The sequence below is a fragment of the Conger conger genome, chromosome 4, assembly GCF_963514075.1.
Source record: "Conger conger chromosome 4, fConCon1.1, whole genome shotgun sequence".
Lineage (NCBI taxonomy): Eukaryota > Metazoa > Chordata > Actinopteri > Anguilliformes > Congridae > Conger > Conger conger.
In genome coordinates, this window is record NC_083763.1 from 48,113,002 (window position 1) to 48,178,202 (window position 65,201).

General features: G+C 41.3%; 1 protein-coding gene across 2 annotated transcripts; it reads left to right on the forward strand.

Moving 5' to 3' along the window:
* The first annotated feature begins 6,896 nt into the window (after positions 1-6,896).
* Positions 6,897-45,173, forward strand: LOC133125838 (SWI/SNF-related matrix-associated actin-dependent regulator of chromatin subfamily D member 3). 2 transcript variants are annotated; one of them, XM_061237513.1, is made up of 14 exons: positions 6,897-7,080; positions 18,350-18,543; positions 20,827-20,916; positions 25,313-25,355; positions 27,747-27,869; positions 28,406-28,528; positions 33,566-33,661; positions 35,219-35,320; positions 37,118-37,279; positions 37,946-38,043; positions 39,814-39,949; positions 40,966-41,088; positions 41,215-41,316; positions 41,924-45,173. In XM_061237513.1, exons 1-14 carry the CDS (start codon positions 7,003-7,005, stop codon positions 41,975-41,977), a joined length of 1,524 nt encoding a protein of 507 aa, XP_061093497.1. In that variant the 5' UTR covers positions 6,897-7,002; the 3' UTR covers positions 41,978-45,173. The 2 variants fall into 2 exon arrangements, with proteins under 2 accessions (XP_061093497.1, XP_061093498.1); XM_061237514.1 differs by lacking the exon at positions 20,827-20,916.
* Positions 45,174-65,201: the final 20,028 nt, after the last annotated feature.

Consider the following 65,201-nt stretch of genomic DNA (forward strand, 5'->3'; position numbering starts at 1 on the left):
ATACTTTTATTTCAAAACATTTACTCTCATGTTTCAATGTTTTTCATTTAGCAATCAAATTTTTTCTGAAAATCACAGGTGCCAAAATTATTGGCCCTAACAATTATTGTCAATAAAATGAAATTGCCATTACAATTGTACTTTAATTTAGTTAATCAACGAGCACTTTATTATTTTCACTTTATTACACCTACTTATTCATTTGAGTATCTCAGAAACTGCTGATCTCCTGGTATTTTCATGCGCACTAGTCTCTAGAGTTTGTAAAGAATGGTGGAAAAAAACCCACAATGCATCATAAGTCTAAGTGGAACAACAGTAGAAGTCAAAAAAATATGTCTAAAAATACCTAATATATATACATCAATGTAAATTAGCAAATGAGTTAGCAAATGAGCTGATTTCCGTCTGTAGTCCCTAACCTACATATATTTGGACTGCATCTGCAACACCAAGTTTGATCCTAGTTTTGTGAACCAGCTGAACGGAGCAGGACTTGATTTACATGGGCAGATCACTATTATGCAAATACAGAACTGCCGAACATACACAGAACTCGCCGGACTGCGAACATTACACACTGACGGGCCGCTATATTCGTCGACATTTGTTATTCAGTCATTTAATTGCAAAAAGGCATTGGAAACAGGTTGAGAGTGATCATCCGTTTAGGTTATTGAAGATTTGTTTCTACATTTGTAGGCACGCCACTGCTATTGATATGAAGAACGCAAACACACCCAGAAGTGACCAATTGTGGGAGGCCAGAGCGATGGCATACAATTTTATTGCAGGATGTGTGGCTTCAGCGTGAATGTGCTCATAATCCAAATCCGGGGACCGCATATGGTGACACATTGTACCCCCAATTCGTCCGTTTAATGGGCGTTACTGTAGGTGGGTTCCGTCCGATAGTTGTAGCTCCAGCCTCACAGGATGTGAAGCAGCTGTTAATTAGAACAGATTGTTCTCTCAAGCAATTAAACATAATTGAATAATTAGCATAAGGCAATGGCTAATTGATACGCAGATCACAAGAAAGTCATTTGAAGCAATGCTCTGAAAATGGTGTATTCCCAACACCCACACACACAATCAATATAATACAATGCTCAATTCTTCTGCCTGCAATACAATTGAAAAGGGTGTATATAAATCAAATAAATGTAATGTGTGATGTAAAAAGTATAATATAACTATATGACATTAAACTCACAACATATGGGCGATTCTGCAATAACAGGAACAGTTGGCCATGCAATCCTTTAAAAAATGGAAACACCAGTCTATTGGTCTAATTATGGTACTAGATTTGTCTGCAAACAGTATCTGTATAGTATAATGTACAGTATCATGGCTGAGCTTTAACAGTACAATAATTATCATATCTTTCCCATTTTTCACTGGAAATCATAGGAAAATGAGATTACCATCACATCATTAAACACCTAATTTATTTGGAAATTACACTGTGCATTTAATTGTAATTGCAATTGTAATTGTAAAGCTCACCTTTCTGGACATAACTTTGACGCATGATATTTGGACACCACATTGACAGTGCAGCAGGGACTTTGTGTGACAGCTATTCAAGCTTTGAACTGTGCAATGCATGTGACAACAACTGTTCTAGTCTTTTTCAAAGCTACATTCCAAATAAAATTCAAATTTTTAACATCAATTATAGCAGCAAGCTATGATGCAAAAAAACACACCAGTCATGATCATCCACATTTCTGCATGTCTGGCCATAGTATTGATAAAAATACCTAAAATGTTGTGCAAATTCACAACAAAGTTTATAAATATAATAATATCAATATTTAAATATAAACAGTAGAAATGACATGCAATGAAAAACATTTGTATGTGATAAATGTACTCTGTATGCAACAAGCCATTACACTTATTTATATACATGAAATCCATATATGTGAAGAAATCAAATCTTCTGCAGAAAAACAAATTTGTTCTCAATGAAAATGACATGATATTGAGTTCATTTCTGTTTTATGTAAATGTACCATGAGCTATGTAAAGACATATGAGGCCATACAAAACTATTTGGCGTTATCTTTGTGCTCTGTGCACACCATGTGTAAACATTATGAAACCCTTAAAATAATAACTCATAAGATGATAAAATATAATGGCTTATAAGACCCATATAAGAAAATGGGTTCTTACATGTAGAGATCAACTATTTATCATATGCATTGCTCACATAATATTTTATAATCTATACAGAGATTTATCATGTGTTCCTTACGTTATCTGATACAGTGGCTACAGAAAGTATTCTGGCCCCTTCACTTTTTGCACACTTTATTGTGTTGTAGTTTTTATTTTAAATGGATAAAATTGCCATTTATGTCCATCAATCTACACTCAGTAACCCATAATAAATTGAAAACATGTCTTAAAAAAACATACATATCTGTTCAAAATCGCTCATGTTTCTGTATTAGCATGGTGCAAATTCTTAAAAACATGAATGTTTTCACCTGTAAATCACGTGAGGCACATGAATAGCAACTTGGAGTGCTATACCATGTTCACATAAATATTAAAGATAGTATAAGGGTGTAGATTAGGATATGGATTTAGCGGTATGTTTAGGAACTTCACAACTGTGGACAGCATCAGTTTTGACATGACTGTCTTATTGGACAGATCTGCCTGTCTTTAGTAACATCCTTCCCTTTAACATAGATGACTACTGGGGACCTCTGGTGGTCACTGAGTGTGTCTGCCGACAAGGCCCGCAGCTCTGAAGTTGATATTTCCTTCTCTCACCAGCAGGCGGCACAATTTAGCCAGAAATACATCTCGTAGCCTTAAGGGTAACAATACCAGCACTGATTCATCTGTTGGCACTTTTTGAGTGAGTGCAGAGATCAGAATGTACCACATTGCATTGCATTAACATAAACACATTTATGTAAAAAAAAAAAAACAATCATATAGAACCTGTTTTCCAAATTAGCATGATCCTTTTTTGACCCTTTCATTATTAATGACATCAGGCGCTGTGTATTTCAGAGGTGTCCAATCTTATCCTAAAAAGGGCCGGTGTGGGTGCAGGTTTTTGTTTTAACCCAGCAGTAACACATTATACTGATGAACAAATCATGGTCTTTAATCAAGACCTTGATGAGTAGAATCAGCTGTCTTAGTCCTGTGCTAAAAAAACAACGTGCACACACACCGGCCCGTTCTGGATAAGATTGGACACCCCTGGTGTATTTGTTTGTGTGCATTTTTTCACCCAGCTTGTTGGGTTTGAATTGGCCCTTCTCTTATTGCACAGAACGACCTTGCATTATCACAGGCAGTCACAACATTTTGAGACTCCTCCTCTCAGACCACTGTGTAGCCTCAGTGATCTTGCAGGGTAATAACTCAAAGGCCACGAAGCTCTGGGACTATCCAACCATCCTTTAACGCCAGTGATTTGGCAAAGCATACGCACGCATGCATCACACTCAGGCATGCATATCACTTTCATTAGTGATATTAATGTTTGCAAAAGTTCTGCAACATAACAGCTCCGCCAAAGGTGTTTTAATGTGACTTCACTGTTTAGAAATGTCCGTATATAGAATGGAATATTTGTCTGTGAAAAGGAAATCTCTTTTCCCTGCGAATCACTCCGGAAGTGCTCAATGTCATAATTATCCCATGACAGAAAGCTCCGAACTTTCCCATATTGGAAGTCTTGGCAGAGGTACAACAAACGGTCCCTGTGCAGTACTTAATAATGTGGGGATTTGTCTTGCGAATACAGTCAAACACATAATGACATGTTGGTATAATCACAGTTTATTCATCCTAAATCTACCACCCATTCAGCAAATACTACATGAAAGGCAACCAACATAACTATTACATTATTACATTAGGCAGACACTCTTATCCAGAGCAATGTACAGTTGATTAGACTACGCAGGGGACAATCCTCCCCTGGAGAAATGCAGGGTTAAGGGCCTTGCTCAAGGGCCCAACGGCTGTGCGGATCTTATTGTGCCTACACCGGGATTAGAGCCACCGACCTTACATGTCCCAGTCATTTACCTTAACCACTATGCTACGGGCCGCCCCCCAACTACTGTTGTTTGTATTTATTAAAAGTCAGCCGGTGTAGACAAATGACGAAATAATTTTAAACAGGTTACTGTCATCTGTTGTTGGCTTGTTGTTGTTGCAACTGCAGGGCAAAAAGCCATAAACATTATTTTTTAGGGTTTGGAGGGGATTTACTTGTGAGTAATTGCAAATGACAGGCGACAGTGACGACAGTATACTGTATTGGGGTATCCTCATTGGCTAAAGCAGGATAGCAATTATTTTTATGACAAAGCATATTCAGCTACATTTTCCATACATGAAGAACAACATGAACAATTACAGAAATATAACATTCAAATATGTACTCAATTAACTTTCTAGTCGAAATATATGAATATAACTTTATGAATAATGAATATTCTCCTGAGTATTTAGAATTTCGATTTTTTACACGACGAAATGCCTTGTTGACCCTTGTTGTGTAGGTTTCAGCATAGTAGGATTTAGGCTCTTGAGATTAAGACCAGAGACTCAAGAATGAATTGCCAATGTACCCCAACATTGCTAGACCCTCTAAATGATGACAGTTGCTCATCAGAATGATGCTAATGCTTATCAGGCAGGCATTGTTTTGAAAACCATTTGCATTTAGTCAAACTTAGTAAGAACTCTCAAATGGTGGCTTGTGCTTCATGAACACACTTTTGGTGGGGCTCGTCATGGGGAGAGAGTGTATTCATTCAGCAACTTAAGAGGCAGAAGCTCAGGGCACTTAGGCTGAGATCACTGTTTCAAGGAGGGTCAAATAGTCCTCCTGGATAAAGTTGGTATCTTTATAAGGGCAGTTGCTACTGCATCCATGAAACCCATTTGTCACTCACCTGAAGGTCCAATTGTGCAGTCTTGAATACTGCAGTATATTGCCTGTGAATCTACCCTCCCACACACACACACACACACACACACACACACATACCCTCTCCTCCCCTTTACAGTTGCTGTGTAAAAAGCCCCAACTGAATGCTTAACATTGCTCTGGTCATCAAACACTCTGACCCATTAAATTAAGTTTATGGGATGCGACCGTCTGTTGCTGTTAATTCTCCTCCTTAAAATCGTAGGGAGCAGTCAAACAAGGAGATCCCCCCACATCCACCAGTCAAGGGGCTGTTGTGCTTGATCTAGCACCACTGTGGAGCCCTGTCATTGTCATTCAAATCAATATGACCATTAATATTTCAGCTTCCAATTCAGCAGGAGGGAGGATATGATTTCCTTCCTTCTCAATGGGGTCAGACTGTGGGGGTGGGGTGGATGTTCAATGAAATGTGCAGGTCCAGACCAGAACCAGAGAACTAGGGAGTCAAAACAATCCCATCGCGAGACATCCATTTGAAATCCGGTGCATCGGGCTTAGATAGTACTAGAAAATGATTGGTGAAGCAGTACTCAGATTAGGTCGTCAGTATGCTGTGAATTACGCCCCTTAGCCATAGGAGAATAGCTTCTGGCCTTGATGGATTAGTTCTGACGGCACTAACCCAGAAATGTAAATAGAGGAAGTGGAGGGTTTCACGGAGAGGTTCCCCCTCCACTCCACTCCCCCCGCCAGGAACCTCCCCACACTCTCACGTCCCCCCGGGCCGCCTGTCCTGAGGGGAGGGGTGTGGAAAGCCCTCCTGGAGTAGAATGAGTTGAAAGGAGTTAATCCTCTGTTTAGAAACACAGGATACTGCTAATTTAGGGTACGTACTGGTATCCTGAGGAGGAAACTCAGCTAATATGTAACATTCTCGCAGAGTGAGAATTTTCACAATGTTGACACAACGTAGTGCTCATGTGGGAAGTAAATATGGGAAGCAAATGAAGGTGACATGAGAGGATACTCAGGATTTATAGGGCAATATTATATTGGTATTATTTATATTATTTGTAAATAACAGCATGTATATGTTATTTACATTATTTGCCACTTTGCCACATTTTACATGTAGTGCATGCAAACAAAATTGCTTGGTAGAGTGGACATCTTGCTTTAGGCGATTCTTTTCCCAGTATGAGCCACTGTTATCACTTCCTTTTTAACAGCCTTAGAAATTCATATAAGCTGCAGTTTTACTTGTGTATCAAATTTGTTAATCTGCTTGAAACTTTGATAGTTTTTTATTCTTTTCTCAGGTAATTGGCTCTATGGCTTCCAAGTGTCTACACTTGGACATTTCCTCACATTGTATTCTAAAATTGCTGATTAAAAAATACTAAAGCCTGTGAAAATAGTATGTTTGTGATGAAAGCGAGCTGTGACAGCAGTTGCAGACTGTAAATACTTTCATGATAATCTCATGCTGGTAAAAATGCATGGCCCCTTTAAGGCACAGAACCCCTTTTTGAGAATGAACAGTCTCTGTTAGATCGGCTTGTAGCCCTATTGCATTTCTCAGTGCTGACTGCCAAAGAGAATGGATAACTATAAAGCAAACTTCTCCAGCCAGCGCACAAATAGCAGGGAGCAGCAGCCAGTCAGACCGCTTGCCCTTATCAACCAATGGAATGCAACAGCTGCGTGGGGGGCCTCCAGGGTGGGCCGGCCAGAACCCCCCTGTCAGACCCCCGCCCTCCCCTCCACGGGGCTTGTGAAAGGCAGCTCAACTAAAAAGTGTGAGAGCCAGAGAGAGGGACTTGGCTGCGCTGCACATGAAAACCAGAGAAGGAGAGAGGAAGAGAGAGAGAGAGAGGCCGAGAGAGGGAGAGAGAGAGGGGGGAACCGAAAAAGAGAGGGAGAGTAAGGGACAGTGCTCTGAAAGGTAGCCATAAAGAAAAGGAAAGTGGAATAGGGGAGGGGAGTTGAAAGCAGGGTGAGGGGAAGAAAGACTGGGAAAAGAGAGAAAACAAAAGAAAGAGCCAGACGGAGAAGGGGGGGAAGGGGGCTTCTGAATGGCTACGGAGGAGACAGCCGGGGGAGCCCGAAAGGCTACCAAGAGCAAACTGTTTGAGTTCCTGGTCCATGGAGTGGTGAGTGCCATAGATGCTGAAGGTTGACGGGGGAGCTGGGCTCTGGTGTTTGTGTGTGCGTCTGCGATGTGTGTGTGTGTGTGTGTGTGTGTGTGTGTGTGTGAGAGAGCGAGCGCCGCGGCAGCCTGCCTGTGTGAGATAGCTGGGAACGCTGCGTGAAGGTTATTTCCAGCCCCCCGAATCCCACACCGTTTCTTTTTAAAGAAGGGAGCTACGGCGCGGGGGAGGGAGGGGAGCGGAGGGCACGTATGGGGAGGTGGGATTTTTGTAATAACAAATAAAAAGGGGGGGGGAGAAAAAGAGAAGAAAGGATCGGCTGTGGCTGGCTCCTTGACTGTCTTAAACAGACCGGAGTGTGCTGGGAACCATATGTAGGGTAGTCGTAGCAGCCCTGCATTGTGTACCTGGAGAACACCCTGTGAGAGGAAGCAGTGCCTTTGTCGCTTTAGTGTTTGTGGTCCTCGTTTTTTAAATAAAGTGCTGCTATTTCACAGCTGGGATGACGATCCGTGCCGTCCTGTGAATGCCCGGAGACAACGTAGCAAAGTTGCACGCGCAGGGGGCGGGCGTTCTGGAACCACAGAAGCAGAATGACTAGAACGCTCTACCCCATTGAACGCAACTGTCAGATGTATGCAGGAGCTGTATCAGATAGAAGTAGTTCAGGATCTATATTAAAGGAAAATTCCAGGCTAAAGCACTTTGTCATTGTTAGAATTTGCATATTGGTTATCCCGGGCCAAATATTCCTGTTTTGTGTAGCATTTCACATTTCTGCTGGAAAACTTGAGTTCTGTACATGTGATATTGCCACAGTAGGCACGGTTTCAGCCTCTAGGGGACAGTAAGTCAGGAATTTTGCCTTGAAACCCTGCTAATCAACTTTCTGTAACACTCTTACTCAGAGAAATCAATCATTTATTAAGAGGACATTTTTTGCTTCAGTAGCACAGAATGCAACACCGTGGCTTGGATTAGCCCCCTCTCACTTTAGCTATAACATTGGCTTTGTCCAAATAAGCCTCATAACTGCTGTGTCCTCAGAATATGTATTGTCTACTAAGCATGGTGTTTTCTGTTTAGTGCATATTTTTCAGTATGCACTGGGATTCTATTTTCTAGCCATACCATGGAAGTGTCTTAAAATATTGTACCCTTGCATGGCTATGCTCTGGTGTTGTTGCTCTTGAGGGAAGCTTTATGCAAAATGGTAAGTTACTTCCTGAACATACTTAGCAAAACCCTGGAAATAAGTACAGCATATAATAGGATTTAGAGAACATTTTGACTAATTAACAACCTTCTCCTCCCGTATACTCAACAACTATACTCAATATATTCAAAAAATATTCAAAAACAGCCCTAGTCTCTTGGTGCCACAGACAGGCATGGTGCCAACTAATGTTAATGAAGGAGCAGATACAGAAGCCTGACAGAATAGCAATTGAAAAATTGTCAATAGTGATAAAGTAAAATATGTTACCGGCCCACTCAGTAATTGATTAGTAAATTTTTGTTGATTAATAAATGAACACATAGTATATCAGATAATAAACCCTGGAACGAATAGTACATTGCTGCTACATGTTTATTATACATGTTTAATATTGTGTACTAGCCTGGAATCTTTAAATTCATATTTGCATATGAAAAGCTGCCACGACATTGGCCAGCCAATCACTTTGAGCATTCGATTAGGTACAGTGGGCTCCAGAATTATTGGCACTTCATAAGAAGAAAGGCTGCATGTAATAAACAACATGGATAATGATCTATGTTGTATTTTCAAACATATGGTAAAACTACAGTGTCCTCCATACTTTTCTAGCTTTGAAAACTCCTGTGTCGCTTTAGCAGTATGTTTGGGATCATTGTCTTGTTGCAGAGTGAACCACCAGCCAATGAGTATTGAGCAGATAGGATAGGTGTCTATAGACTTCAGAATTCATTTTGCTACTACAATCTGTAGTTATATCATCAGGATTAATGAGCCAGTACCTTCGGCAGCCATACATGCCCAGGGATTAACACCCCCACCACCGTGTTTCACAGATGTTTCACAGCTTTGGATCTTTGGCAGTTCCTCCATACTTTGCGCTTGCCATCACTCTGATATAAGATCATCTTCATCTTATCTGTACACAAGACCTTTTTCCAGAACTGTGGTTGCTCTTTTAAGTACTTATTGGCAAACTGTAACCTGGCCATCCTGTTTTGTGACTAACCAGTGGTTTGAATCTTGCAGTGTAGTCTCAGTATTTCTGTTCGAGAAGGCTTCTGTGGGCAGTGGTCATTTGCAAATCTAAACCTGACTCCTGACGAGTATTTCTGATCTGTCGGAGAGGTGTTTGGGGATTTTTGTTTATTATGGAGATAATTCTGTAATCAGCTGTGGATGTCTTCCTTTGCCAGCCTGTCCCTTTGCTATTAGTAACCTCACCAGTGCTCTCTTTCTTCTTAATTATGTTCAAAACAGATGATTTTGTAAGCCTACGGTTAGTTATGTTTCATAATGGCTTCTTTGACTTTCATTGGCACAACTTTGGTCCTTATGTTGATGAACAGCAATAATTGTTTCCAAATGTGATTGAGAAACAAGAGGAAAGACTTAAGTGCTGAGAGCTTTCTTATACCTGCATTAAAGAGGCAATTAAACACACCTGTGAAGCCATGTGTCCCAAACATTATGGTACCCTGAAATTGGGGGGACTATGTATAAACACCGCTGTAATTTCTACATGGTGAAACCAAAATGTATAAAAATACCCTTTAATTGAACATTTTGGCCATACACACCATCAACATGGCGGCAAAATTGGATGCATACAAAGAGAAGCACCTCATACCTTCTGTCAAATATGGCAGTGGATCATTGATATTTTGGAGATGTTTTGCTGCCGGTGGTCGCAAAAAGCATGGGACAATTAATTAAACAAAGCACCAGGAAATCTTAACAGAAAATCTGGTTGCCTCTGCTGGGAACTTACTTGGTCACTTACTTGGTACTTGGGGAGGCCTGTAGCGTAGTGGTTAAGGTACAGCCCGCACAGCCCTTGAGCAAGGCCCTTAACCTCAAAGCAACTGCATTGCTCCAATGTTTGGTCTAATCAACTGTACGTCGCTCTGGATAAGAGTGTCTGCCAAATGCCAATAATGTAATGTAATGAATGAATCCAAACATACCTCAAACTCCACATAGAAATAGTTAAGTAAAAACAACAACCATGTTCTGCAATGGCCATCTCAGTCTCCAGACTTAAATCCCATGAAAGACATGTGGTCTTAACTGAAGAGGGGGGTATCCCAAGGATATCACCGATTCTGAAAAGCTCTCCATTTAGGAATGGTCAAAAATCCCTCGAAATATGTTCTCAAACCGTATGACATATTATAGGAAATTAATCATGGCTATCATCTCTGCCAAAGTTATTTGCAGAAAGTATTAACTCAGGGGTGCCAATAATTGTGGAACCTGTTTTTTGGGGAAAAAAATATTTTAAAAATGTCAGACTTTGTTTGATTCCATTGAATCGTTATTAAACCACACTGCTTTTCACATGTTGGAAAATCAAACTTGTCAATAACTTAGTTTACGGCATTTTTTGCGCATATTTATCAAGGGTGGCAATAATTCTGGAGCTCACTGGAGCTGTTTTTGTTTCGTAATGTTTCCAGACAAATTGAACAGATATTTACACAGATCGAGTAGCTCTGCATACACAAATGAGATGCAAGGCCATGCACACATCTGGCGTGGATTTAATTTTTTAACAGTATGCCTGCAATGACAGAAGATGTGGCTTGCGTATGACTGTTGTGAAGGGTGTCCGTATTCACATTAGCACTCACTGAAAGAAAACGATTAATAAATACGTAGGTCTGCGGTCACGGAGCATCCATTCACTCTGTCTCTGAAACCCAGTGTGCACTCTCACACACCCTGGTGCGATAGACTGTAAATTCTCATCAGACTACGCTGGATTTATCTGCTCAGCACTCCAGAGTTTCTTTTTATCCGTGGTGTTAGCCTGATAAAACCACATTCCAGAGTCAAGGAGATTTTCTCTAAAGGGCTTTAGGAGTTCCCTACAGGGAGCCTAACCCGTCACTAGACGGTAAACCGCGCGTGTCTGAAATGACACTGTGCTCACAGGGACTTGTGGCAGTCACTCACAGTATTCAAAGTCCATCGAAAGTGACAAGGCGCGTGTGCCACACGGCTAAATCTAAAGTGAAAATTTCCATTTGCCGAGGCATGACTATCAAATCCGGAACAGTTGGGCGATGTTGAGTAAACAACATATTGGGCGTCGTGTTTGGCCGTGCCAAACACTCGGCTCGGGGTAGTGCTAGTTACACAGAACAGTGGAGTCTATTAGAAATGATGAGTGTGGGTGATTGATGGGCGGAACAATTGCGCCGCCTCAACGCACCAATTAACCTTGAAGGGGCTCTCATTACTTCCAGCCTTGTGTGTTCCCACAAGTTATTTTAGCTCCGTCCGCCCTCTCTGGCGAGCCCTTGGCCGCCGTCACTCCGAAAGTGATTCGGCGCAGTGTCCGCCGAGAACCCACCGTCGTCTGAGTCCCCGATTTGCATTTCAATTAAGCAGGGGGAGGCCTTTCCTCGCTGTCATGTCCTACGCAGGTTGTCTAAGGATGGTGCGTTTACAGCGGGGTGGGGCGTGTCCCCTAGTACGATGTCCCGCCTGGCTGTAAATCCTGAGACAGGGAGAGGTGCTCTCTTGCCTCTGCCTAATGGCTCCTGTCTTCTTTTATTGCAAATAAGATGCCAACAACAGGCGGGGTAAGCATCCGTTAATGGATTGCTTTTGTTGTTTTTTATTGCGGTGTAATGAAGGGGATAAAGTAAAGATAAAATAAAGGTGACCCCTGACCTCTTCTGGTCCCGATTGGGGCAAAGAATCTGTAAGCCTCAGATAGGACCATTGAGTAAAAAATATGTAAGCAAAATTTTGTTATTTGTATATTAAAGCTCACTATAAATAACTTTAATTAATAGCAGAGGGACATGAGTGTGAATGGTGCAAGTGTGAACTGGTAATGTTCCTGTAACCTCACTGTTATGGCAAATAAATAAATAAATGTGTGTTTTTGATAATACAAGGTGATACATCAATTCACACAGTAACTGAAGAAGGTTACCACTAATAGACAAAGAAAAAAATAAGGAGATGCCGCAACTAATTGGCTCCTACCTACAATCTCAATAGTGGAATACCACCTTAAATTTTTTGGAGATAAGAGTAAGTAGATAGTGGCTATTGATTAAGCATTCTGTCCTCCCCTGGTGACTGCATTCAGCCAATGAAATGACAATCAGCAATGCCTCAAAATCTGATTGAGTCCACTGTCAAAATACATTCAGATACATTATGTATTAAACCCTGGGTTTCACCTATGTGTGAGTGAATGCGCTAGAGTATACTGTATATGTCTCTCTGTGTGAAGGAAAACATAAATACACTGTCTGCCCAAAGACAATTCCAAATTGTTGGCAAACAAAGAACACACGCTTGGCTTGAGTGGGTGGGCGGAGAGGGATTATTTTGGCGTCTCATTACGACTTTATGACTGTGACAGGGAGATAGCGGTTCCTGGCCTTGCCTGGCCTCCTTTCCGAGCCTCCTCCTATTCTGTAACCTTGTGTGAGAGTGAGGTCCGTGCGGCGCTGGGAGACAGATAGCCTCTCTCACCTGGAGCCCGCCGTGACCACATGTTCCGAGCTGGGACCGGCTGTCCTCCAGGGCCCAGAGATTGGCCCTTCTGCCAGCCGCCCTGGGGCCTGACCTACTTCTGCGGGGTCCAGGGTCACGTCGCGGTAGGTTAGCGACGTGACATGTTGGCAGAGCCTGGCTGCTCTTCCGCAGTGTCGTTGCGACTTTGCCGGGGTTTTTGCTTCAGTTTGTTGTTTCTCCCCTCCTCCCTCCCCCCAAAATCTATTTCCTGTTCCTGCTCCAAGCGATGCATAAAGTTGCGGTAATGTTCTCAGCAACTACAACAGTATATTGTCAGTTTATTAAACACATTTTCATGTGTCTGTTAACTGACGGCATAGATATATGGATCCACTATATGTTGTTTGCTTTACAAGATAAATGTCAGCACAAATTACAAGATAATGATGTCAGTTTTCTCCAAAAAATGTGATATAGTATATGTATCTGATACAGATCTGTAAGTGAACCTATGGTGAAATGTATGGGGACTAGTAGGCACGACACACACACAAAGTCCACAGAGTTTACTTATGATTGATAAGTCCAACCATTTTTCTGGGTTCATTGTTTCCGGTTTGGTTTCCAGGTACAAACTGAGGAGCAATTTAAGTCCTTTCACAAGTTGCATAGAAGAATCATTACGTGTTTGTTTTATGTTTTATAGAACGGTATTAATGAAAAAAGTGGGGGCTCTCTGCGGTTTTCACCTGAATCATGAAGCACGGCTCTCTTTCCAGTATGTGGCGTTCAGATGTAACTAAGTAATAACAGATCAACAAGACCAGCGTCGATCTCGCCAAGGCGATGGAGTCGACCGCTAATTTTGTGTTGGGGGAACTTGCAGACTTCAAGGTAGTAACGATGTGTGAGTCTGCCACTGTGTAATGGGAGAGAGCCCCTCTAATCACCCAGCGTTAAGGAGTGCTGTGGGTGGCGGCCCCTGCCCAGAACCCGCTGCGTGTAAACGTCTCGATGTTGAGATCACAGAGTCTCTTTGTCAGAAAGCAGACAGATGCAGGCCACCCGTATAGTATGTTTGTGTAACCCGCACAGGTGGGAGGCCCGTGACGGAGGAGTGACACGTGCAAGTGCACTTTGGCATTTTCACCACAAGCCACCAGATTTACACTTCTATGCGATCCATGCCACCATTTTGTTTCAGGGCGATTTCATTTATTTCTAAGTGTGGGTCATAAAAGATGCCCTATTTTAAAACAAGTGTGTTTTTTATTTTTTATTTGTTTGTCTGTTGTGACGTTTGTACTACCATTAAGTAAATTTTTTTTTTTTCAAATCCAATGTGTTACAGTACAGTACAGAGTATAGTGCCAAAAGAAATTTTGCTACTGTCCAAATACTTACGGGCTGCACAGCATAATTGGAAACTGTGGCTTTCAAGAGAAAGCACTGTAGTTACATTGCTAAATCAAATCTGCACACGGTATTTGCACAAGCGAATCTGTGGTTACGGGTGACAGTTACATTAGTGTTACCTCTGTCGCCACCTCACAGTTTGTAATCAGCAGCAGTCTTGCCGCTGCTTTTCTGTCGGCTTCACCGAGGCTTTCGGTTGGCCGGTTCATATGGTCTGGCCTGCCATCTGGGCGGGGCGAGTTGTTCTGCACTGATACGGAGGAGAAACTTGGGTAAACGCCAGGATCTTTTCAAGGTAACCGGAGTTTCGCCACCTTCTGTGCCTCAGTCAGGGCTGCACTGAACCGGCCGTGGGGCAGCGGAGGTGCAGCTGTTCCCACCGGTCGGCAGCCAGCAGAGTGACAACATCGCCTGTGTCCTCCCCCGTCCCAGCTCTCCCGTGTATAATCTTACATGCTTTTACACAGGGCCATTGTCACATGACATTGTGATTTTAGTTGTACTTTTGAATTTTGAATTTTTAAGTACTTGTTTACGTGCATGATAAGCATTTATTCTGCTCATTATTGACATTGTTGTACATTGAGTACTTAGTTGAGGTTCACTCTGTAAACTGTAGGTCATGACTCTGTCATCCTAGCAATGCATGTTTGTTTTTTTTAGGTGTTTCTGCAGTAGGTTTAGTTTTAACCATTTGGGACGTGTCTGTTTTCCACTCTTACCTACTGATAGGTGTGTGACATATTTGCTGCTGGTCTAAAGAGCATGTTTGGTGAGGACTTCATGAACTCCATGACATGTGACCAGAAATACTTTCTTCCCGCCAGGTCTCTCAGTAAAAATTTTTTTTATGGACTCCTATTTCATCGTATTTTGAAAATTAACTAGCGTTTGTAAGATGGTGTGACTCTCATGCGTGTGCTTGTTTGTTTGCACGTGTGTGTCTGCATGTGTGTCTGTGGGTGTGTTGTTTGCACTTTTTGTAATATCACATTTTGTTTTTACTTTTGTTTGTTCAGATTTCACAATAGTTGAGAGTCCAGTTAGAAACATGAACCATTTCCACACATGAATCCTCTGTTGTGAGAAAGGGGCCCCTCTCCTTTCTACAGCTCTTGGGGCAATAAGGTTATATTCTAGTAGGTTTTCACAGGTACCCTCCACAAGAACTACTACTCTTTTGAACCTCTCTTCACTCCAGCCTCCAGCCCAGCATGGGGGCACATTTCACAGCAATCTAGGCTCCACAGGAGAACTTCCTGGATGTAGAGCTGAATGAATGGTGCCATTTGCCTGTGGAACAGGGTCTGGCAAAAGCAGGGGTACTTTTAGCCGTGTGGAAATGCAAATGTTTGCGTGATGAAATCATCACTTGCTCCCACTCACTTAAAAACAAAAAAAACCTTTGCAAGTGGAGGTGTATGGTTTTATTTCCATCATGTAGGCTAATGTAATTGCTAGTAGTACTATGTCTGAAATCAGATTCCATGTCTGATTCTATGTCTGGTTCAATATTGTATATGTCTTCAAGTGGGTACACAAAAATGTTCATGACAAGAATCAGTTAAAAATCTACTAATAAATAATTATTTAGTAGACTGTATGTTACCAGCATAGCATCACAACATTAACCGATGCTGTGTTTATTGTATGGCATTTCCAGTTTTACGGCACTCATTTGCATTGCACTCGCAGTCTTGCTTAATTAGCTGTAGCATCACCAAGGGATTGAGGGTTGCAATCGACAGGGCATCACTAACCACTGTTTAATCACCTCATTGATAGCAAGAGTGTAGTTTCCTATTGATTCCTCTTGGTCCGCTTGCATCAGCTGGGCAGTTCAGCCGGTTAGCTGCAGGGTGAAAAAGAGCAGAAGCACATGCAAAAGAGCTGCATGTGCTTCGGTAGATTTGTGTGAGCTCTTTTCCCAAACCGGTGGAGTGTGTTACACCAATGTGACAGACTTACTCATTTCAATTAGTGTGCTGTGAATTCCAAATTGGGAGTTCAAGTTGCTCAAAAAAAGTGATAACGCTGTGCTGTTGATTCATTTGAGAATTGAACCCTGCTGAAAAAAGAACTCAAGCTAGCTTTTGAAACAGCTGGTAGCTGGTTGACGAGTTCAGACCAGTTCCCAGCTCGACCTGTTTTTGATGGTTGACCAGTTCAGGCCTGCTCTCAGCTTGACATTGTTTGACCATCTCATCTAGTTTTTGTTGACTAGCTACCAGCTCAGGCAAGTTACCAGCACTAGCTGGTTAACCAGCTCATACCCAGCTAGGCCAGCTTATGACCAGCTTAACCAGCACAATTTTCAAGCTGGTCGAACTGCCATAGCTGGGATTCACAACAGGGGAGGAATACAGGTTGGCCCTGAATAAAAACACATAACCTGCTCTGGACACAATGTTGTTTTGTATTTATTCATTTTGTTTAGTACAGTTTTATGTGTAGCGACTTTTAAGAAAGTGGCATTCATGTCATTAAGTCGATTCACATTCCAACAAGCTCAGGTGTTGGGAATACTCACCCCTGGAGTAATATCCGGAGATGATGCAAGTCTTGGCACAGCGTTGACATCTATCTCTCCTTGTACAATAATTGTTATGCCAATGTGCATCTGCCTGTCACTATTGCTGCAGTTTGAATGATGGGCTCTCTCAGCTAGCCTGGGTCGTGAGATTTACTGTCAGAAATTTGACTCAACCGAATCCTGGCCCAGATATCCCAGCGTGACCCAACAGAGTAGCAGCTCTTTTGGGTTGTGCGTATGGCCTGTGCAGTCGTTCCCGTGTACAGTGGGCTGAACAGAAGGCTCCTGTGACCATTGGAACTCGCACAGTGGCCGTGCCCTCCACGCCTGCTCTAGCAGCTGTTGCTAATGGAGTGGCGGACACAGGTGTGAGCCTCACCAGCTGTTCCTCGGACATCAGCGGGCGCTTAGCCTGGGAGGTGCAGCGGGACTTCTGATACAATGTCACACTGCTCCCATGTGGCGGAGACTCTGTCAGGCTGCATTTTACTCAGATTGGAGCAGTACCCTGATTTGGCAGTGTAGAAGTGATAGTTTGCAGTTTTGGGTCACCTCTGTTGATTTCAACAGGACTCAGACTGCAGTATGGCTTCATTACAGTAATTACTCTTCTCTAGTGCCACCTTGTTGCTCCGTGGCAAGCCTGGGTCAAATATGTAATTGTTTTGGACTTATCTATGCTTTACTGAGCTCTCAGAAAGTACAAACCCCACCTTCTGGAATAGATGCACCATGCAAGAGCAATCAAGCACAGAAAAATATTTTAATCCAAAGCAGTGACGTATCTGATCCAGGTCTGCTCCACAGGCACCACTCCATATACTGTATAATGCAAAATGTTACGTCTTTTATTTTTATGTGTTTATTATTTATAGTCTATGATTTTCATATTTCAGTGATCTTAACATATCTCTTGCAAATAACAAAGAATGACTCCTGGACAGTATATCCTACTCAAAGACATGCTGTAGTCATGTAGTGTATTAAGGCCTCAGTATCGCTTGTGGAGTTTGGGTGTCAATCAGCAGGCAATGCTATGCCTCATTGCACAATAACTGTCCCTCTGGTCAGTTAGGTCCCTGTGGTGTGCTAGCACTAGCGGCCTCAGCCATGCAGTTCACTGGGAGAGTTACGGCACAGCTCAGGCTGATAGAACACAGTCAGAAGGAGTGGACATTTATTAGCATGTGTTTTGGAGGTCAGGCTTCTGAGTGTGTGACTTCCAGCGCATACATGGACTGCGGAAGTGAGGAGGCGGCCCTCAAGTGTGATTGGGCAATCCAATTTTAATTTCAATTATAATAATGAGAGAATTGAAATTAGTTAAAAATGACAACTGCACTTAGCCTTCACAAACTTTAGTTTGCTACTAACAGAACATAAACTCTGGAGAAGAGCATCTGCCAAATGCCAATAATGTAATGTAATGTAAACTGTAAATAGGGTTTAACTGGATTCCCTCAAATCCCCACTTATTTTATCAGACCACTTCAATGCACTAAAAATCTGTTGCTGGGCACACTGAAGCCTTTTGGATGAAGACTTATACTGCTTAAATGGTGATCTTTGTGACACTGTCATCCCCTTACCCAGACTCTTTTCTGCTTCTCTTCCCTCCACAGCGTCCGGGAATGCCCTCTGGAGCACGGATGCCCCACCAGGGAGCTCCCATGGGCCCCCCGGGCCCCCCGTATGGAGGGAACCCGCCCGTGCGTCCAGGCATGCCCAACCCAGCGATGGAGCCCAGTCGTAAACGCCCTGGCCCCACGCAGCAGGTCCAGCAACAGCAGCAAGCTGTCCAGAACCGGTCCAGAAAGTGAGTCCCGCCTCCCCCCCAGCTCGGTTGGTTCTGCACTCTCCGTGTCCCGGCTCTCCTCCTCCACTCACAGACTCATCTTTGTCTGTCAGTCCGTCTATCCGCCTATGCATGCGGGGACTCCTGGCTTTTCCCAGTGTAACCTGTCTGTTTGGTCAGATGTCCATTCTCTTTGTTTTTATCTCTCGCGCTGTGGTCCTCTCTGCACCCTGGACGGCGTGCCTCCAATGAGCTGACCTTGTACGTGAATGTGTTGTATTATACGGACGTGTCATTCACTTTCTACGGTCTATGGTCTCACTTTATCTTCTGTCTGTCTGCATATTTGGACATGCCAGTGATTCACTGTGTAGGGTCATATATTATCCACCTTCAGGCGGAATCCTCCATATTCTTTTGCAGAGCTTTTATTCAGGTAGAAGATGGCCTGCTCCTTTAAGTCACTTCCTTCTTTCTTCCTTCAACCCCGCCCCCCAGGAAAATGGCAGATGTGCATGGCTCGTTGGCTCGCGATTTTCCCCGGTCCTTACTGAAGCTCGGAGAAACCGGCAAATCATTAGAGAGGCGATCGATCACTCACCCAAGAGACCCCATCCCACAGTGCAGCGCATCGTCATTGATCCATGAACAATTACCCGGCCTTGTCAAACAGGCAGGGTGAGATGTTAACTGCCGCCTTTCCTAACCCCTCCACCCCCGACTCCCCCGGCTTGGCTCAGACCAAACGCGGATCGATGGGAGCAGGCGATCCGGGCGCCCGCTTTCTAGTGTGCGCATGCTCATCCTGCATCAGGTTCTACTGTATGTGGACGATGAACTCCCAGCCACCCCCTAGTCTGTAGAACAAACCTACCACTGCTGTGCTATGGATAGTACAGATACAGAGCAGATATATGGTCATCTTGCAGATAGATGCGGACAGTGGCCCAGCCACAAGCTAAAGATTCAAGCCAAGATTGCGTATGTTTAAAATGAACCGCTGAAGTTCATCGTTGTGTGAATAAGCAAAATAATAGATTATATGAAGTTCTACTTTGAACTGCAGCCCAAAACGTGTGGGCATTAAAATAAAAAGAAAAGGAAAAGTTTCATTAAGAGAACATATTCAGCCCCTCCAAGCCTGTCCTTTTTGCATATGTTGCTTCAAAATACCATGAGCTTCTTTGAGCCTTTATTTTGACCCACAAGATGAATATCTCTGTAATACAATTGTCCATCTCATCCCACCTGTGTTTTTGTAACCGCTGTTCCACATGTCCAGCAATACACATATAATATAATATTTCCTCATCTGAAGAAATGAAGGCTTATCTTTTTAAGGCACAGTTTGTTTGAATCTGATGGCGTGCAAGTCAATGCCTGCTGTATACTGTACCTAAGATTGCGTGCTTCATTTTTAATTACTGTATTTATCCCCTATTTTCCTCCTTTATTCCTCAAGCGAGAATCCCCACTTTCACTTTTAAAGCCTGATTTATACTTCTGCATCAAATCTACACAGAGGCTATGGCGTAGCCCGATGCGCACCTCCCCAGAAATGTAACTACGCGTCGTAGCCTCTGCGTAGATTCGACACAGAAGTATAAATCAGGCTTAAGTCTGCAACAAATTCAGGAGGGCTCAGACTAATAAGCATTCCCTCGGCCACCATTTCTTTTCATTTCTGAGCCTCAGGATACCCCTTTGACCAGAGGAGGCACTGTTGTGCAGTGTGGTGACCAAAAACCTCCCTGCCTGAGAAACTCTGTTGGCAATTGCACATTGCCTCATAGGACCCGAATCCAGTCTTCTCTCGCACAGGCAGGATTTTATTTGGGATTACGGAGTGCTTCACCGCAACAAGGGCCGGTGCCAAATCAGGATACTCCCCTTTCTGTCTTTCTCCTCCTGTGGATGCCATATTGTGTTCTTTATTTGTGTCCCCTCACCATTATCCTCTCTTTGCTGTTGATGGCAATGGACTATACTGTACATGTATACGCGCTCTAATCCCTCAGTTCTCAATGGTGTTCAGTACCTATTTGTGGCTGTATGTCTGTCTGTCCGTCTGGCTTTATGCCATCTTCACTAATACCGGTGTCTGGAGCATGATACACAGAACAGACCCTTCCCCTAATCGGCCAGTCAGTAAAGTGCCCCCATCCGCACTCCCGTTACACATTCCTACACACACAAACATGCACACACACACACCCACCCATTCATTGCCAGAGCCAAATGGAACCTCCCGCCAATTCACATCAACCACTAATCGGAGAACCTTCAAATCCCATCAATCCTTAGGAAACCAGTTGGATTCCCTGGAGCCAATGAGATCGCAACAAGACAGATGGACATGCGAGAAGCCCAATCAGATCCCACGCTTGGATCAAAGTAGGAGTCTATTCTGATGCATGTTAGTTTGACCGCGTGTTTTTAGTTTCCCTCACCCATGCCCCCATCCCTGACCCCAGCACTGCCCCATAGCTCTGCCCACCGTCCTGTTTCCACTGTATGTTTATAAAGGACAGGCATGTGTCTCCAACAAAGGGCTGTTTTCCAGATCTAATATTGCAAATGGAGCCCCAAACACAGAAAGATCTTCAGTATATTTTAATGCTATGCATAGAATGCAATGCGCGGTTATGCAAACACCTAAACCACAATTTATTCCATGAACAAATATGGTGAATCGGAGTTCAATATTGTGATCATTAAGCAAAGGAGAAAATGTTAATAATTGCATTCAGGTTTATGCCGCATAAGAAATGCAGCATTTTAATTGTAGTGAAATGCATAAATCTCTTTGAAATGTTCTGGTCTAGCCAGTAGAAGATAGCATTTCTCTTTACCTTTTATTTTGGGTCAATTATAAGGTCAACTACATCGTAATTAGTTTAATTTAAATGTGGTGGTGCATGTTATTGAAGCATGGCATGATGAGAAATGTGAAAATGGAATTTGCTGTGGTCTGGTCTGTGGATATTGGGCAATAATTCATAGTTCACATTGATGAAGGAGACCCTTATATCAGTCATATGATATGCAAGGTACAAGATTCTTATTCTTTAGTGAAGCCAGTCAAGATGCTTGTGGGAGTTCTCAAAGCACTAGATGTACCTCTTCAAATTTACCAAATGCATTTTGGAGACCTGTCTTCCTGTTAAGATAGTACGCGATGGCCCGGAGATGTTTGACAGCTGAAGTGTAATGTGGAGGTGCCATTACCAGGTGAAAAAGAGACTTTATGTATTCTAAAATATACCAGCACCTCCGCCAAGATAGATGTGTGAACACAATCACTGTTGGAGCCCTCCAATCAATGTTAGACAAATAAAGTAACACATTACAAATAGTTGTTTCTGGTGGGTTGTGAAGCCTATGATACTCTTGTGTTTGACACACTTGAGAAATGTGCCTCCCGCAACAAGCTTGTATTTCCAGACCTGGGTCAAATATGTAATTGTTCTGGATTCAAATACAATACTTTTCTACGATTTAATAAGCTTGTCTTGTGTATTGGAACTGATATACTCTCAGAAAGTGCAAACCCTACCTTATGGTTCTCTTGGTTGGCTTAATTGCGTAAGGCAAGTTCAAGTGAGCACAAAAATGTATTCGAATCTAAAAAAAATTATGTATTTGACCCATTACAAATTCAGATGCAGCCGGACCATCTTCAGTCTCCTGTCCTGGTTCTGTCCCAGATACAGGGTGGTTTTAGTAGGCTAAGTCACCTAAATTATAATAAATGATGCAGGTCTTCTGTAACCTGTCACAGTGGGCCTATGTGTTGCATTCGGCTGTGAATGCACATATTCTGCTCTTTTATTAGCTTGAAAGACAATTGTACAGTTCACAAATGCAAAGTCGAATAGTTTGTTACCACCTCTGTTACTCCTTGTGTGCATTTCCTGCTGTGATGCTGTGTCAATAAATGACATGCCTCGACATCACAGGGGTTTGTCTACTGTGGAATCCGACTGCAAACAGTGGAAACCCTCTTCAGGCAAACCTCTATACTATGTACACTCACCAAGCACTGTATTAGGAACATGTTTACTATTACACCTACTTATTCATGTGATTATTTAATCCGCCAATTGTGTGCCAGCAGTGCAGTGCATAATGTAGATACGGGTCAGGAGCTTCAGTTAATGTTTACATCAACCATTGGGATCAATGGGAAAAAATGTGACTTTGCCTGTGGAATGATGCTGATCTCCTGGGATTTTCACGCACACTAGTCTCTAGTCTGCAAAAAATGGTGCAAAAAAACAAAAAAAAATATACAGTGAGCAGCAGTTCTGCAGACATAAACGCCTTGTTAATTACAGACGTCAGAGGAGAATGGCCAGACTGGTCAAAGCTGACAGGAAGGTGAAAGTAACGCAAATAACTACACATTAGAACAGTGGTATGCAGAACATCTCTGAACACACAACTTATCATAACTCTAGCAGTAGAAGTCTAAAAAATACCTCTCATAACTAAGTCTAATAAATACCTAATAAAGTGCTCACGGAGTGTATGTTGGCTAGCTACCATTTGTAAAGGTAAAGTACAGGGTATCCATTTTCCCGACCTGCACTGTATGAAATTAAAAACAAACGAATTAAACATCCCGCTAATTTTGCTAGCCAGCTAAGTGAGATAACAGTGCAACGTTAGCTAACCAGCTTGTCAGCTAATAACATATTTGAATTAGAATACTATTTGCTAGCATCTAAAGTTAGCTAACTGCTATATTGGGTAGATATGGAACTACCTATAACTTCATATGGCCAACACCAACAGTGAAGGTTAACATCGTCTAATAAATATTCCCATTCATAATTAGATAAATTGGTCTATGTTGTTCAACTAGCCAAGCTAGCTAATACCAATGTGTTAATTCGTTTTTATGAGTAACCTACAGCGTAGAGCAGGCTGATGTTAGCGTTAGGGCTGATCAATTTAATTTCCTGTCTTTTCATGCTTTCAGAAAATGCAAACATTGTCTATAATTTAGTGCTGAAGTCTGTGCATTGCTGCATTCAAACTGTACTATATTAGAGACCTTAAATGAATGAGGAGGCCAGGTGGCCAGTTGTAGGTCTTTCAAACAAAACCATTTAGAGAAGAGAATACAGGCTTTATTTTTGAATAATGAAGCATTCATCAACCTCAGCATAAGTCCAAGCCTTTAAAGGAAGTGCAGGTTTTATTTGAACCTCTCTTACACAGTAAAGAGTGAGAGCCAATTTGATCTCATGCAGCTGCGACAGTGCGTCCCCCAGAGGAAGACTGAGATGGGTGAGATGTGCAGAATTTCAAATACCTCCTCTACAACCACATCAACCCCAAAGCCTTGACACCTCTGTTCTGCTTGATGCAAGAACTGGGGCCCAATCTGTAGGAGAATTTATGGGGTTCCCAACTGATGGTTCATATCGTATAGCCCCCCCATGCACTCACTCTCAGATAGAAAGGTGGAAAGAATGGCTTAAAAGGTACAAATGCTTGTTACTGGGGGGTACCCAATAGGTACGTAAAACTGTACCCCCCCCAGCCAGCTATGCATAATTCATTTGTACCTTTTTGCTTTTTTGTCCCCATATAGAATATTACTTTACTTTCAGGGTACATTTTGGAAATTTGTTTCTTAAAGAACTAAAATGTACCACTGTACGTTTATTTCTGAGAGTACTTGTTGGAGCAGGCACCTCTGTTCTTGAGATCTTTCTTGGAGCACTAAAAGTCCTGTCATAGTTTTCTTCCACCCATGAACTCAGCCAGTTGATTTTACTCATTCCTGGTGACAAAACACTGGGAAGGATTTTTAGGTTCTGCTTTTGGGTGAAAAGGCACTGGGCTTTTCGCAGGACTTTTTCACCATTTTCTTAGCTATTCCTTCAGATCTGAAAAGTAGCGGTAGCGACTGAATATATGAGATGAAAAATGCACAAGTCCAGATGCTTCTTTCCAAGCTTGCTCCAGTACATTGTGTAAGGCTTATATACAATCTCTTCTCCAGTACAAATGGGAAAAGCGGGGGGGGGGGGGGGCTGCTGTGAATGAATAAGGGTCTGAGAGTTAGTGTGACATCAGTTTGTGTCACGTCACATTCATGTAGTGTCACATTAAACACCACCGGAAATAAAGCGGTTTATGGAACGGACTCATTGCAATGAATGAAAGATACAAGAACCAGAGAAGATAAGAAAGTATATGTTTTCTAATTATAACAGTTGAAGAGGTTATTTCATCTGCCGATTGATCGCTGGGAATGAATGATCTATTTTAGTTCAGGAATCGGGAATGAAATGGAATGCCTGCTTAAGAAGAATGAGAAAGCCAATGAGTGTGAATAGATACCAAAAAAACCCCGCAAAAAAGCTGAAAAGAAATGGAAAGAGGGCAGGGATAATGCTATAGAAACCCCTGCAATGCAAAACTGAAAATCTAAGGGGCGGGGGGAGCGTTGGGGAGGGAGGGCACTAACTTCAGCTCACACAAAAATCCATCAAAATTGAAAAAGCCTGGAGTGGAGGTGGAAATAAATTGGCTGCGCTCCGTCCTCGCCCGGCAGCTCGGCTCTGCTGCGTGACGGCACGGTTCCCGCCGCGTCCCTCTTCTCTCCTCAAATCCGCACCGCGCGCCCCGCCTCTACCGGTTACCCACAAACAGCTGGGAACGCTGTCTGGATGTGTCCCAGTAATTTAGCAGATGGCCTGTGTACTCTGCTATCTGTCACCATAGTAACATGCTCTCTTTTTTATTTCTTTCTGTCTGTCCCCCCCCTCCATAGTGCCAAGAGAAGGAAAATGGCAGACAAGATTCTCCCTCAGAGGGTGAGCTGCTTCATTTTTTTTGTGGTTTCTCCTTGTTAGTCTGTTTGTCTGTTTGTTTGTGTGTCCATTTCTTATTTTTACAGAGAACTGTTTTTTTATATATTTTTTTTTAGTAGCAGGTGTTTTAGGTACGGTGGGAGGGATGTCAGAGGAGTGCGAGGAAGAGCAGGATTGTGGGTTTAATTTGGCGACTGTGGGGTATTTAAATGCCGTTCGGGATGAAGGGTGGTCTTAACATTGGGGAGGTGATTCCCCGGGGCTCTTCATGGGGTGGTTACTGGACTAATTTACACCAGTAAGGCAGACCTAATAATTTAAGTTCAAGGGAGACCCATCGCTGTTGGTATACGCTAGACATGCCTGTTTTACTCCTGCTGGAGCCAGAGCTGCCATTCCACATATCGCATCCCTGTTATTACTGTGATGGTCTGTGAAAAGTTTTTGCCTTGCTGTGCATTCATGGTTTTTGTATGTCTTTTTTTGGGGTGGCGAGGATGGTTGAGTGACTGCGCTCGTGCAGGCTGTCGGCAATGCCGTAGCTCCCATGCCTACTTCGCCATGGGCGTTTCCATGCTTACGCACCTCTCATCCCGAGCTGAGACCTGGAGATAGCATGTGGCAGAGGCGCCAGACAGATTTCTTGAAGAGGGATTTTTTTTTTTTTTCCTCTCTGGGTTGTCTGTCTACTCCTGTTGTACGGTGTTGAAAGAGAGAACGATAAGAGAAAAAGGGAGGGTGAGAAAGGAAAAGGAAGGGATGGGGAGGGGGGGGTGACTGTGCAGGGTGTAGCGTTAGAATCTCTGGGTCGGAGCCCGAATGGCGGCTCAGCCGCAGCATGGTGCAGTCTCATTTCCTCTGGGGCTGTGCATGCTGATGCAGTGCTCGGGGCCATATCGCTGCATGAGCCACACGTGGGCGCACCGAGCTCAGCAGGGCTGCCTCGTCGTCCCTCACCTGCACAGAAAGCATGTCGGCGTGTCACGGCAGGGGAAATTGCGGACAACCTCTGGCTAATGCGGTCCACAGCCGACTGCAGCTGAGATGAGCGATCTGATCTTAGCTGACACCAGCTCTGCCCTTCAAAGGCGAACCAGAGAAAACTACCATTTTGGCCAAAACTGTCTTAAGACTGTAAATTAATTTCTGGATAGTTGTTTTATTTTGTGGTCAAGTATCTGGTTCAAGTCCTGCCCCTTTTTAGAGAAAACACGTTGCAAGAACTGTAGTAACTACAAAATCCAGGACGGTCAAATAACTCTAAAGCCATTTTTCTCAGTTTCACTGTTTGTGTAGTTACTGTGGAATCAAGGCATCTTCTAAGTCAGTAGGCCACCAACATTTGCACTTCAGAATCCTGAATGATGTCCGGTCCTCACTTTTGTCTTGATATCTATTTATGTATTTTTGTGCTCTATGATATGAATTAGTGGTTGCCCAGGGACTGTGTGGAACATATTCAGTGATGGCTTGGGTAGATAAGAGCTGGTTCATTGAGATTCCTTAGCCCAGTAAGTGCATTGTATCAAATGGCAGATAAGAGACAGAAAACTAGATTTTGAAAGTGAAACAGAGACTGGTTTCACAATCTGTTGAGGGTTGTGAGACGAGTCCCAGGGCATGTCATTTGAACATTTGCATTTAACTGCCTCCTTTTGAGACATGTTTTCTGTTCAACTTTATTACCTGACATTGCTTGCTTAGCTGATACCCTCAGTCAACTTACACAGCTTAAATTTGACACCTTATCCTACTGTACATCTTAAATGGTTACTGAAGCGATTCAGCTGAATTAATCCAGGCTACAATAGCATGTCACACCTTGGATAGCTGAAACCTGCAGCCATTTGGTTTCAATGTAAGCTTTTCACACTTCTTTGTAATATTGGCACCATACTGTCAGAGGATGTATTAGGTATGTGTTCAAACTGAAGTCTGCTGCATGTCCCCCAAAGATGGCTGTTCCATCAGAAAACTGGAACTCTTTAATCGTCTTCACCATATCACCAGAGCGAGGGTTAAAGTATACTGCTGTTATATTGTTCCTGTTCATCTTCTTTTTTTTTTTACCAAAGACTGGGTTATAGCAGTGTCCTAAAAATTATGCATTTTTGCAATCGTTTATAAACTCGGGTGAAGCACTATGCTGTGGAAATTGCAGCATCAGCGCGAATGTATACAACTGGGCATTGGAAAAATGGGGAGAAACCTGAGTAGTAAAACATTTTTTAAAGTTTTATGTAATGCGTCAATCTCGTTCCGGCTGTTGGTTGGACAGAAGTGCAGCTGAGAAACAAGGATATAATAATAGATACGGGGGATACAGTAACACAAATGGTTGTGTTCTAATAATGGCATTATAGTTGGTTCCTGTTTGTGTATTTATCCAATCAGATCCGTGAATTGGTCCCAGAGTCCCAGGCCTACATGGACCTCTTGGCGTTTGAGCGCAAGCTAGACCAAACCATCATGCGGAAACGGGTGGACATTCAGGAGGCCCTGAAGAGACCAATGAAGGTACCTTTGGTTGTGTTCCCCTATGTCCCCTTTCCGTTAGTGGCTTAAAGTTATTGACAGAAAAGAGACACATACTGTAGAAAATAACTTGAGAAGGAATGCTGCCTACCCCGAGGGAAATCTTAGTTTTCATATGCATTACGGTTCTGTACAGTATACTGTATTGAATCTATAGAGTCTCCATAACATAAGCTGGCAAATCCACTAGGGAGGTTTTGATTACCCACAAGTAGAAAATAGATAGTTCAAAAGCTAAATTGAGAGCGCTATCATAAGAGAGGGTTAACATTATGGAGTAGTTTTGACCCTGGCCAAATCTTCACATTACAGACAGTTAAAATTAGATTTGCGGACTAAGATTGTTGATAGATTCTTAATCAGTTTTACCCCTTTTGAACATAATGCCTAACAATTAATTTGGAGTTAACTAAACTACTTGTTGAAAGCACAGAACAGTGGAACTATTAGCGGCTAGGAGGTTAACCGTGAATATAATATTGTATGAATGATAAACATGTTTGCCTTTGTATCTGCAGCAAAAACGCAAACTTAGGCTGTACATCTCCAACACCTTCAACCCTGCCAAGCCAGATGCCGATGACTCTGATGGCAGCATTGCATCATGGGAGCTGCGAGTTGAGGGAAAGTTGCTGGAGGATGTGAGTAATTTTTTTCTATTAACTTGCAGTCTGATGACATTCATACCATTCTCCAGTGTGATTGAAGTGAGCCCTGGGATTGAAGAAAGCTGAGGGATTTTAGGCTGCTTTCATACCAGCCATGAATTGTACATTGTACATTTACTCCCTTGGTTTAGATTCTAGTTTTGGTGACTGGTGAAGCAAGCATAGCATTGCTGTGTTTTTGTTGTTTATCATACGTAACATTTTTAACATGAATATTTATTAATCACAAAAAACTACATTCTAAGTGAAATGCATTTGCTGAAAGCCTCAAAAGACAGGGAATGAAATTGATCAGCCCTAACAATAACATCAGCTTGCTCTCCATCAAGGTATCAGCACAGATCTCTGCTGCTGCCATACATAATGTCCAAAGAATGAATACATTTAGAGTAGTGCACTGTAATGTGTCTTGGCAATTTTGCATATTAAAGTTAGAGGCTTATTTTGCACTTTTTCTAAAGCATGCTATACCATGCTCACTATAATTCTTGATGAACGGTCAGTGCATTTCATATATTGGAACTTTTCATGTAGAGTATGCAGGACCATGCATGCATGCATTCAATCATTTATCATTCATTTATTTACTCATTTCAAGAATATTGTACACAAATTTTGTACAGTTGCTTCTATAATAGGCCTTTGTTAGAGTATTTGTATGGGCCAACTTTTTGTGATTTCTGCCTGTTTGCAATTGTCAACTCTATACTATAGGTCTATAGTTTGGGCACTGGTAGCTGTAAGGCAAATGCAAACAAGTCCTGGTTGGAGCCAATAGAGCCAGCCATCTTCTGTGATAAGTCTGTTCCTCAAAATACTTTATTATTGAATTAATTAATACCTGCACTCTTGACAGACATTCATATGTGTGGTTCTCTGCAGTCTGGTGATATCTGCTCCAAATCACTACCAACATTTTTTCTTCTTAAAGCAAGACCAGCATGAACATAACCTGATGGTGCTCCATCATGTAAGACAGAGTGCAGGCAAAAATTGTGAGGGTTTGACCAATTTGACCAATAATTTCATAACATTTCCAACGACATCTCTTTGTTTACAAGTTCTGGACCATGTGATTTGCATTCATTCTTGCATTAGGTTTGATTAAGGAAACAAACATTTACTGTAGGTGTGAAAGTGCCCTTAAACATTCTCTCAGCAACTCTTTGGGCTCATTCCAATCGCTTATTTTACCCATTATCCATTATTTGATCTCCTTGTTCCTTTCCTGACCGAGCAATCGATAGAGGTCTGCCAGCTTTAAGGAAATTCCAGCCCATTAAATGTTAAACAAGGAGCTAGGAGGCTCCCAAAGATTTTTTCTTGAGCAAAAATCTAAAAAAGTTAACAAATTTAAGAATTTTCTTCAAAAATATTTATTCTTTCCACTGAAGTCTTATCCCTGTTGTCTGATTAATTTCAGGGCATAAGTAAGACCAGAAGCAGGGTAAAAAGCCCTTATATAACGTCAATCATAGCCCTACTAAGCCCTGAAAAAAGATAGTGGAAAAAAGTTGGTTGACTGTTAGATTAGATGTGTTATGACATTGAGAAAGTTTCTATTAATCTGTAAAACATAGGCTTAGGAAAGATTGAATTGCCTTAATACATACTAGAGTTTCCCCAGGTGTCCTTAATCTGGATTTGGTGTAATATTCTTATTATTTGCAGAATTAGATTAATTTTATTAGATGCTTAATATCAGTAATAGTTACATAACCACAAACCACTGACTGATCAAGTTCCGTGAACCAATATTTTCCAGTGCTATTAAAGTCCCCACCAAAAGTATTGGAACAGCAAGGCCAATTCCTTAGTTTTTGCAATACACTGAATTGTGCTGGGGAGAAATTCCAGGTTTTTTAGGCCAGGAGAGGGTGCTCCGGCCACGTTTTATCATTATTGCCTCACACGGAATGCACAATGGGGAAAAAAGAGATAGTCGGAGGACTGAATTGCTTTTTACATTAAAAGACCTTCAGGAACCTCTTTAGAGATAGGCCAAGTGTAGGGACTGGTATTCCTATTTTCCCTTGGTCGGGTGGTTCACCATGAGACTTGATGCTAGGCATGTTGGCGGCCACGTCTCTCTCTTTGAGATTTGTTCTTGTTCCTTTCTAAAGCCCTTTTGGTAAAGGGAGTGATAGGCGGAGCTCACCTCTGGGGGTTATCTTCTGACCTTAGTCTGTACCGACTTTCTTCGACAGCTTTTACGGATCTGTTTTGGTTGGCGTTTCGCCAGGGAGTTTCTTTCCACACCTTCCGTGGGGGGCTCCTAGGTTATATTAGGGGTTATCCCACGTATCATGGGTAACTTTGTGATCCCTTCTCGGCCGTGCCTTGCCTCCCACCCCCTGCTCCCTGAATACATTTAGGGTTGAGGTAAAAAGATGAATATTAGACTAGAGTTCAGAATTTCAGCTTTTATTTCCTGGTATGTAAACCTGGATGTGTTAAACTACTTAGAACATAGCACCTTTGGTATCAGGCCACCCGATTTTTAGGTGGACGGAAGTATTGGAACAGACTATTTAAGTAAATTAAAGTAAATAACACTTAAGCATATCCCTTGCTTGCAATAACCAGTTGCAATTTCCAGTCTTTTACTGCAGCCTCTTTCAGTTGTTGTTTGTTAAATGAAGTCCTTTGTTGTGTTGGCAGTGTGTTTTGGGTCATTGTCTTGCTGTATGATGAAGTTCCTCCCAATTAGTTTGGACGCATTTCTCCAAAAGCCATCATGAGTTACATCATAAATAAAGATTAGTGAGGCCACTCCAGAAGCAGCCATGCAAGCCCAAGCCATGCCACTTCCTCCACCGTTCTTCACAGATGAGCTTGTATGTTTTGGATCATGAGCAGGTCTCTTCTTTCTCCACGCTTTGGCCTTTCCATCACTTTGGTAGAGGTTAATCTTGGTCTCATCAGTCCACGTTTTAAGACCAAGTGTACCAAGTGTTCCAGCACTTTTGTGCCTCATCTCTGTACTTCTTTGCTAATTTTAATCTCGCTTTCCAATTCTTACTACTGATGTGTGGTTTGCATCTTATGGTATGGCCTCTATATTGCTGCTCTCTAAGTCTTCTTCAAACGGTTGATTTAGATACCTTCTCCCCTGACCTGTGGAGATTGTTTGTGATGTCACTGACTGATGTTTTGGTGTTTTTCTTCACATCTCTCACAATATTTCTGTCATTGTTTTCTTTGGTGGACCTTTTCCATGTCTGTTGCTCAGAATACTAACGGTTTCTTTCTTTTTCTGGAGATTCCAAGTTGTTATACAAGCTATTGTTTCCCCCTCTTTTCTAAGCTTCAAAATGGCTTGCCTTTCTCCCAAAGACAGCTGTCTGGTTTTCATGTTGGTTTATCTTTTCAAACACAAATGCAGTCTTTAATCAATCAGTCTAACAGGACACATCTGGGCAACAAGAAACACCCATCAGTCACACGTTCCAATTCTTTTGCTCACCTATAAATTAAGTGGTCTGATACAAAAGGTGATATGTTCAAAATTGTTTAACAAATCTAGATGAAAATACCAGGAAAAAAAAGCTTAAAATAAATTCTGATCTGTCATCTCATGTACATCTTCAAACTCAATTGTATTCAGTGTATTGCAAAAACAAAGGAATTGACCTTGCTGTTCCAATACTTTTGGAGGGGACTATATATTGGACACATATTTAGCCGGGACCCTTGTCACACCAAGGTGAAGTAGCTGAGTTCAGGATTGATGAAAGTTTCTCTCGTCTGCAAGGGAATGTGAATGTGATTTTATATACCTACGTATATACAGTATCTGCCCTAGCACACATGCATATGGTGGAGCATGACAGCTCAACTGAAAATATTGGTGTTAAAATTAGACTTCGCAAAAATATTTGTGGCTCCTACTCTTGGAAACTGAGAGACTCAGCAGTAAAAGCTGAGGTCATGTTTAGTGTTTGAACAAAATATGAAAATTGCTAGCTGTTTGATGGTGTAGCTGCTCTGTGGTATTTGTTTGACCGTGGTGGTTTTTCCATTTGTAGTGTGATTGTTTGGTTGGCATGGTGTTGCAAAAGACCTCGGGATTCCTGAATATGGAAAAGGGCAGTGTGACTATGAATTGTTTTTGCATTATGTGCCAGTCTTTAAATGTTTGGTGGAGACAGGAGGCTTTGATTGCACTGTAGTTTCCTCTGTTGTGCAATAGCATTTGCGTGTGCCCTTAGATTAAGTATACAGTGAAGTTTTATATAAACTTCTCACCTTATTGTACGTCATATTTATAATTCCAAGGGGCTGAGACTCACGGTAAGTGTGTGGTGATGACAGCTCAATTGTTTTCCTCCGATTATCCCCCTTTTATCTTTTATGGTTGCACAATTATGCAATTGGTTTTGCTTTTGAACTGGTTGATGACTTAAAATGATTTATTGCTACTCACGTATCTGTACTGTGATCGCATGTGTATATATCACAAATAGTCCTAGACTCAGGAGTTCATCTGAATCAGTAAGTTGGATGCCACTATTTTTGGCATCAAAATCCCCCTGTGCCATCCATCAACCCTCAACCTTCTTTCTAAGCATGATCTTAGCTCTTTATTTAATAGATATGTTGCCAAATCATTATATTATATTATTTTATGTATGCTGTGGTCCATTCTTAAAGTGAGCCAGGAATATGACAAAATATGTAATGCCATGCATTGGATAAAATACACATCACTTCCCAAGATGAATTGTGAGTTAACCTCACTTTGGAAGTATAGTATCCGTCATTCTTTTTCTTTTGTTGTTGTTAATGATGCCCTTGGCAAACATTATCATTGAAAACGAGTTAACCAGACTTGTCTTTTGAGTGCAGCTTTTCCATCCGTCGTAAGCTGCAGAGGGGATTTCACAGGAGGGCACATGGCTGTAACGTTGTACTGCTGAGAGTAGCATATGGCTGGACTCTTGTTGAGTCAACAGTGGTGTGTGTAGGCGTTGTTAAATCTTCCTCCCATTCTTGTCCATCCAACTCCAGCCTGGAAAGCAGAAGAGGAAGTTCTCCTCTTTCTTCAAGAGTTTGGTGATTGAGCTCGACAAAGATCTGTACGGCCCTGACAACCACCTGGTGGAGGTGAGGATCAGATCTTCTGGTTTCCCAGCTGTTTCTTTGATTCTGTCCCTCCCTCCCTGTATCCAAATACTGTTTCATTTAGTTTATTTTGTGTGCTTTTCTTATGAGTGGTATTGCAATGAATAGCAATATAACAATATAACAATGGGGCAACATTGGCTCAGGTGGTAAGAGCAGTCTTCTGGCAGGGTTGCTGGTCTGTCGAAGTGACCCTGAGCAAGACACTTAACCTCCAAATGCTCATGATGAGTTGGTTGGTGCCTTGCATGGCAGCCAATTGCCGTTGGTGTGCAAGTGTGTGTATGCATGGGTGAATGAGAAGCATCAGTTGTACAGTGCTTTGGATAAAGGCACTATATAAATGCCAACCATTTACCGTAACAGGTAAAGGTTATACTGGTTAAACAGGCATTCTCTATTGTATTTTATATAGAGATTTAATTGAGTGCACTGGCACATAAACACAGGATTAATGTTCCAAAATGACTCATGTGTTCACCGTTGCATGCTATTGCAAAGAGGGAAACATTTTATCAGGTAAAAGCCCTAATGTATCTTCATGAACATCAGGAGAAGACTCACACTTACTGTTCCAAAGATTTCCCTGAAACGTCAAAGCTCAAGCACAGTTTTAGGTAACAGGAATGTTATACAGGGGAGAACAGAATGCACTCACTACTGACACTTGCCATACAAGTCATATAGGGTCTCATCCACAGTACAGTTATGTCATCATTTCTCATCTCTCAGCTGATTTGATATCTCAATACAACCAATGCTAAAGACTATCAGACCACAAGACCTATTATATCTGTGCAACCTGTGATCAGATAGTTATGCAAAGAAACATGCTGAACTCAAAGTATCAGATGTAACTGGGTGCTGGTCTTACTAAATGTATAAAATCAATTAAGTAAAAGACTGCACAACTATTAAAAATATTTCATGATTATTTATTAAATGTTTTGGGCAAGACACCCTTCTTCAGCATGCCAAAAGTAATAAAACAAAATGCAGGTTCAATCAAACATATAACTGTCACCTGTTACAACAGGTAAGGTGACTTGGTGCGTAATAGGACCAATCACATGCCCGTTTTTAATTTTGGCACGCTAAATAAGGCCGTTTCTCCTGAAACATTTGTGCAAATAAATAATCATTCAATATTTTTAATGGTAGTGCTGTCCTTTATTTAACTGATTTTATACTTTTAGTATATTTTTTTGTATATATTTTTACTCTGCACGCTCTTACTGTGTTGCAAGTGAAAACATCAATCAATAAGATACTGAAAAAAAAACAATGTGGTTGCAGTCCTGTAAAGAATGAGATATTACATTACATGCAGCTGTGCAGTCATTTCAAGCAATGCAGGATAGAGTGTATGTATGTGCACTGTACAGTATGTGTGTGTTTATGTGTCTGTGTGAATGAGTTAGACTGTTGGAGGGTGCAGGTTGAGGGTCTGTGGTATTATGCTATAGCCTTGAGGGTGTTTAGTTGTATACTAGGGTGTTGGTGTTGGTGTTAGTTACCGTGTGGTTGCATTCCCGGCAGTGGCACCGGACCCCCACCACCCAGGAGACAGATGGCTTCCAGGTGAAGAGGCCAGGAGATGTCAGCGTGCGGTGTACATTGCTGCTGATGCTGGACTACCAGGTGAGGGTGCTAAAGAGCTGATTTTGTTTTTTGTTTAATTGTGCGACGAGGACACCTTGGGGAGAGAGAGGTACTGCATATCTATAGCAAAGGCTGTGCTTGCAATGGCCAACTTCATTTCTTTCCACGTTAGATGCTCTGGCAATTGCCCACAAAGTGGTTTGTCAGATTTACTAAAGAAATATTGAAGAGTACCGAGGGTAATATTTTATTTAGCCTGTTCATTTTATTGAGCCTGTTAATTAAGTTGTCACACTGTTCATTTCTCCAAAACATACCTAAGTTGAATAGTCTTTTTGTGTGACTTCATATTCATGTTTACATACCTTTACAAAGTCACACTAATCTGAGGTTAGGACAGTTTTATTATTTTTCCCCTAAATAAATAAATGCCACTTTAGATTTTATGTAAAACAACTTTTTTTAGGTAGGAGTATTCAAAATGATATTTTTTGTACTGAGCAGAGGAGAGAATAAAGTGTATTTACTTTAGCTGCAGAACTACTGTATGTTCAGCTGACCTTGAGATATAGCCCTAATTAGCACACGTCAGATTAGGGCAAGTTGTCTCACGTGACAACGTTTCCCAACTATAAATGTGTAATCAGCACCTATGTTTCTTATAATTGTACTCATGTTATTTTAAATGGATTAGAATACATTCACTGAGCACTTTATTTACTTTAGAGCCAAATGCATAATAGCTAAATAGCCACAATAATATGTGTCCACTCAAAAACAGAAAATATTTTCAGTGAGAAAAAAATGTCCACTGTATTTGAGCTTCTGTAACTTTGCTTTGGTAATATTTTGAGTAATTTTGGAGGCTTACCTTTCAGAAGAGACCAGGATTATGCCTCTAGTCAAAAGTGTTTGAGAATAGTATCCATTTTATTTTGGGTATGTCATTTTCAAGCTTGTGTTAAGAAAAGGGGGCAATACCTAAGGGGTTAAAAAAAACTAACAGTTGAGTCAGTTCAAATATTAACCTGTTCTTGACTTTAAGAAGCAATTGTGCCACTCTCAAATTCTGAATGTATTAAAGGTGACCTACAGTTCATGCTTTATTTAAAATGAAGGTTATCGGAATATCCATTTATTTTACGAGGCATTCAGCTTCTAGGTTTTTGTCCTCTGATATACTGTTCACGGCAGATGCAAAAAATGATTCAGAACTGTATTGTGCCTGTGTGCAATCATCTTTCAGATTTTGTGAAAAATGGGACTGCTATAACTGCAAAATAAAGTAATTTCAGATTTTGGTGTAATCTCTCATGCCTGTGTGCTGGCACAATGCCCCTGTGTCATATTACTAATGCTGCACAAGCAGTGATAAATGTTTGGACCTGTAACCTAGTTCAGTAGAGTAGTAAGAAATATCTTAAGAACAGAAACTAATTTTTTCCCATTTTTGATTGATTTTATTTAGCATCTCAGAAGTTACTGTACCAAAAAGCTTGTGAACTTCCTGCGAAGGATGTTTGCTTCATAAATTGTATACAAGTATACCTCTTTGGGGGATGGTTAGAATTTGAATGCCTTCCATCCATTTGGATTCACATTAAGCTACGTGGATGAGAAACAGAGGTGCATTTGAATTATGGTATGCAATATGTAATCCAGTCTATAAAAAATACTGACACCCTACTGTAGGCCAAATTTATATTTAAGTCTGATAAGAAATCAGATCAATGTACTTAGCTACATTGGAGCAATTTGGGAAAAAAAAAACATTGCTATTTTCATATTTTCATTATTATGCTAGCACTAATTAAATCCCCCATTCAATCTTTTTAGCCCCCCCAGTTCAAGCTGGACCCACGCTTGGCCCGCCTACTGGGCATCCACACCCAGACCCGCTCAGCCATCATCCAGGCCCTCTGGCAGTACATCAAGACCAACAAGTTACAGGATGCCCACGACAAGGAGTATATCAACTGTGACAAATACTTCCAGCAGGTATAGTCAACCTTTACTTTTCTACTTCTGAATTTACCTCAAAAACCAGTGTCCACAAGTGTCATCTTCATAATCACCGCCATTAATCACTGTGATCTGGAAGTGCCGGTATGTGGTGGTGGGTTGCCAGACAAACACAGATAGCGGAAAGGAGGGGTCTGGTAGGTGCGTAGAGTCTGATGATCTTTTGAAGATATAATGGAGCAGTCCCTTTAGCTGCCCGATAGGCAACTTGATATATAGATATATATATAGATAGACAGTGGAGGGAGAAGGGGAGTGACACGCATGAGTCTGGGGAGGTTGTAGAGCAAAAGAGCAGCAGCTCTTCAGCTCAGTTTAGTAGGTGGTCAGTAAGGGGTGGGTTCTCCATATGCTGTACAGGGAAGAATCTGTACAACATTAATGGGCATTAATATGATTCTCATCACCACTATCCTCATCGTCGCCAACATTACCACTATCCTCTTTATCTAACTCTGAAATAAGGCAGAGGTTACAGTTGTGTTTTTCATGTCTTCATCAAATAAGATGCATAATTCTATAATGTACCATAGCGAATGAGGACTATGGGCTGGTGCATGACTGCAACCAGGTGTATCAGTGAAGTGTGCATCCCTGCTCTGCTGCTGTGAAGTGACTAAGTGCCTCCCCCTTCCCTCGTAGATCTTTGACTGCCCCCGGCTCAAATTCTCAGAGATCCCACAGCGTCTCACAAGCCTGCTGCTGCCCCCCGATCCCATTGTTATAAACCATGTTATCAGGTGAGCTGAATCCCTAAACCAAACCTGTGTCAAATATGTCATTCTTTTTTACCAGGTGCATTTCAGTCAACCAACAGGACCAGAAGGTGGGATTTGCACTTTTTGAGAGCATTCCATAGGTTATAATACACTAGACAGGCTCAGTAAAGCTCATAAAATTATTTGACCCTGGTCTGCCCTAAACGCATTACCATATAAACCTAATCATTTTCTATTTGTACCATCTGTATATAATGTGACATTATTCTATTGTAGAGAAATGCAATTAAATTGGAAGAAATACTGAAGGGCAAAATATTTTGTTTTTACCCTTTAACCCTAAACTGTCGTTCATAAATAAGTGAACGCAAATTTAAGAAAAGCATTCGTATTAAATGTATTATTTTCTTTAAAAGAAATTGATTGCACATATTAATAAAGCTTACATACTGTATGTCTGTCACATGCCGTGACACCCTTGAGGGGATAGACGTGCTGGACACAGGGAAATATAGAAAATCCAGACTGCATCAGTATTTTATTGTAGAATGCAGATTGGGGAAGGGAGAGAGAGTGCAACTCTAAAAATGAACAAAAAATCTTTGGCCGTCACCCTCACGGGATTCTGGTAAAAATAATAAACCAAAATAATAAAGGCAAAAGAAACCAAACCGTTGCTTTCGCTCTGTTGCTTTTCAGCTCTGCCACTTTCAGCCCCAGCTCTCTCGAACACAGCTCTCTCGTACTGTACGTGGTTCCCCGATCTCAGCCACCTAGTGCAGGAAGAGCACACATTTTAACAGCCTGGACTAATTTTGCAACGTAGTCCAGGTGTGTGCCAGTAGGCGTGGTCCTCGGATTGCCCTGCTTCCTTCCTGCAAACCGCGCCCTTACCTCCGCCATCAGATTGCAGCCACAATGAGGGTCCCTTTCACCTGTGGTTCGTCAAGGGGCTAGTGAGACTAGAAAAATCCAGGATAAACCATTTTTTTGGACTTGGGTTGGGGACACGCAGAAATGGCATCGGTTTTATGGTCCAGAGGACTGACCCATCCCCGCCGCAAGAGGAACCCCAGATAACGTACTTCCCTCCTTGCCACTTGCCGAGTAATTTGGATGCTGATGACGGGAGTAGTACCAGGACTTGATTATTCGCAATTCCAAATTTCTGGAGCCGCAACCTGCGACGCCGGTATAGCCTGCTGGGACTGTGTGAGCATCTGCAGCAGTGGAGAGGTCCATCTTCAGAAACTCGTCTCTCCCGGGTTTACTCACCAAATATCATGCACCGTGACACTCCCCAGAGAGGATGGATGAGTTGGACACAGGGTGATATGTAATTTCCGGATTGCACCGGTGGTTTATTGTAGAATGCAGACAGGTGAAGGGAGAGAGCAAGAGAGAGCGACTCACGTTTTAACAGCCTGGACTAATTTTGCGACGTAGTCGTGGTGTGTGCCTACTTAACCACTAGGTGTGGTCCTTGGATTCCTTTATCAAAATTAAGTTTGTTACAGTATCTCCTCTGTGCATGGGATTATTTGGCTATTTTCCTTTTGTGGTATGACTGCATCAAATTTTCTCTCCATTGTTGATTGAAAGTCCTGGCTTGTCACCATATTCCTCCAATTTCCTGTATTGGATATTATTAATTAGTAATATATTGTGACAATAATATTGTGAATAACCACAATATCAATCTCATAAAGTTTGACAAGATATCACTGCGTAGGCACACAGGCACTATTACTGACAGTTGGTGTGCACCATTTTTTTTTTTTATCTTGACAGTGTGGACCCCAATGACCAGAAGAAGACTGCCTGCTATGACATCGATGTAGAGGTGGAAGACCCCTTGAAGAGTCAGATGAGTAGCTTCCTGCTGTCTACAGCAAATCAGCAAGAAATCGCCTCCCTGGATAACAAGGTAAATCCAAACTTTACCTGGTAATGTTGAAACAATGTTATAAAACAATGTTAATTCTGTGCCCCACAATACTGGCGAGCTTAATATGTTGGCGTATTTCAGTTTAAAGTAATTTTCAATTAAACAAGGTCTGTGGATGTTTCATGATGTCATTATATTTGGAAAGAAACATTGCTGTTTTCAGTGCCACTAATGTTGGTCGCGTTGAGTTCCATTGTATCAGGGTAAGTTCCTTGAAAACTAAAATCTCAGCAAAACTATCGGGATGGATAGATAACACTCTGGGTAAGAGGAGGCGTGGCCTCATTTCACTTTTGGCTTCTGATATTCTTAGTTACATGTTGTTTGAAATGTGATACATGTATAAGCTAGGATATTGTATTACATTTCATTCAATGTAGGAGAGCCTAAATGCTCTCACCTTACAGAAGATTATGCCAGACCTGACCAACAGCATTCCGAGCGAGACCATGAAGTATGTATGCAAAACCAAATTCTGCAGTAGATGCTTGGATTTATGCCAAAAACCATAAAAATATCAAAACCAAAATTCATGCATAACCTTCTGAGACCCACAAGAAAAAAGTAAATATATAGTTGACATAATACAGGTGACTTGGATGACAAGAAAAGGTTGCAGTGAATATATTTTAAAAATATCTAATTTATGAATTTTTCATTGAATGTCTCTTATGTTATAGAAATGCTGTATAGAGCTCAGGGAAGCCAGCATTTTATGTCCTCGTTTGAGGACGCACTAAGGTATTAGTGCTATGGGGTGGGGATTGGAGGGGAAAGAAGATGCTGTCTAAAGAGGTGGGCTTTCATTCTGCATCATAAGATGGCCAATGATTCTTCTGTCCTGACCGTGGAAAGTTTGTTCCACCACTAGAGGGCCAGTATAGACAGGTATTGTGAATAACTGGAAAATCATGTATCAGCGGCAAGGAATGTGCATTCTTGTTTAAAGCTCTGACCTCATACGCACATAACTGACTCTTAATTTTTTTTTTTAGATTCATGAGACCATAGAGTCTATTAATCAACTGAAAATCCAGAGGGACTTCATGCTTAGTTTCTCCAAAGATCCAAAAGGCTACATCCAAGACTGGCTCAAGTCCCAGAGCAGGGATCTTAAGGTAGGACAGTAACAGACAACTATATTTCTCCAGCCACAAAGCTCTCTACACTGATTGGAATTGAGCAGGGTGCAGGGCTTCCTTGTTAAAACATTAACAGTTACTTGTGATTGTGATTGTTTGCAGGTGATGACAGATGTAGTTGGTAATCCTGAGGAGGAGAGAAGGGCAGAGTTTTACCATGAGCCCTGGTCTCAGGAGGCTGTTAGTCGATACTTCTATTGCAAGGTGCGTGAACCTGGTCACCACTCTAAACCAGGGGTCTCCAACCCTGGTCCTGTTGAGCTACAGGGTCTGCTGGCTTTTGTCTTCACCTTAAAATCTGCACTCTGTTGAGACACAGGTAACCAAGTGGGGTTAGTTAACTGTCTAATCAACTGCTTTAATTGATTGATTAAGTGCAGAGTAACAACGAAAAACAGCAGACTCAGTAGCTCTCCAGGACCAGGGTTGGAGACCACTGTTATAAACTCTGATGGGTTTTGGAAGTGGAATAGTTTATTGCCCATTGCATATAACATCAAATTGAATCTCCATCTTTTTCACAGAGAACACATGGATATAGGGAAATACCTGTTAATTACTTCCTTCTCTTTTATTTCTGTACACTATGTGTAAATTAGGTGTTTTCCTGTCATTTGGTGCTTTATTTCCCTACAGAAACATTGGGCCTCAGCCACAAACATTTTCATATTCTTATCATGCCCGTCGGATTCAACAAACTCACCTAACTTCAGACATTTGGCTTATGTTCAACGTATGAGTGTTCTTTAATGATTACATTTTTATTTCAGTTTCACTGGAGCATTGATTTTCTTGCTTTCCCTCTCCACAGATCCAACAACGGCGACAAGAGCTGGAGCAGGCCCTGGCTGTGCGCAACACTTAAACTCTTCCCTAAACCACCGGGCCCCTCTTTCCCTATTTAGTTCCTGACAGACACATACCCTTGTTGGTTTCTTAGTAGATATTTTTGTTTCTTTTAATTTAATTTAGTGACCTGCTGTGACCTGAAGGTTATGGCCAATCATGTGGCCTACATTGTGGGCCAACTTTTCTATCCCATTGAAGTCAAACTCTGGCACGCTCTCATCCCCCCTCAAACACATACGCACTCATTATGTGCTGACACAGACAGCTGATTTCAGCTTGGTGTGGCTGTCGCCTTTCGTAAACCTGAGGATCAGAGAACAGTTACGGTCTTCTGCTTCCTTTCATTGTTCCTGAAGTGCGTCTGATTTTTTAACATCGCCAACCTGCAGCTCCAGCCAAAAAGACCATTAGGCCTAATGCCTGTATATTCTGTACAGCTTTACAAAGACTGCCCGGGTGCATGTATTGTTTTTTAATCTCGTCTCAAAGCGTACCGGTTACATTCTCTCAGACTGAACTGCAGCAGTGAACGGGGAAGTACCAGGGACAGTTTTGAGGCTGTGTTTGTCACTGTTTATTTCGTATCAGTGTTCTTACAATAGAATCTTCATTAGCTCTGAGTGTGGACCTGCACTGTCAGTGTTTAGCCAACAAATCCCATGTCCTAGTCTCTGTGACAAGCCTTCAGTGTTAGCGGTGCGCCCCGACTGTCATCCGCGTAGTGTCAGTGTTGTTCCCTTGTGTTTTACACCAGTATTCACTCTGATTGCCGCATGAGGCTTGACTATGAGGAAATGAGGAAATGAGGAAGTTTTTAAATGGAAAATAATTACAGTTATTTACCTTGATTTGTGCTCCTTGTTTCCAGTAGCAGTATTTCCTTGTATCAAACGCGTGGGCATATGTATTTGAAGATGAAGTAGGTCAACATCATACATGTGAGATACCTTCATTAAAACAGACTCAGACATTACACCCAGCCTTGGAATGTACATGCACTACCAGACCAGCTAGCGTGTAGTGTATATACTTGTAGGGCACGTTTTATGTGACCGTAGGAATCCATCCATCCATCCATTATCTGAACCCGCTTATCCTGAACAGGGTCGCAGGGGGGCTGGAGCCTATCCCAGCATACATTGGGCGACAGGCAGGAAAACACCCTGGACTGGTCGCCAGTCCATCGCAGGGCACACACACCATTCACTCACACACTCATACCTACGGGCAATTTAGACTCTCCAATCAGCCTAACATGCATGTCTTTGCACTGTGGGAGGAAACCGGAGTACCCGGAGGAAACCCACGCAGACACGGGGAGAACATGCAAACTCCGCACAGAGAGGCCCCGGCCGACGGGGATTCGAACCCAGGACCTCCTTGCTGTGAGGCGACCATAGGAATAACAGTAAATCTATAATGCAGTATCTGTTGATAACCAGAGGGTGTAGGCTATGAGTCTGCCCAGCTTGCATATGAAGCAAGCCTATTCCCCTTATGTCAGTGTCTGTAGCAAGAACACACACTGTAATCAGAGTGAACTCAATTTTTCACGGAACCCTGGAAAAAAAAGAATCATGCAAAGCCTTTGTTCAACAACAATGCTTTTCCCTGCATACAAGTTTCCTTGTCGGGAACTAGTAGGCTGACTGCAAAGGGAAATTAAATGGAACTTATTTATGACAGCTGGACATAAAAGCAAATTACCTTCGGATTGAAATTTTTATGCCTTAAAATCCCTTAAACATGCGAACCAAAACTTATTTGCACTGGCCAGCATTTTTTCTGTCGGAATCCTTTCTGATAGAAGTGCTGTTATTCCATTGTTACAGATGGTACCGATACATTTTGGGAATGTTACACATTTGTAGGTTGCTACACTTTTGGTATTTATTTTATTTTATTTACTATCAGGGTACGTAGGGAAACAGATGAATCAAGTTTCAGACTCATTTTAGATATTCTGAAAATCTATTTATTGGAAAGATGTAAAATATTTGGTTGCTAAGGGAACATAACATTCACTGTATGAAAAGGCGATTGTTGATAATTGTGTTATAATCATCAGTATACATACAGTTGTGTTCAAATAAATAGCAGTGCGTTAAAAAAAGTGAATAAAGTGCAAAACGTTTTTTATAGCTTTTAGTTTAGCATATTTCAAATGTTGTGGAAACATTACACATTCAATTCCAAATCAAAGCATTAACACATTTATCAAGTCCGCGTTATTCTTTTACAGGAAGCAAAGAAAAGAATATTTATCTGTTAAAAAATAACTAATATCTAGTTGCATAACCATTGTTTTTGATAACTGCTCCGCATCTGCGTTGCATTGAGTCAACCAACTTCTCTCACCTAGAACCAGGTAATTCAGCCCAGGATAAACAAACTACATTCCACTAGTTTTTGGGTTTTGCTTCAGAAACTGCATTTTTAATGTCACCCTACACGTTTTCAATGGGGTTGAAGTCAGGGGGTTGAGCTGGCCACTCCATTACCTCAATCCTTTTTGTCTGGAACCAAGATGTTCCTCGCTTACTCATGTGTTTGGGGTCTTTGTCTCGTTGGATACCTATTTCAGGGGCATTTCCTCTTCGGTATATGGCAACATAATCTCTTCAAGTATTTTGATGTATTCCAACTGATCCATGATCCCTGGTATACGAACCCAACACCGTTGTGTGAAAAACGTCCCCATACCATGATTTTTGCGCCACCATGCTTCACTGTCTTTACAGTGTACTGTGGCTTGAATTCAGTACCCAGGGGTAGTCTGACATACTGTCAACGACTACTAGACCCGAAAAGAACAATTCTGCACAAACCGATTCTGCACATGCCATTTTTTCAACAATGGTGCTTTACGGTGGCTTCTTGCTGATAGCTTAGCTTCGATCAAACATCGTCTGACTGTAACAGCACTTACAGGTAATTGTAGATCATCTTTGATCTTTCTGGACAATTTTTCGATCTGTTCTACCTTAATAAAAGACAATTAATGACAGAATTAATGAATTCTCTAATTAAACTCCACACTGCTATTATTTTGAACACGCCCCTTTCAATGAATGAGTCAATTACTCAGAACAAGCAGCGTGCATGTCTTGACAGTTGGGTCTGTTGTTTTTCTATTACACTACTACATCTACAAGTAAATTATTTGCCATGCAGAAATATCACTACTACTAATAAAAGTGGTTCATCAGGTTGCTGATGTTGTACTGCTATTTTCTTGAACACAACTGTAAATGGCTATGTATTCAGTGGATGTTGAAAGAAAATGACCATAGACAAGTCACAGCTACGTAAAAAAGCACCCATGAGAAAAGTGCATTTAATCACCTTTTAAACAAATTCAAAATGACTGTGAAGAGAAGTGTTTACATTAAATTGTGAACCTGTTTATTGATATTTAAGACACATTTGCAAATTTGACATAATCGGTGTTTATAATGATGTTAGCTTTTGGTTCTTTTGAAGGTAAAAAAGATTCAATCACCATAGCTGTAATTGGCAATGTAACCACATGGAACCAAAAATAACCTACAAAGACCTATGGAAAGACAAGGAAGCCATTTGGCTCTTTATTGGTAATGACTATCTCCAAAGATAGTTGGACAGTAGTAGTATACTATCCTCTGTAGGACAGTTAGATATATAAAAGTACACATGCTCATTAACCCTTCCATTAGAACAGCCAGAACAAGGTTACTGAGTACAAATATATTTCATTATGGCTATAAGCATGTCCACAATAACTGTCGCCTTATACACTAGCAATACAATGGAAGGACATTGCCACTGAAGTACAATGGAACCTGCACTGCCACATCGACCTTGTACCTGACATAAACTATCTGGCTTTAGGAGTAAGAACCTTTTTGAAGAGTAATGCAAATAGAGAAAGTTGTGCTGTGCTGGTGGTTTGAGAAGGCTGGTTGTTCTACAGCATGTTTGGGTGTATTTGGAATTTTTATACTTTTCTCTGGTACAGGACAGAGTATTGCTTTAGTGGGACTTTTGTGATGCCAATGTACGTTTTGAGGTGCTGCTGTTAACTGAACTTGGCGTGAAGAAGGCCACTTTATAGTCTGGCAGCAACAGAGTGTCGCTCAACTGAAATTGCAGAATGTTCAGGAATGTTCTATTGTCACCCGACGTAGACTGGTCGTTGGCCTATTAGCAAAAAGTATAAACGCACTACAGGGGACCAGAGTATAAACCAAATATCCCTGCAACCAGTGACATTCATCGCACGCCATCTGTCACAGCAATGCTCTTTCGCTGGACTATAAACTGGCCTGAATGCAACTGAATGCAAACTCAGCGGTACATGCCAGCCATGCCTTCAGGAGAATGTGCTGAGGAAGGGCTGCAGCGAAGGGAGCAACGATGCAAAGAACCGGCCCAACGGTTGCCCGGAATTACATTCCTCAAGATGGGAATGAATTTACATAACCCTGCACGGTCCAGACACTGGACTACTGTATAAACACTGGCCCACAGACAGTGTGCTGAAGAATTCAGTGAAGGAAACCATCCCCAGCACTGGCTCATATATATTTTTTGACATTTCCTGTACAAACTAGATTGTCAATGATTTACTTTTAATTAATTTAAATGACTATTTACGTCTTCTAGGTCCCTCCCTCAGCACTCTCCCATCCAATGAACTATGAATAAGTTATGAAGTATGAGGACACAGGGGTTGACCTACTTTTGCCTTATGCTTTAGTTTGCCGCGGCTTTTACTTGTGCCCTCAGATGTAAGAGGGGAGGTGCCTTGATTTGATCTGGTGCCTGTTTTCCTCTCACGGCACAATGTAGGTGTGTTTGGTTTTTTAAGACTTTTTGAAGATGCTTGAGAAGTGTGCAAGAGTTTCACTGCCACAAACAGGACTAGGGATGAAATAGACTCCTATGCATGCCTCATGGACACATTTTATACTTTTTAAAAAGAAAATATGCATTAATCATGAGGAAGAAGAAATTAAGAACACTTAATTGCACTGAGCCCCCTAGGGGTTTACTTGATTGGCTAATTAATAAACTGCACACCACATACAGAACAGTTAAATAAAGTCTTCCTTTAAAAATGTTCTTGCTGATGTACAGATTAAGTTAAATAAATATTCATTGTTAACAGCGTTTTAACACTGGTTAAAATGAGCAGCCAGGCAATGTGGTCTATGTTGCATTGGCACTTGCTTTACCACTGTGTTCCTGTCGTGAACAAAATCATTAGGGCATCATTCTGAATCATTACAGCCCCTGTCCATAAGGGCTGTCCATATAAGCACTACAACCATGGGTCAGGTGATCCCCTCTTCCCGTACCATACCTTTTATTCTTGAGATGGGGAATTCCACAGTAACTGACATTACAACTGCTGGATATTTAGGTGGTAAAGCCCAATATAGCTACATAATTGAAACTGATAATAGTTATTGACACCTGAGGATTATAAATGCATATGTCAGTCTTGTATGTACCTGGGCTTTACCACCCAAATATCCAGCAGTTGTAAAAGTTTTGAGTTGTCAGTTTCCCCAGATACAGAATTTTGCATCTTGTGTATGTTTTCATGGGGACTCCACAACATTTTTTCCCTGTATTATACTGCTAGTGTAGTTGTAACTGCCACTGCCAGTACCTTTTTAGTATTTTAAATGCAGTGACAATTGCCTATTTTGCAGAGGAAGAAGTGCTGTGACATTCAGTGACATTCAGTGACAGTGTGTATATAAGTAAAGAGTGTGTAAGCCAAAATCTGTACTTGGGTCCAGGGCTGTGCCCTTTTGGTTACTGATGTCATCCAAACCTTTGACACAGTCTATGTGGGTTCTGTTCAGGTGTGCAGATCCAAACAACATTGCGGATTCCCCATGTGTTTCACGTGCCGTCATGTTATTCCACGGTGTGTTTAAAAGACTAGCCTAATTGTTGACTTGTGGGCTAGGCTAGCTCATGTTTTTGTTTTACCAAAATAAAAGCCTTCTTTGACAGGATGACATCCATTGTTGTCTACGTAGAGTTATAACTTTGAATCAGTGTTTTTGTTCAATCACTCTTTGTCCTCTCTGGTGTCATCTGCTGTATGTTTTCTCAAGGATATGGACCAAGGGATGTCGAAAATAAATGAAAAATAATGTCCAGTCCCTTCAAAAGCAAATAGAGATAAATTATTGCTTTGACAATGAAATTGGCAATACTATAGTGTCAGGTATGTACTGTTTAAGAACAAAACCTGAGCTGTGATGCCACCGGAGAACCATTGAGGACCAGGATTGTGGAAAGATTAATTACCAGTTGACCGAAAAAACAAACATCTTTCTAAAAGGCTCAATGTCCTGTTATTAAGGGCCTGGGAATCCTCAAGCAAGGTTTTGAAACAGCTGGTAGCTGGTTGACCAGTTCAGACCAGCTCCCAGCTTTACATGGTTTGACCAACTACCAGCTCAGACAAGCTACCAGCACTAGCTGGTTGACCAGCTCATACCCAGCTATGTCCAGCTTGGCCAGCTCAATTTCAAACTGGTTATAGCTGGGTTTTCAGAATGGCTTGTTCTGCATGCATGACGGGAAAACTATTCAATAACTGGACATGCATAACATTGTGTTGCTATGTTAAGACAGTTCCGCATGTTGCACCCCATTTGTGTTGTAGATTAAATGTAGTTACATTGGAAATCAAGGCATAAGATAAAAAAATATGAAGTTGTACATGCAGTATGATTTAGTCCCATGGCTAAGACAACAGTGGCCAACTATGACTGGAATTGAACACACACCTTTACAGTATTATAAACAATTGTTTGAATTGCTCCAGTAGGGAAAACATGATATTCCATTTATTTGTTCAGTTCTGTTTTGACTCCATTTGAAGTGTGCTGACAATGTCCTTCTGGCTGTATAAAAATATGAAATAAAACTTTTGAAGTGACGCCATGTCTGGGTCTAGTTTGGGTTTGGTTCTCGCTAATTTACAAGGCCAAGAAACCTGGGGTAACCATATAAGACAAAGGGAATCTGACACACAGCAGGAGTTTCAACTCCAGTCAGTCACAGTCTCTGGACTTGGATAACCATAAATAACAATGGGAGTCAAAACAGACTTTTAGACAACAGCCACAGTATGAAATAATCTCAAGGTGTGTATTTTTTTTTTCCTTACTGCAGGAATGTCAATAATTATCGTAAACCACTGAAACTTTTGTACATTTTGTCCATTGCAAACATTGCTAAACATAATTTAGACATGCATTACATTTTTGTCGTGGATGCATAAAGCTCTTTACACCAAAATGAAATCATTTTGCTACATTATGCAGGTGGAGAATGAGCCATTATTCCCACACTGCCTTTGCTCCAGATGTGTGGTTTTCGCATTGTGCAGACAAGGGAATCTCAGTATGAGAGACATGAGCAGGAAGCTCCGCAAAATAATCATTCTTAAATCTGCAAAAGGTGCTTATCATATGCTTATCCGATTCAGTGCATGTGCACTAAAACAAAGCATGAAGGACAACATATTAACTAATATCTGCTATGGGTAAAGGACAGCTTTTGCTTAGAACTATTTTCATATCACTCCGCAGAAAGAAGTGCTTTTGCTAAAATCTGTCATCATGAAATCCATGTGGCACCACCTCTGATTTCTCCAAAACACATGTACTACTGTTACAATTTGAATATAAATATTGCATAAGGGAATAAAGATATAAACATGTACTAATTCTAAATGGCCATGAACGGTCAAATTGGCAGAATTGCTGCTGGGATTTACTGGACTCTGAGTGCTGCATGTAATGTTGTTAGGTAATGACAAGGCTGTGAATAATGCCATATAGGCTTTGTGCTTGTGTTAGTACAGAGCCCACAAAATCACAGCCAGAATCACGCACAGGGATGTGTTCTCCCTTTCCAATGTCTGCCTGCCTTTTTTATGTTGGACACAAGCCAAGAAGCAGAACTCTACTAGTTGGCCCAAGGCTAGATTGTCCTTACACTATGTGCAGTTCTCTCAGGGCAATCTAAAAGATCAGGGCCCTGTTCCACAAAGCAGGGTTTCCGGATCTGGTCGTGGTCCGGCTTTTACTCAGAGCAGTGCAGTTAACTCAGTAATCCTGCATTGTGGAACTGGCCCCAGGTGTTGCAGGAGCTGATGTACTATATTCCCTGCAGTTGCAGAGGTGGCAGATGGGGAGAGCTGGATCAATTATTTATTTGTCAGCCGTCCCAAAAAAATACTTCTGCAAAGGATGCACTGATTCTTCCTTGCTCTAAGGAAATATTGGGAGTGGCTCACGTTTAACAAACTTTTAACGAGTTTGGGTAGGAATGTCCTTAAAGATGACAGACTTTGATCGATTTCCGGGTCAGGAGCAAGGAAAAGCATTTGGTTGATTAAGTCCCTGATCTCAGCCACCGACTGCAGAAAGAAGCACCCCTAATTTATGCCCTGGTCTGACTCACCAAAGCAACCCAAGTTTGTGTGCTCAGTCAACGAGTAGGTGGCTCTAGACAGCCCTGACTCACTCCACTGGACTGAGCAATGCCATAATAATCACAACAGTTGACATTTTACAGATTAATTTCATTTGAATTTACTCAACTTCCTGATTATAAAGAAAAAATGTGTATTTATAGGTTTTATGAAGTGTGACTTAATGCTCAAGTTTTAATGCAAACCTTTACATAACAGTGATAATAACAATGAGAATCTACACTCACCGAGCACATTAGTAGGTATTTATTAGACTTATTTTTTAGACTTCTACTGCTGTAGCCTATCCACTTACAGTTATGATGCATTGTGTGTTCAGAGATGCTCGTCTGCATACCACTGTTGTAATGTGTGGTTATTTGCGTTACTTTCACCTTCCTGTCAGCTTTGACCAGTCTGGCCATTCTCCTTTAACGTCTCTCATTAACAAGGCGTTTCTGTCTGCAGAACTGCTGCTCAATGGTTTTTGTGTTTTTATGCACCATTCTTTGCAAACTCTAGAGCCGAGTGTGCATGACAATTCAAGGAGATCAGCAGTTTCTGAGATACTGAAGCCACCCTGTCTGCCACCAACAATCATTCCATGGTCAAAGTCACTTAAATAATTTTTTCCCCATTCTGTGTTAGGTTGGGGCTGGGCGGAGAGCCAGATGCGGCCGAGGATAAAACCCTCTAAAACGAACACGCAAACGTGTTCGTCACTAGATCCCAGGGAACAACGGGAATGGGATATACACAACAGAAACTGAACATAAGGAAAAGAGAAAAGCCAAAAAACGGCTATAAGAAAACAAATCAACCCTTTTAAAACAGGGCAAACCGCACCACTGACTTAGGTGCCCCAAACGATTGTGGACCAAAATAAAATACAACCTAGCCGGGAAAAAGGCTAGGCACGAAAATAAAACCTCGAGACGCAGCTCGGGACCAAAACGCAAACCAAAATACATACCAGGGGACAATGTCCCCCAACCACTGACTCACATGAGTGCAAAGAAAGAAAAAAGAAACCCAAAACCTTTGAGGAAGGCGCCAGCGAACACAACACCAGCTGAACGCCTTCCTTACCTTTTAATCTTTTTGTTTCTTGACAGCGAAACACACACCAGTACAGTACCGGACCGGACTCTTAACTCACACCGAGTCTACCATGTGCATTACCGGCTTTGTGTCAGAGCGCACAGTTAACACAAAAGCATTGGTAGACTGCCAGCACTGGCCTTAAATACTCTTTAGGAGGGGGAAAACTCATCTGCCAATAATGACAACCAGGTGAAGCCAATGAGCACCAGCCCTCTGGTGGACAACTTAGGTGTTACCTCACCATGACATTCTGAGGGTTGATGTGAACATTAACTGAAGCTTCTGACCTGTATCTACATGATTGTATGCATTGCACTGTTGCCACATGATTGGCTGATTAGATAATTGCTTGAATATATAAGTGTAATAAAGAAATACAAAATCTTAATATAGTGCTTGGTGTATCTTTTACAAATAGAAACTTGGCAAGACATACAGTAATTGCATATACTGTGATGTTTTGTGGTTCTCATCGCTTAAATTTCTGTACAAACAGGTTTTGATGACCAAATTATCTTCTGTCATGTCTTTATATATGTGAAATATTTTGTGGCTAATTTTGGTTCATAAAAGTCACATCTGAGATTAAAAAAAATAATGCCCAATGCGTTTCAAGCCAACTATATGAAAGAGCATTAAATCTCAATGGCCAGGACGAACAAATTACAGTAAAGGACCCAAAAGACAATGCCTGTTCATTGGTCTTTAGCTCTGAGCTCTGTGTGCTATCCGTTTTGCTATTCATGCATTTGATGCTCTTCACTTATGCACTTGTAAATCACTTTAGATTAAAGGCGTCTGCTAAATGACTAAAATGTAAATGTGAATGTAGTGAAGTGTCTGGTTAAGGAGTCTTTACTATAAGACCCATCTGGGGTTTCTGCAATGTAGAAGATGCCACTTGCCATTGTATAAGTCCCAGTAATTTTAGTCTCCTGTAGGGAGTCTTCTCTCAATCTGAAGAACCATATATTATATTGAAACCCACTACCACGGGACACCAAACCACGACAAGGGTATTCAATAAAAATAAAATAAATCATATTTTAAAATATATTTTCATTACAAGATTTTGTCATCCAAGACACTTGTATTATGTCAAAAATGTGTAATATTTTAAGTTTCTCAGGTATGAGGAAGTTATTTCTGCAGGGGGAGTGAATGTAAAGGAACTTCAATATATACTGCATGACATCACACAAATGTGACAGCATATAACATGGAAAGGTGTGGCCAAATGAGCCAAGGTATACTTGGAAATATGAGAGCATACAACTTGGAAAGATGTGGCCAAATGAACCCATACATAAAATGTTCGGTATGCAGCAACATTAGTTCTGACTAAGGCTGCTTTCCATTCGGAACCCCTTGGATGGTCAAAATTCTGCTTAACCTGACCGGCAAAGGCAGACCGACATACAGGCAGCCTATAGCCTTGTGGCTAAGGTGCATGACTGGGACACGGAAGGTGGTTCAAGCCCTGGTGTAGCCACGATAAGATCCACACAGCTGTTGGGCCCTTGAGTAAGGCCCTTAACCCAACACGGATGAATCCTGTCATGGCAGGAGACAGGGATGACACTCGATACAGTAAATCATACTATTGGATGGCCAAGCATTTTAAACGAAACATGAATCATTACTCCAAGTTTAACATACCTTGAAACTCCTAATTGCCTGAGTTGGCGTACCTCACATTTTCAATAATCACAGTGTAAAAATATATTGCTCGCCAGCTGCTGAAATAATGTCACAAATAAAAATACAGAAGCAGTCTTAATAAATTATATGCATACCCATAGCTTAGTTTCTTTCTTCGCAATCAACATTTATTTAAGTCAAGCTGGTAATCTTATATAAATAAGATTTATATAATTTGCTAAAGGATTTCTTTCTGTTCTATTTGTGTCTAAATAGTGATTGAGAATGTAAACTTTTGACTTCATTCTTTGTCTTTTAAGAAAGGTAGGCCCTTTTATTGGGCTATTGTTCGCTAATCAGAGGAAGAACCTATTATTTTATAAAATCACTGAAATCAAATCTGAAGGCAATCTAGCCAAGGCAGGTCTTGTCTGTATTAAATGGTTGAAACAGAATTGGTTACTGGATTTTGTGTCCTCATGAACACATGCAGTTTAACGTCAAAGAAGGAGAGAGGTTAGCCTAATTAATTTTGTACCCAACTGGAAAAAAAACAGCTCAAGTCAGGTTTTGAAACAGCTGGTAGCTGGTAGCTGGTTTACCAAGACCAGCTTACAGCTCAACATGGTTCAGCTGGCTGACAAGTTCAGACCAGCTCCCAGCTTGACATGTTTTGACCATAACTGGTAACTGGTTGACCTACCACATCAGAAAAGCTACCATGTGTGTATGTATGTATGTAGCTATGTATGTATGTATGTATATACAGTGCATCCGGAAAGTATTCACAGCGCTTCACTTTTCCCACATTTTGTTATGTTACAGCCTTATTCTAAAATGGAATCAATTCATTTTTTTCCTCAAAATTCTACACAGAACACCCCATAATGACAACATGAAAGAAGTTTTTTTTGAAATTTTTTGAAATTTATTAAAAATAAAAAACTAAGAAATCACATGTACATAAGTATTCACAGCCTTTGCTCAATACTTTGTTGATGCACCTTTGGCAGCAATTACAGCCTCAAGTCTTTTTGAATATGATGCCACAAGCTTGGCACACCTATCTTTGGGCAGTTTCGCCCATTCCTCTTTGCAGCACCTCTCAAGCTCCATCAGGTTGGATGGGGAGCGTCGGTGCACAGCCATTTTCAGATCTCTCCAGAGATGTTCAATCGGATTCAAGTCTGGGCTCTGGCTGGGCCACTCAAGGACATTCACAGAGTTGTCCTGAAGCCACTCCTTTGATATCTTGGCTGTGTGCTTAGGGTCGTTGTCCTGCTGAAAGATGAACCGCCCAAGTCTGAGGTCAAGAGTGCTCTGGACCAGGTTTTCATCCAGAATGTCTCTGTACATTGCTGCAATCATCTTTCCCTCAATCCTGACTAGTCTCCCAGTTCCTGCCGCTGAAAAACATCCCCACAGCATGATGCTGCCACCACCATGCTTCACTGTAGGGATGGTATTGGCCAGGTGATGAGTGGTGCCTGGTTTCCTCCAAACATGACGCCTGGCATTCACGCCAAAGAGTTCAATCTTTGTCTCATCAGACCAGAGGATTTTGTTTCTCATGGTCTGAGAGTCTATCAATCAACTGAAAATCCAGAGGGACTTCATGTTTAGTTTCTCCAAAGATCCAAAAGGCTACATCCAGGACTGGCTCAAGTCCCAGAGCAGGGATCTTAAGGTAGGACAGTAACAGACAACTACATTTCTCCAGCCACAAAGCTCTCTACGCTGATTGAATTTAAGTAAATGATTTAATGGCATCTCAAGAAGCCCCATTCTCCATTGGATCAATTCGCTCCCTCCTGCCTGATGTCCTGATGTATAAGAATGGATTTTTTCATTGTCCTCCGACTTGTTTTAGTAATATAGGCCTTACCGAAAATGTATATATATAGGTTCCAGAACGGCGAAACTACGAGACTGGTGATTTTCGCGTTTGGTTCAGACATTAGTTATGACTATCTTGCCTATGTTAATTGAAACGTGCTCAACCCTAGCTGCCTAAATTGAACATGCCATTTCCTGTTGCAGTTGAAATTCACAAGGTAAGGTGGGTTTGTGTAACTGCAATTAATGCGCTGTCCAGAATAGATTCCTAGGAATTGAGGAGGGTGCAGGGCTTCCTTGTTAAAACATTAACAGTTACTTGTGATTGTGATTGTTTGCAGGTGATGACAGATGTAGTTGGTAATCCTGAGGAGGAGAGAAGGGCAGAGTTTTACCATGAGCCCTGGTCTCAGGAGGCTGTTAGTTGATACTTCTATTGCAAGGTGCGTGAACCTGGTCATCACTCTAAACCAGGGGTCTCCAACCCTGGTCCTGTTGAGCTACAGGGTAGCTGCTGGCTTTTGTCTTCACCTTAAAATCTGCACTCTGTTGAGACACAGGTAACCAAGTGGGGTTAGTTAACTGTCTAATCAACTGCTTTAATTGATTGATTAAGTGCAGAGTAACAACGAAAAACAGCAGACTCAGTAGCTCTCCAGGATCAGGGTTGGAGACCACTGTTATAAACTCTGATGGGTTTTGGAAGTGGAATAGTTTATTGCCCATTGCATATAACATCAAATTGAATCTCCATCTTTTTCACAGAGAACACATGGATATAGGGAAATACCTGTTAATTACTTCCTTCTATTTTATTTATGTACACTATGTGTAAATTAGGTGTTTTCCTGTCATTTATTTGGTGCTTTATTTCCCTACAGAAACATTGGGCCTCAGCCACAAACATTTTCATATTCTTATCATGCCCGTCGGATTCAACAAACTCACCTAACCTCAGACATTTGGCTTATGTTCAACATATGAGTGTTCTTTAATGATTACATTTTTATTTCAGTTTCACTGGAGCATTGATTTTCTTGCTTTCCCTCTCCACAGATCCAACAACGGCAACAAGAGCTGGAGCAGGCACTGGCTGTGCGCAACACTTAAACTCTTCCCTAAACCACCGGGCCCCTCTTTCCCCATTTAGTTCCTGACAGACACGTACCCTTGTTGGTTTCTTAGTAGATAATTTTGTTTGTTTTAACTTAGTGACCTGCTGTGACCTGTAGGTTATGGCCAATCATGTGGCCTACATTGTGGGCCAACTTTTCTATCCCAAGTCAAACTCTGGCACGCTCTCATCCCCCCTCAAACACATACGCACTCATTATGTGCTGACACAGACAGCTGATTTCAGCTTGGTGTGGCTGTCGCCTTTCGTAAACCTGAGGATCAGAGAACAGTTACGGTCTTCTGCTTCCTTTCATTGTTCCTGAAGTGCGTCTGATTTTTTAACATCGCCAACCTGCAGCTCCAGCCAAAAAGACCATTAGGCCTAATGCCTGTATATTCTGTACAGCTTTACAAAGACTGCCCGGGTGCATGTATTGTTTTTTAATCTCGTCTCAAAGCGTACCGGTTACATTCTCTCAGACTGAACTGCAGCAGTGAACGGGGAAGTACCAGGGACAGTTTTGAGGCTGTGTTTGTCACTGTTTATTTCGTATCAGTGTTCTTACAATAGAATCTTCATTAGCTCTGAGTGTGGACCTGCACTGTCAGTGTTTAGCCAACAAATCCCATGTCCTAGTCTCTGTGACAAGCCTTCAGTGTTAGCGGTGCGCCCCGACTGTCATCCGCGTAGTGTCAGTGTTGTTCCCTTGTGTTTTACACCAGTATTCACTCTGATTGCCGCATGAGGCTTGACTATGAGGAAATGAGGAAATGAGGAAGTTTTTAAATGGAAAATAATTACAGTTATTTACCTTGATTTGTGCTCCTTGTTTCCAGTAGCAGTATTTCCTTGTATCAAACGCGTGGGCATATGTATTTGAAGATGAAGTAGGTCAACATCATACATGTGAGATACCTTCATTAAAACAGACTCAGACATTACACCCAGCCTTGGAATGTACATGCACTACCAGACCAGCTAGCGTGTAGTGTATATACTTGTAGGGCACGTTTTATGTGACCGTAGGAATCCATCCATCCATCCATTATCTGAACCCGCTTATCCTGAACAGGGTCGCAGGGGGGCTGGAGCCTATCCCAGCATACATTGGGCGACAGGCAGGAAAACACCCTGGACTGGTCGCCAGTCCATCGCAGGGCACACACACCATTCACTCACACACTCATACCTACGGGCAATTTAGACTCTCCAATCAGCCTAACATGCATGTCTTTGCACTGTGGGAGGAAACCGGAGTACCCGGAGGAAACCCACGCAGACACGGGGAGAACATGCAAACTCCGCACAGAGAGGCCCCGGCCGACGGGGATTCGAACCCAGGACCTCCTTGCTGTGAGGCGACCATAGGAATAACAGTAAATCTATAATGCAGTATCTGTTGATAACCAGAGGGTGTAGGCTATGAGTCTGCCCAGCTTGCATATGAAGCAAGCCCATTCCCCTTATGTCAGTGTCTGTAGCAAGAACACACACTGTAATCAGAGTCAACTCAATTTTTCACGGAACCCTGGGAAAAAAAAGAATCACGCAAAGCCTTTGTTCAACAACAATGCTTTTCCCTGCATACAAGTTTCCTTGTCGGGAACTAGTAGGCTGACTGCAAAGGGAAATTAAATGGAACTTATTTATGACAGCTGGACATAAAAGCAAATTACCTTCGGATTGAAATTTTTATGCCTTAAAATCCCTTAAACATGCGAACCAAAACTTATTTGCACTGGCCAGCATTTTTTCTGTCGGAACCCTTTCTGATAGAAGTGCTGTCATTCCATTGTTACAGATGGTACCGATACATTTTGGGAATGTTACACATTTGTAGGTTGCTACACTTTTGGTATTTATTTTATTTTATTTACTATCAGGGTACGTAGGGAAACAGATGAATCAAGTTTCAGACTCATTTCAGATATTCTAAAAAACTATTTATTAAAAAGATGTAAAATATTTGGTTGCTAAGGGAACATGACATTCACTGTATGGAAAGGCAATTGTTGATAATTGTGTTATAATCATCAGTATACATACAATTGTGTTCAAATAAATAGCAGTGCGTTAAAAAAAGTGAATAAAGTGCAAAACGTTTTTTTAATAGCTTTTAGTTCCATATTTCAAATGTTGTGGAAACATTCAATTCCAAATCAAAGCATTAACACATTTATCAAGTCCGCGTTATTCTTTTACAGGAAGCAAAGAAAATAATATTTATCTGTTAAAAAATAACTAATATCTAGTTGCATAACCATTGTTTTTGATAACTGCTGCACTGGTTTTTGGGTTTTGCTTCAGAAACTGCATTTTTAATGTCACCCTACACATTTTCAATGGGGTTGAAGTCAGGGGAATGAGCTGGCCACTCCATTACCTCAATCCTTTTTGATGATTGATGTTCCTCGCTTACTCGTGTGTTTGGGGTCTTTGTCTTGTTGGATACCCATTTCAGGGGCATTTCCTCTTCGGTATATGGCAACATAATCTCTTCAAGTATTTTGATGTATTCCAACTGATCCATAATCCCTGGTATACAAACCCAACACTGTTGTGTGAAAAACGTCCCCATACCATGATTTTTGCGCCACCATGCTTCACTGTCTTTACACTGTACTGTGGCTTGAATTCAGTACCCAGGGGTAGTCTGATGTACTGTCAATGACTACTAGACCCGAAAAGAACAATTCTGCACAAACCGATTCTGCACATGCCATTTTTTCAACAATGGTGCTTTACGGTGGCTTCTTGCTGATGGCTTAGCTTCGATCAAACGTCGTCTGACTAACAGCACTTACAGGTAATTGTAGATCATCTTTGATCTTTCTGGACAATTTTTCGATCTGTTCTACCTTAATAAAAGACAATTAATGACAGAATTAATGAATTCTCTAATTAAACTCCACACTGCTATTATTTTGAACACGCCCCTTTCAATGAATGAGTCAATTACTCAGAACAAGCAGCGTGCATGTCTTGACAGTTGGGTCTGTTGTTTTTCTATTACACTACTACATCTACAAGTAAATTATTTGCCATGCAGAAATATCACTACTACTAATAAAAGTGGTTCATCAGGTTGCTGATGTTGTACTGCTATTTTCTTGAACACAACTGTAAATGGCTATGTATTCAGTGGATGTTGAAAGAAACGTAAGCTACGTAAAAAAGCACCCATGAGAAAAGTGCATTTAATCACCTTTTAAACAAATTCAAAATGACTGTGAAGAGAAGTGTTTACATTAAATTGTGAACCTGTTTATTGATATTTAAGACACATTTGCAAATTTGACATAATCGGTGTTTATAATGATGTTAGCTTTTGGTTCTTTTGAAGGTAAAAAAGATTCAATCACCATAGCTGTAATTGGCAATGTAACAACATGGAACCAAAAATAACCTACAAAGACCTATGAAAAGACAAGGAAGCCATTTGGCTCTTTATTGGTAATGACTATCTCCAAAGATAGTTGGACAGTAGTAGTATACTATCGTCTGTAGGACAGTCAGATATATAAAAGTACACATGCTCATTAACCGTTGCATTAGAACAGCCAGAACAAGGTTACTGAGTACAAATATATTTCATTATGGCTATAAGCATGTCCACAATAACTGTCGCCTTATACACTAGCAATAGAATGGAAGATCATTGCCACTGAAGTACAATGGAACCTGCACTGCCACATCGACCTTGTACCTGACATAAACTATCTGGCTTTAGGAGTAAGAACCTTTTTGAAGAGTAATGCAAATAGAGAAAGTTGTGCTGTTCCTGGTGGTTTGAGAAGGCTGATGGTTCTACAGCATGTTTGGGTGTATCATTAGGGCATCATTCTGAATCATTACAGCCCCTGTCCATAAGGGCTGTCCATATAAGCACTACAACCATGGGGTCAGGTGATCCCCTCTTCCCGTACCATACCTTTTAATCTTGAGATGGGCAATTCCACAGTAACTGACATTACAACTGCTGGATATTTTGGTGGTAAAGCCCAATATAGCTACATAATTGAAATGTCTTGTATGTATCTGGGCTTTACCACCCAAATATCCAGCAGTTGTAACAGTTTTTTGTTGTCAGTTTTCCCAGATACAGAATTTTGCATCTTGTGTATGTTTTCATGGGGACTCCACAACTATTTTTCCCTGTATTATACTGCTAGTGTAGTTGTAACTGCCACTGCCAGTACCCTTTTAGTATTTTAAATGCAGTGACAATTGCCTATTTTGCATTGGACCCAGGCCAAGAGGAAGAAGTGCTGTGACATTCAGTGACATTCAGTGACAGTGTGTATATAAGTGAAGAGTGTGTAAGCCAAAATCTGTACTTGGGTCCAGGGCTGTGCCCTTTTGGTTACTGATGTCATCCAAACCATTGACACAGTCTATGTGGGTTCTGTTCAGGTGTGCAGATCCAAACAACATTGCGGATTCCCCATGTGTTTCACGTGCCGTCATGTTATTCCACGGTGTGTTTAAAAGACTAGCCTAATTGTTGACTTGTGGGCTAGGCTAGCTCATGTTTTTGTTTTACCAAAATAAAAGCCTTCTTTGACAGGATGACTTCCATTGTTGTCTACGTACAGTTATAACTTTGAATCAGTGTTTTTGTTCAATCACTCTGTCCTCTCTGGTGTCATCTGCTGTATGTTTTCTCAAGGATATGGACCAAGGGATGTCGAAAATAAATGAAAAATAATGTCCGGTCCCTTCAAAAGCAAATAGAGATAAATTATTGCTTTGACAATGAAATTGGCAATACTATAGTGTCAGGTATGTACTGTTTAAGAACAAAACCTGAGCTGTGATGCCACCGGAGAACCATTGAGGACCAGGATTGTGGAAAGATTAATTACCAGTTGACCGAAAAAACAAACATCTTTCTAAAAGGCTCAATGTCCTGTTATTAAGGGCCTGGGAATCCTCAAGCAAGGTTTTGAAACAGCTGGTAGCTGGTTGACCAGTTCAGACCAGCTCCCAGCTTTACATGGTTTGACCAACTACCAGCTCAGACAAGCTACCAGCACTAGCTGGTTGACCAGCTCATACCCAGCTATGTCCAGCTTGGCCAGCTCAATTTCAAACTGGTTATAGCTGGGTTTTCAGAATGGCTTGTTCTGCATGCATGACGGGAAAACTATTCAATAACTGGACATGCATAACATTGTGTTGCTATGTTAAGACAGTTCCGCATGTTGCACCCCATTTGTGTTGTAGATTAAATGTAGTTACATTGGAAATCAAGGCATAAGATAAAAAAATATGAAGTTGTATATGCAGTATGATTTAGTCCCATGGCTAAGACAACAGTGGCCAACTATGACTGGAATTGAACACACACCTTTACAGTATTATAAACAATTGGTTGAATTGCTCCAGTAGGGAAAACATGATATTCCATTTATTTGTTCAGTTCTGTTTTGACTCCATTTGAAGTGTGTTGACAATGTCCTTCCGGCTGTATAAAAATATGAAATAAAACATATGTAGTGACGCCATGTCTGGGTCTAGTTTGGGTGCTGTCTCGCTAATTTACAAGGCCAAGAAACCTGGGGTAAACATATAATACAAAGGGAATCTGACACACAGCAGGAGTTTCAACTCCAGTCACAGTCACAGTCTCCGGACTTGGATAACCATAAATAACAATGGGAGTCAAAACAGACTTTTAGACGACAGCCACAGTATGAAATAATCTCAAGGTGTGTATTTTTTTTTTACTTAGTGCAGGAATGTCAATAATTATCATCAACCACTGAAAATTTTGTACATTTTGTCCATTGCAAACATTGCTAAACATAATTTAGACATGCATTACATTTTTGTCGTGGATGCATAAAGCTCTTTACACCAAAATGAAATCATTTTGCTACATTATGCAGGTGGAGAATGAGCCATTATTCCCACACTGCCTTTGCTCCAGATGTGTGGTTTTCGCATTGTGCAGACAAGGGAATCTCAGTATGAGAGACATGAGCAGGAAGCTCCGCAAAATAATCATTCTTAAATCTGCAAAAGGTGCTTATCATATGCTTATCCGATTCAGTGCATGTGCACTAAAACAAAGCATGAAGGACAACATATTAACTAATATCTGCTATGGGTAAAGGACAGCTTTTGCTTAGAACTATTTTCATATCACTCCGCAGAAAGAAGTGCTTTTGCTAAAATCTGTCATCATGAAATCCATGTGGCACCACCTCTGATTTCTCCAAAACACATGTACTACTGTTACAATTTGAATATAAATATTGCATAAGGGAATAAAGATATAAACATGTACTAATTCTAAATGGCCATGAACGGTCAAATTGGCAGAATTGCTGCTGGGATTTACTGGACTCTGAGTGCTGCATGTAATGTTGTTAGGTAATGACAAGGCTGTGAATAATGCCATATAGGCTTTGTGCTTGTGTTAGTACAGAGCCCACAAAATCACAGCCAGAATCACGCACAGGGATGTGTTCTCCCTTTCCAATGTCTGCCTGCCTTTTTTATGTTGGACACAAGCCAAGAAGCAGAACTCTACTAGTTGGCCCAAGGCTAGATTGTCCTTACACTATGTGCAGTTCTCTCAGGGCAATCTAAAAGATCAGGGCCCTGTTCCACAAAGCAGGGTTTCCGGATCTGGTCGTGGTCCGGCTTTTACTCAGAGCAGTGCAGTTAACTCAGTAATCCTGCATTGTGGAACTGGCCCCAGGTGTTGCAGGAGCTGATGTACTATATTCCCTGCAGTTGCAGAGGTGGCAGATGGGGAGAGCTGGATCAATTATTTATTTGTCAGCCGTCCCAAAAAAATACTTCTGCAAAGGATGCACTGATTCTTCCTTGCTCTAAGGAAATATTGGGAGTGGCTCACGTTTAACAAACTTTTAACGAGTTTGGGTAGGAATGTCCTTAAAGATGACAGACTTTGATCGATTTCCGGGTCAGGAGCAAGGAAAAGCATTTGGTTGATTAAGTCCCTGATCTCAGCCATCGACTGCAGAAAGAAGCACCCCTAATTTATGCCCTGGTCTGACTCACCAAAGCAACCCAAGTTTGTGTGCTCAGTCAACGAGTAGGTGGCTCTAGACAGCCCTGACTCACTCCACTGGACTGAGCAATGCCATAATAATCACAACAGTTGACATTTTACAGATTAATTTCATTTGAATTTACTCAACTTCCTGATTATAAAGAAAAAATGTGTATTTATAGGTTTTATGAAGTGTGACTTAATGCTCAAGTTTTAATGCAAACCTTTACATAACAGTGATAATAACAATGAGAATCTACACTCACCGAGCACATTAGTAGGTATTTATTAGACTTTTTAGACTTCTACTGCTGTAGCCTATCCACTTACAGTTATGATGCATTGTGTGTTCAGAGATGCTCGTCTGCATACCACTGTTGTAATGTGTGGTTATTTGCGTTACTTTCACCTTCCTGTCAGCTTTGACCAGTCTGGCCATTCTCCTTTAACGTCTCTCATTAACAAGGCGTTTCTGTCTGCAGAACTGCTGCTCAATGGTTTTTGTGTTTTTTTGCACCATTCTCTAGAGCCTAGTGTGCATGACAATCCAAGGAGATCAGCAGTTTCTGAGATATTGAAACCACCCTGTCTGCCACCAACAATCATTCCATGGTCAAAGTCACTTAAATCTAATTTTTTCCCCATTCTGAGGGTTGATGTGAACATTAACTGAAGCTTCTGACCTGTATCTACATGATTGTATGCATTGCACTGCTGCCACACGATTGGCTGATTAGATAATTGCTTGAATATATAAGTGTAATAAAGAAATAAAAAATCTTAATATAGTGCTCGGAGTATCTTTTATAATTAGAAACTTGGCAAGACATACAGTAATTGCATATACTGTGATGTTTTGTGGTTCTCATCGCTTAAATTTCTGTACAAACAGGTTTTGATGACCAAATTATCTTCTGTCATGTCTTTATACATGTGAAATATTTTGTGGCTAATTTTGGTTCATAAAAGTCACATCTGAGATTAAAAAAAAATAATGCCCAATGCGTTTCAAGCCAACTATATGAAAGAGCATTAAATCTCAATGGCCAGCATGAACAAATTACAGTAAAGGACTCAAAAGACAATGCCTGTTCATTGGTCTTTAGCTCTGAGCTCTGTGTGCTATCCGTTTTGCTATTCATGCATTTGATGCTCTTCACTTGTTGAGGAACTTATGCACTTGTAAATCACTTTAGATTAAAGGCGTCTGCTAAATGACTAAAATGTAAATGTGAATGTAGTGAAGTGTCTGGTTAAGGAGTCTTTACTATAAGACCCATCTGGGGTTTCTGCAATGTAGAAGATGCCACTTGCCATTGTATAAGTCCCAGTAATTTTAGTCTCCTGTAGGGAGTCTTCTCTCAATCTGAAGAATATATTGTTACCCACTACCACGGGACACCAAACCACGACAAGGGTATTCAATAAAAATAAAACAAATCATATTTTAAAATATATTTTCATTACAAGATTTTGTCATCCAAGACACTTGTATTATGTCAAAAATGTATAATATTTTAAGTTTCTCAGGTATGAGGAAGTTCTTTCTGCAGGGGGAGTGAATGTAAAGGAACTTCAATATATACTGCATGACATCACACAAATGTGACAGCATATAACTTGGAAAGTTGTGGCCAAATGAGCCAAGGTATACTTGGAAATATGAGAGCATACAACTTGGAAAGATGTGGCCAAATGAACCCATACATAAAATGTTCGGTATGCAGCAACATTAGTTCTGACTAAGGCTGCTTTCCATTCGGAACCCCTTGGATGGTCAAAATTCTGCTTAACCTGACCGGCAAAGGCAGACCGACATACAGGCAGCCTATAGCCTTGTGGCTAAGGTGCATGACTGGGACACGGAAGGTGGTTCAAGCCCTGGTGTAGCCACGATAAGATCCACACAGCTGTTGGGCCCTTGAGTAAGGCCCTTAACCCAACACGGATGAATCCTGTCATGGCAGGAGACAGGGATGACACTCGATACAGTAAATCATACTATTGGATGGCCAAGCATTTTAAAC

Excerpts from the sequence above, each read along its gene's own strand:
- LOC133125838 (XM_061237513.1), top strand. The coding sequence starts at position 7,003 with ATGGCTACGGAGGAGACAGCCGGGGGAGCCCGAAAGGCTACCAAGAGC. Across the intron at positions 7,081-18,349 it reads AGTTCCTGGTCCATGGAGTG|CGTCCGGGAATGCCCTCTGG; the intron begins GTGAGTGCCATA and ends TTCCCTCCACAG. Across the intron at positions 20,917-25,312 it reads GATCCCACGCTTGGATCAAA|TGCCAAGAGAAGGAAAATGG; the intron begins GTAGGAGTCTAT and ends CCCCCTCCATAG.